The sequence below is a fragment of the Carex rostrata genome, chromosome 14 (genome assembly GCF_964058835.1).
Source record: "Carex rostrata chromosome 14, lpCarRost1.2, whole genome shotgun sequence".
Lineage (NCBI taxonomy): Eukaryota > Viridiplantae > Streptophyta > Magnoliopsida > Poales > Cyperaceae > Carex > Carex rostrata.
Window position 1 is genome coordinate 6,192,073 of NC_135931.1, and position 72,089 is coordinate 6,264,161.

General features: G+C 34.7%; 6 protein-coding genes across 7 annotated transcripts; 3 read left to right on the forward strand and 3 right to left on the reverse strand.

The window, feature by feature from the left end:
• Positions 1–1,881: 1,881 nt before the first annotated feature.
• Positions 1,882–4,009, reverse strand: LOC144565185 (DNA-directed RNA polymerases II, IV and V subunit 3-like). The gene is made up of 3 exons (XM_078314864.1): positions 3,479–4,009; positions 2,514–2,751; positions 1,882–2,413 (listed from the first exon to the last, which is right to left on the reverse strand). The coding sequence occupies exons 1-3, from the start codon at positions 3,931–3,933 to the stop codon at positions 2,156–2,158; spliced, it is 951 nt and encodes a 316-aa protein (XP_078170990.1). The 5' UTR covers positions 3,934–4,009; the 3' UTR covers positions 1,882–2,155.
• A 13,339-nt stretch (positions 4,010–17,348) lies between these two features.
• LOC144565425 (coniferyl alcohol acyltransferase-like) lies at positions 17,349–18,941 on the forward strand. The gene has a single exon (XM_078315178.1). The coding sequence runs from the start codon at positions 17,411–17,413 to the stop codon at positions 18,782–18,784; it is 1,374 nt and encodes a 457-aa protein (XP_078171304.1). The 5' UTR covers positions 17,349–17,410; the 3' UTR covers positions 18,785–18,941.
• Positions 18,942–23,492: 4,551 nt separating this feature from the next.
• LOC144565048 (Cyclase family protein) lies at positions 23,493–26,781 on the reverse strand. Its single transcript, XM_078314678.1, has 6 exons — positions 26,289–26,781; positions 26,151–26,195; positions 25,976–26,048; positions 25,698–25,795; positions 25,144–25,214; positions 23,493–23,935 (listed from the first exon to the last, which is right to left on the reverse strand). The coding sequence occupies exons 1-6, from the start codon at positions 26,689–26,691 to the stop codon at positions 23,810–23,812; spliced, it is 816 nt and encodes a 271-aa protein (XP_078170804.1). The 5' UTR covers positions 26,692–26,781; the 3' UTR covers positions 23,493–23,809.
• A 4,032-nt stretch (positions 26,782–30,813) lies between these two features.
• Positions 30,814–37,267, forward strand: NHD1 (sodium:hydrogen antiporter 1). 2 transcript variants are annotated; one of them, XM_078314676.1, is made up of 10 exons: positions 30,814–31,230; positions 31,818–31,991; positions 32,108–32,236; positions 32,322–32,498; positions 32,996–33,102; positions 34,207–34,327; positions 34,427–34,488; positions 35,547–35,849; positions 36,424–36,718; positions 36,813–37,267. In XM_078314676.1, the coding sequence occupies exons 1-10, from the start codon at positions 30,985–30,987 to the stop codon at positions 36,936–36,938; spliced, it is 1,740 nt and encodes a 579-aa protein (XP_078170802.1). In that variant the 5' UTR covers positions 30,814–30,984; the 3' UTR covers positions 36,939–37,267. The 2 variants fall into 2 exon arrangements, with proteins under 2 accessions (XP_078170802.1, XP_078170803.1); XM_078314677.1 differs by having other exon boundaries at positions 30,872–31,230; positions 31,834–31,991.
• Positions 37,268–48,163: 10,896 nt separating this feature from the next.
• Positions 48,164–53,132, forward strand: TEX1 (Transducin/WD40 repeat-like superfamily protein). The gene is made up of 11 exons (XM_078314832.1): positions 48,164–48,396; positions 48,886–48,981; positions 49,174–49,303; positions 49,604–49,695; positions 49,860–49,928; positions 50,046–50,103; positions 51,098–51,197; positions 51,302–51,388; positions 51,910–51,988; positions 52,130–52,262; positions 52,933–53,132. Exons 1-11 carry the CDS (start codon positions 48,331–48,333, stop codon positions 52,968–52,970), a joined length of 948 nt encoding a protein of 315 aa, XP_078170958.1. The 5' UTR covers positions 48,164–48,330; the 3' UTR covers positions 52,971–53,132.
• Positions 53,133–55,710: 2,578 nt separating this feature from the next.
• Positions 55,711–58,689, reverse strand: LOC144565844 (putative LRR receptor-like serine/threonine-protein kinase At4g37250). The gene is made up of 2 exons (XM_078315691.1): positions 56,853–58,689; positions 55,711–56,455 (listed from the first exon to the last, which is right to left on the reverse strand). Exons 1-2 carry the CDS (start codon positions 58,633–58,635, stop codon positions 55,821–55,823), a joined length of 2,418 nt encoding a protein of 805 aa, XP_078171817.1. The 5' UTR covers positions 58,636–58,689; the 3' UTR covers positions 55,711–55,820.
• Between the last annotated feature and the right edge of the window lie 13,400 nt (positions 58,690–72,089).

A 72,089-nucleotide genomic window follows, 5' to 3' on the forward strand; every position in this document is an offset into this window, starting at 1 on the left:
ATATAACGAATATATTAACCAAAATTCAACCTCGATATGATGGACAATAGATAGATACAAGAAAATAAATCACCCAAATCAGGAAACTTTACTTTAGTGTTAGATACTCACACTTTGTGGGACCTAGGCAAGGATTCCATTTTTGCTCGAGTTCAATGATGAGCGATTATGATAAGCGTTGAAGGGAGGAAGAGCGTGGTTATTTTGGCAGGAATTTGTTACCACCAATCAAGGAGTAACTCGTGCCGATCATATACAATATATTTTATATATTATGTTATAATTTGTCGTGCGACATAAAGGTAAACGTGGATACAGTATGTGACAAAATCAGAAAAGTGGTTCTCGCGGTTTAATTCACATAATCTATTATATATCTATTTCTTTTTTTATTTGTTATTTAGTGATTTAAGTTCTTTGATGACAGACAGCTCTAAGTCTAACTGGCCCAAAAGAACCTACAAAAAATTGGAAAGTTCTCAGTAAAAAATATTATACATGATAGAAAAATCTACACTAAAGCACAAGGGAATATCTTCTTTATCGCCTAAAGCATTATAATAAACTAACAACTTAGACGAGTCGGATTTAAATCGTTTTTTATATCGAATCAGTGTAGAACCGTATTGTTTTCGAATCAGTTTATTTGTGATTTGGTGGGTATTTTCAAGTTTTGAGTTATTATTCGATCATTACAAGTTCAGATTTTATCTAAAGTTTTAGAGTACTTATTGACCTGTAGAATATTTTATGGGTGATATATACCGCTTTATAGATCGAGTAAGGCTACAGTGCTATGGGTTTGTACAGAGGGTTACGGTGCTACGGCTTAATATTTGAGTTTTTAAAATCCTAATGGTTGATTCGAACCGTTCATCTTGTTCTCCATATTAATATGTGTTTGGAGACTAAATTTTATATTTTTTAAAAAAAATTTACTATTTTTTTAAATAGATAGAAAATTAAATATCTGAATGGTGCAGAATTTTTTAGATCAAGTGATTTTCTACCTATCTAAAAAAATAGTAAAAAATTTTCAAAAAATGTAAAATTTGGTCTCCAAACACATATTAATATGGAGAACAAGATGAACGGTTCGGATTGACCGTTAGGATTTTGAAAACTCGAATATTGAGCCGTAGCACTGTAGCCTTACTCTTATAGATCATAAATTGTTGGCTCGGATTAATTCACATACAGGTATTACTAGATAATTTTATATTCGAATCATTTATCCGGATCGAATTTATTCTTGTTCGGGTGATGGTAGATTTAGATCAATCATTTTTTACATTTTATCGTATCAGGATCAAATTAGCATGTTCGATTTATTGATTGGTTATTTATATTTGGGTCAAATTTTAAGCCCAGAAATCAAAGGTAGAAACACAATCCTCTTGGTGATACTTTTTTTAATTTTTATCTATTTTTCCCAAGGATTATAAGTTCGTCCAATGAACAATTGGCAAGAAGGGGTTGCACTACACTGAGCTTTATTACCAATGGTTAGGTAAAACCTATAAATAACAGCATTAAGGCCCATGTAAAAATCAGCCTAGGAAAAGCCTGAGGTCTAGTTGCTTTCAAGTAGCAAGTACAATTTACAAGTTTACTCACACCATGCAGTAATATGATAGAAAAATTATCTTGAAGAAGGGTCTCCTCAATGAGGGCTTAAGTTTACAAAATGCTTGATTATTTCAATTAGCCTGAGCAGTGACCTCCTAGAAAATATAAACAGATTCCAACTGAAATTTCTTTAGATTGAATAAACATAGAACTGCTCATCCCGTGCATCTAAATCAACGTGGCAGGATTCAAATATATCTGAATCACAACCCACAGAAACGGAGAAAAAGTAAAGAAAGAGTTTGGTGGAGATGATGTAGCAAATTTAACATTCACAAAACACAACCCAAAACCCCTCAGTTTTAGTAAACAAGCATCATTCCAAAAAGCCCATAGCAGAACAAAACAAACTTGAGCAATTTTCAGGCTTCACAATATAACCACTAGCCCGTACTAAATTAAAAGGTGGCATCAATCAACAATGCATGAAGAAAACTCAATCTCTTCATCTCTCAGAGCTTCATGAATTAGCCACATCAGCCTAAACACAACTAAAATAAACACACAGAAGCATTTGCTAGCATAGTTAGCTACCCCCCAAGTGTGCATCAAGCTCATTAAAATTATTGTCATCCTGGAGCCGCACAGCATCCAGCTTCTGCTGCAGCACCTTGATTGCATTTATCACTAGCTGAGGAGCCTTAATTGCGCCAGTTGACTCAACGGTGAAGATAAAGCTATCCTCCTTAGCATATATCTCCACCAAGCCAGGCTTCCCCATAGCCTCTGCTTTCTTTATCACCTCTTCGTCATATGTGTACGCCTCTGCATCCATCACCACCACCTGATAAAAAATGTTAAAAAGAAAAACATTCAGATAAAAATCAGTAAAGTTGTGCTAAGAATTGGAAATGAAGATATCTGTTAAAAATTTAAGAGGTGACCTGTTGGGTATCAGGGTCAATACTGAAAACCTTGGTGGGGCTGCTGTCCACCAAGCTCTCTTTTTCCTCGAATGTCAACGTCTCCATCAGTTCTTCATTGATGTGGATCTGAGGCTCGTACATGAAGGTGACAGTTGCAGCTGGAGACCATTTCGCATGATCTTTGCCAATCCCTTTTCTGGCTATGGCTCTTAATTTCAACTCCTGGCCACGCCGCAGTTTCACGATTAATATACCCCTGTAACAACAGTAAAAATAATGAGATATTTCATTACAGCTTTTCAAGTTGTTCTTGGATTAGAAGCTCTATCATTCAATATGTGACTATATGATCATGCTCCTTGTATTCTTCGTTGGTAATGGACAAATACAATATCTGCAGTGCTTCTAGATAGGAGTTACAAATAAGTATCACAAATTAACTCAATGAACCAAAAGAAGGTAGAAAATTTACTAAACATCAATAATCCCTTACCAGTACTAGACATGTAAAGCACCCTGACTATGTTTAACTGATCAGCGCCAAAATCTTACATTGGTAAATCAATGCTGAACTAATAACTAATAATGGGGTACAGACATGCACTGATGCACCATACTACAGCACCACCAATCAAATCCTCGCCATGAACCTGCCGTAGTCGTTAGAACAGTTGGAATTCTAGCATTTAATTAAATGAAAACCCACCAAGTTTAGAAAAACTGAAAGAACATTCACAGAAATCTCAGTGTTAAGGTTTAATTCCAATTGTCTAAGCAATTCGTTCACAGATTTTTCTGAGCGAGGAACCTAGGATTAGGTTTAACTGTCTAATCCAAAAAACTTCTAACAAAATCTATATATGCATCATGCATGGCATCAATTTTGTGAACCTAATTAACAAACAAAAATGTTAGCAAACTCTGGACACTGGGTTTTCTAACCAACAAAAAGGAAGCAAAAGAAAATCCAAAAATTTCAATACCTCTGATTAGGGTCATAGCTATCCGAATCAAACGCCTTCTGCACATCGACAGGGACCACCCGGGGGTCAACAGAGTGGAGGTCGGCGGAGGTAACATCGAGGGTCTGATCGGACTCGCACTTAGCAGACAGGTGGAATTCGACGGAACAGTACTCGCACTGGCCGTCGCCATCACAGGAGTCACAGTCCCGGGAGAAGCGCATTTCCATGGCGTTGTCGGAGGTGAGGGGGATGAGGCCCAGGCGGTGCGCTATGAACTCGTCGTTCAGTACGGAGGAGTTCACTGAAATCTCCACCAAGTCGATGGCGACCGTGGGCACCTCGGCGATCATCACGCGCCTTAGAGCGTTCGCCATGCTGACGTCCGTCTCCCGCAGCTCGAACTTCATGAAGTCATCACGCATCTCGCGGATCCGTACCTTTGGGAAGCGCTGGTAGGAGACGGTGTCCTCCATTGAGAAGGGTTTCCAGAACAGAACCGGGAGGAGAGAGAAAGGGGGGTTCCTGAGCTGGGGTTTAGGCACCCTCGCAGTGTTTCGAAGGGAGATACTATACCTGTGGACTGTGGTAAACAAGACTAAATGTTATGACTTAGGAGCCCGTTGGCCCAACTTAATTCTTTTGTTATTGACTTATTGGAAATTTGGAAGGCTTTTGGAGATTTTTAGACGGTGGGGTGGGGTTTGGTGTCTGGATCAGATTTGGGGCCTATTGTGTGTTACAAAACTTTAGATTTGTCTAAATACTACGGAGGCAAATAAGGCCAACTTGGATAGTGTCAGTAATAACCTCATTACCTCAACCTGTCGCTGGTGCTTCAAATCAGGCCCAGATGAAATTTGTGCTTCCTCGAGTTTTCGAGACTACGGCATGGAGCTACCTTACTATCTTCTATTAAATAATGAGTGTTTAAGATCCGTTGACTTTGTATACTATCATGTTACACTTGTAAATAACGTGATCTTTCTATTGTAAGTTGTGTGTATGTATTTTGAGCAGTGTTTTAAATAACGCACTATAGCGGTGATATAGAGTTTTCGGACCTTAAATGCTAAGCTATTAAATAAAAATATGTTATTTCAACTATGATACTATAGTACGTAGCATGCAGTGCAAATAGCGCACGCTATGTTATATAGGTTTTTTTTTTAAGATCCAAATTGAAAAGGTTTTAAGGACCAATTTTTTTTAAGACCTGGATTGTTTTTGCTTCTAAATAAAAAAAAATTAGTTTATGACATGATTCTTAGATTATTTTGAATAAAAAAGATAAATGTTGTATGCTATTACAAGGAATATTTTGAATAGAAAATTGTTTTTTTTTACTGGTTTAATAAGTATATTATAATTTCATAATCAATTTGGTATTACTTATTGATCTCTAAGACTTTAGATTTTGTTGATAATTAGTAAAATTATATAATATATTTTTGAAAAAATAAAATTAATATTTATTATAACTACGCACAAATTATTTTCTTTTTTACGTTGAACTTTAATTTTAGGCATGTGACAACATACAATATTTGTCATTTTGTAAGCTCGGATTTGTGATTCGATGTAAGGCATGGAATAGCTATGTGTTGGGAACTGTGTATTGAATGAGCTGTTATCAGAGAGTTGGCCTACCAATTTTCTGAATAGTCAGTTTCAGTAAAGAATTCAGCGGAATGTACTAACTTTTTAAAAAAAAAATATTGTGAGTCTGACACCATCACGTAAATAAAATAAAATAATATAGCGATGATTTGTTTAGAGTAAGTCTGCAGACATATAATTACGAATCTTAACGCAATATTTGATATTTAATACTTTATTTTTTGCATCCAATTGAAGCCTCTAGATTGTTCAATAGTTTTTGTAATAGCTACTCAGTAGCTATTAAAATTCTCATCCATGCGAGTAAAAAAGTCAACAACGTCAGGATCATTTTGCATAAATAAGCAAGATATAATCTGAAAAAAAAATTCTTACCATCCCATTAAATCAGTATTAAATGAATACCACCCGATTATTCAAATTTTAGATTCCACCACAAACTCGGATTATTTAGATCATTTTGCATAAATAAGCAAGATATAATTTGAAAAAAAAATTCTTACCATCCCATTAAATCAGTATTAAATGAATACCACCCGATTTTTCAGATTTTAGATTCCACCACAAATTCGGACTGAATCTGCGAACAGATCCCCAATCTGTGCGTATATTGAACCTACAGACCGATCCATTAATTTACTGGGCATGTGCACACATCCATGCGCGTACTAAGTCGGTGCACCGACTCATTCGCAGACTGGATAGTTGCACGGATTGGATACTACACGGACGGAACCTTTATTTATTTCTTATAATATTTAACCTGAGGGGATGTGATTTGGGGGCATATATCATATATGCACACTCTTTATATATTTCAATGTTATAAGCTCAATTTGGATCCTCTGTGGCGAATAAATGTTTCCATAACTTGTGGCCAGTTCCAAACATAGTAACAAATGAATTATTCGGATTCGATTCGGCGGGTCAAAAATTCGTGATTCGGATATAATTCGAATATAATTCGGAAATAATACAGAACAAAACTAAATTCTAAATCAGAGAATTTTTTTAATTTCAGCACTTAATAACAACCTGAATACAATTTTCTATATACAAAAAGAAACACATAAGATCAAGTCTACACTTTAAAATCATCTGTCTAGTCATAAATGCTTAACAGTTACAGTTACCTTCTATTTTTCAGCTTCAGTTGAATGGTTATAAAAAGATCTACATCATTAATTTCAGATCCAACAGTTGAGATCTTCGATAACAATGCAACGAATTATTTACAAATTGGAGAGGATCCCAACACATTGCAAAAGTATTGGGCTGAACATGTGGTCCAGCTGTCCTAGGCTCCTTTGAAGGCGTGAACATCAAATGAATTAAAAATTTCTCCGGTTTTGAAAATCAAGCCAATTAGGAATGCGAACGGGTCGCTGTGCCGATTCAGTACGCTCACGCATGCATGCACAGGCCCAGTAAGCGAATGGATCGGTCTGCAGGCCCAATACGGTATTGAGTATCCGTCTGCAGATTCAGTCTGAGTTTGTGGTGAAATCTGAAATCTGATTAATCGGATGGTATTTATTTAATTTTGATTTAATGGGATGGTAAGAAAAAAAAATTCGGGATATAATCGACTTGTTAAGAATTGTATGAATTATATCTTATAAATATAATTTTAACCTAAGAAATCAAAATCGACATACGGACATAGGTTTTAGAAAGGGCATTTATATAATGCCAATTGCCAAGTGACTTGTAGAAACCGAACAGTCAAATTTAATGATGACCCATTGCAGTAGGTCAACAGTAGTACCTGCCACAAAATATCTCGGCCAATTATTGTTCTGCAGTCGGTTCGTTGTAACTTGTAACTTGTATAACCAGTTTATGACCAGACAAATCCTCTTCTCCTTTTCAAATTCCACTGGAAAGTGACTTATTTTATTTTTATTTTTTTTAAGAAAGTGTCTTTCCAGTGGAATTTGAAAAGTAGAAGAGGATTTGACTGGTCATAATTATGGGCTAAGAAAAGTCCAAAAGATCATGAATCTGCTTATATACCGGAAAAAATAATGATTTTACCAATGTCATTTTCTTTTTAACCCATTTCAATATTTCAAATTACTTGATTAAGTATATCACAGTTCACACATGATATGTTTGGATGAAACAAAGAATAGTGCTAATTGCAAGTTTGAAAATAGTAGCTAATCCAACTTTTAGTTGGATTAGTAGAATAGTGAGTTAACCCATAGACAAACAAAGAATAGTGGATTAGTGCTATTCTTGCTCCATTCAAACATGGAATAGCTCAAAAAAATAATGTTATTCTCGGATTAGTACTATTCTTGCTCCATCCAAACAGAGAACAGACTTAGATGGAAATTTTTTATCAGTAGAAATTAAGAAAAAGAAAGAAAGATGAAACAAAAATAGTATATCATATTTTTGATTAGTAGAAAGATCGATAGAATTTCTACCGATCCTAAAAATCCAAAAGTTTGGATCGGTAGGAATTCTACCAATTTAAATCTGTTTGTATTTGTTTCCTTTAAAAATTGTCTGGTAAAATATAAAAAGTTTTTATAAAAATAGATAGAGTATCTTAAAATATATATAAAATAGAACAATTTTATCTTTTTTAAAAAAAAATTATATTTTACTAGAAATCTAATATAAAAAATTCTCCCTACCTATGCATCAGACTAAAAAAGAAAATTAAATTTGAATCGGTAGAATTTCTACCTATTCAAATTTTTTATTTTTAAACTCGATAAAAATCTATCAATCTTTCTACTAATTAAAAATATAATGTACTCTTTCTTTCTGTTTTTCTCTCTTACTGTTTCTTAATTTTTACCGATAAAAATTTTCCGATGTGGACACAATTGTGACAGCAGGTGATGTATATGAGATTCTTTCAGCCGAATGGTTTTTCCCCAAAAGTTATTTTAGATACCGGGAATTTTTTTTAGTGATAATTGGCGACCTCATTTTTTTTGTTTTTTTTTTTGAAATGGCGACCTCATATTTTTGGTCTCTCGTCTGGCCACTGCTCTATAGTTAAGAAAATGTATATAAAAGGTGCCTCCTATATAGATACATCAGCAAAAATTTAAGCAATATTAATTTTGTCTGTCACGTTTAAAAAAATATATAAAAAAAAAAAAATTGTTCTGCCCTGCACTACATTCTAAAAATATCAGTATTAATTCAGTTATTCGATTAACTAAGGTCGACGTAAACAAGTAAACATTTAGTTTAACAATTCTTTGTAAAATAATAATTTAATAGATAGAATTGTGAAAATTAAGAGCTAGACACAAGAGGAGTCTATTGATTCCAAGAATTTAAATAAGTCTGATTAAAAACTTTCTAAAAAATTATAATTATTTGATGAAATTAATATGGACCGTCTAAATATGTTTTAATGTACTGGAGCATTACGCAAGAAGATCTGTTTTGATATTGGAGATAATAAAATAACTAAACATAATCATTTTTCCGATTTTTTTTAAAATACCCAAAAAAAAAATTAATTTATTAAAAATAACCAGGGTCCAACCGAAATTTTAAAAATACCCAAACCGCTGATTTTTTCCGCGACCCAGAATTTTTATTCTGGGCCGCGGAAAAAATCCGCGCCCCAAATTTTTCTAATATATGTATATGTATATGTATATGTATCTATAATATAATATATGTATATATTATATTTATATATAATATAATTACATATAATTATATATAATTAAGGTATTTCTATAATTATATAATATAATATAATTATAAACAAGCAAACTAAAAAATTTCACAATTAATAATTACCAGCAGAGGTCAAATTTGATATACATATACACATATATATACATATACATATATTATACATATATTATATTATATATACATACACACACACTGTCACACCCCGCGGCCACGGGTCGTAACAGTCCCCCGCCGTAAGCGTACAACGCCGTGTATGCTTACAAGGCTACTCACATTTCAAACCAAACAACAAGCAATTCAAACAAGTTTCTAATATATATATATCAGAGTACACAGTCTGGTCAGCATATAATACAACAAAAGTATCTCATCCGGATACCAACCACGAGGCCTACCCTAAATCTATACAACAAAAGATATCTAGGGTCATATACTGGTAAGCTACTAAGGCCTACTACTCTCGTGCCTCTCCGGAGTCCGTCGCACCAGTACCTGTAACATAACGGGGAAGGTGGGGGTGAGAATAAATTCTCAGTGCGAATTTGCCACAGTTTGAATTATTGGACTTGCAATCAAACTCTATATTCAAAGATGAAACCCAAACAATAACAATGCAACAGTTATATAAGAAACATAAATAACAGAATGCCACTACTCGACAACAGTTAATCAACCTGAAACACAGTTTACGGAATTTACAATATGGATTTCAAACACAACATATATTTTGGCTTAACTCGATTCCTAACTCAGTTCAATTGGACTTGTAGCAATTACAAATGTTCTCTCGAGCTGAACCGTTATCAAACCCACATCTGTAGGGTTACAGACGCCTACAGATGGCCAACCGCTGGACCCTTTATCAGACACCCATCTGCAATTGCTGTTTGGCTTAACCATTTCCTAAGGTCCGGTTACAAGTCACCAATACAGGTCAACTTGACACAATGCAACACACGGAAATCAAAGTTACCTATACAGGTCAACTTTGCTTAATCTCAACAAATATATTTATCAAAGCCACACATATAGGTCAGTCTCGCAAAATCATAACAGGTCAACGCATAAGTCAGCAGCGTCACCTTATCCAGCCACCTAAACAGGTCGGTCTGGCAAATTCTAACAGGTCAACGCATAAGTCAGCAGCGTCACCTTATCCAGCCACCTAAACAGGTCGGTCTGGCAAATTCTCACAGGTCAACGCATAAGTCAGCAGCGTCACCTTATCCAGCCACCTAAACAGGTCGGCCTGGCAAATTCATAAACACAGGTCAACGGATAGGTCACCGTTACCTTATCCAGCCACCTAAACAGGTCGGCCTGGCAGATTCATTCACAACAAGCACAATTCATAGAACTAAACAATTAATAACCGTACCAACATGCAAATCAACCTTAACTAAAACAATTCAATCATTCTCATTTATGCAAGAATCAATATGCAGTATGAATTCCAAAGTATGCAACAATTAATCATTCAACATGACAAACGAATAAACAGTTTAATTCCTGAAAATAAAGTATCAAACAAGTCCAAGAATCCCGCACCTTATTATGACGAGCGTACCGCTTAATCTAAGGATCGGACGTCTCGTATGGTCTCGCAAGTTCTTGCTCGACCGAGCCTACACCTATATTATACGTATACTAGGTTTAACATTGGTTCAGGATCGAGGAGTTTAATCGAGTGGTGCTAGGGCTTATACCTTCCCTATTCAATTTCTATGTTTTTGGTATCAATTCGTTCGGTTCATTATTTCTTACCAAAATCCTCTAGGTCCTCGGGACCATACAACTCTCCATTTGGTGACCATCAATCACCGGTTCACTACCTTGGTTCTCGGTTCATTTCAATTTACCGTTTGGTTAACCCTATTTTGGTCAAAACCTCAAATCGGCTGTTAAATGTTCTAAAAATTCACGATCAGGAGGCAACCCTACCGATTACAAGTCTAATTGGTCGGGTTAAGCAAATCAAATCACGATTAGGCCAACTTTCAATTTTGGCACGAAACCCTAGAAATCAGATTTCATAAATCGGAAGAAATCGGGAAAAAGAATGACAAACAAACTAGTAAGAAGTGTAGAGGAACTAGTCCTCGAGCAATTCGAGCACAAATCTCGGGTTTAAAACGAGAATCCGAGAAATCGAGAAAATTCGAGGTTTCGAAAGTAAAAAGGAGAGAAAGAAATACCAAATAGAAGGGTTCTGAGAGATCCTCGGCTGCTTTCTCGGTTCCAAACTCGATTTCTCGCAACAATCGGGAGTCTGAACGAAACGGAAACTCACGGGATCTTTTCCTTCTCTCTTGGACGAATTTCACTTAGAAATGGGGAATGGTGGAAGAGAGAGAGAGAGAGAAGGTTTAATTTGGGTTTTAGGGTTAAAATTACCCTGAATGCGGATTAGCCAATCCGCACTGCGGGTTACCTAATCCGCACTCGAGACTTAGTCGGTTGTCAGCCGAATCCAGGAAAAGTCCGAGCCTACTGCGGATGAACCTGATCCGCACTGCGGTTCACCCTCATCCGCACTCACTACTTAGCCGATTTCAAGAAAATTCAGTGCAATACAGAAATTCATGAGTGCGGCTAAACTAATCCGCACTGCGGATCCCTCACCCGCACTCACTACTTAGTCGATTTCAGGAAAATTCAGTGCAATACAGAAATTCATGAGTGCGGCTAAACTAATCCGCACTGCGGATCCCTCACCCGCACTCACTACTTAGTCATATTTTTGTCAAAATTCCAGAAAAATCCTGAGCCACTGCGGATGAGGTTGATCCGCACTGCGGTCAATCTAATCCGCACTGAGCCCATAAGGTTCCGAAATCTCGAAATTTCGACGCGGTTTCAATTCACAATTAACTTACTTATTTAGGGAAACCTTAATTAAGGTTTAAACTTCCATTTTATTAACACAATTTATCGGTTCTTCCTTTTAAATCATTTCAATTTAATTGTAAAAATTTCGTAACGTAACACACACACACATATACATATACACATATATATACATATACATATACATATATTATACATATACACATATATATACATATATATACATATAGAGTAGAACCAGGGTGCTCTTAAGCTCACCAAAGTTTTGGTGAGCTTAACTCTAAAACTCATCAAATCGATTTCAAATGACGAATCCGAACCGTTGAAACCCGCCTACCTTACGTGTGATGCATCTACATGTGAAATTTTTAAACATTCGAATTAATTTAGTATAAAGTCAAGCGGTCAAAAAACGTTCAAAAATGAATGCACTAAAATTAATTTATTAACCTTCTAATTTTGACCGCTTGACTTTATACTAAATTAATTTGAATGTTTAAAAATTTCACATTTAGATGCATCACACGTAAGGTATGCGGGTTTCAACGGTTTGGATTTGTCATTTAAAATCGATTTGATGAGATTTAGAGTTAAGCTTACCAAAACTTTGGTGAGCTTAAAGCACCCTAGTTCTACTCATACATATACACATATATACAGAGTAAAGCTAGCGTGTGACATGCTCACCAAGAAAGTTTGGTGAGCATAACTCCAAAAGTATATCGGATCGACGTCAAATGTCAAATCCAAACCGTTGAAATCCATGTACTTCATGAGTGATACATATATATGCAAAATTTTGAAAGTTTCGAGTTTATTTGCTACACGGTCAAGTGGTCAAAGAAATGAACATTTTATTATAAGTTATTTTATATATTCAATTTTTATTATTTCTTTGACCACTTGACCATGTAGCAAATAAACTCGAAACTTTCAAAATTTTGCATGTATATGCATCACTCATGAAGTACATGGATTTCAACGGTTTGGATTTGACATTTGACGTCGATCCGATATACTTTTGGAGTTATGCTCACCAAACTTTCTTGGTGAGCATGTCACACGCTAGCTTTACTCCATATATACATATATACATATACACATATTAGAGTAGAACTAGGGTACTCTTAAGCTTATCAAAGTTTTGGTGAGCTTAACTCTAAAACTCATCAAATTAATTTCAAATGACGAATCTGAACCGTTGAAACCCGCCTACCTTACGTGTGATGCATCTACATGTGAAATTTTTAAACATTCGAATTAATTTAGTATAAGGTCAAGCGGTCAAAAAAAGTTCAAAAAATGAATGCACTAAAATTAATTTATTAACCTTCTAATTTTGACTGCTTGACTTTATACTAAATTAATTCGAATGTTTAAAAATTTCACATGTAGATGCATCACACGTAAGGTAGGTGGGTTTCAACGGTTCGGATTCGTCATTTGAAATCAATTTGATGAGTTTTAGAGTTAAGCTCACCAAAACTTTGGTGAGCTTAAGAGCACCCTAGTTCTACTACATATATTAAAACAAAAAACCAATCAAACAATGGATATTTTCTTTCTGCAAATTCCAAACTCCAAACTCTAATAAAAAAAAATCCGGCCCTCGGAAAAAATCCGCGCCCCGGAATAAAAAATCTAAAAAAAATAATAATTCGGGGCGCAGATTTTTTCCGCGGCCCGGAATAAAAATTCCGGGTCGCGGAAAAAATCCGCGATTTGGGTATTTTTAAAATTTCGGTTAGATCCTGATTATTTTTAATAAAATAATTTTTTTTTTGAGTATTTTTAAAAAAATCGGCATTTTTTAGAGACTAAACATAAATTTTGAATGCATCAGATTAGAAGTATCCGGAAAATACATGCTCACATGGCCACATGGTACATCTCCCAAGAAACATAAATAAAAATAGATGTCTGCAATGGGGTTTTTAAAGTATGCACTTAAAATGCACTTTTATAATACATCTTAAGAAACATAAACATGTAGATATCTGCCCAAAGGTCAAAAAGTATGCATTCAAAATACACTATAATAATACAAGGAGGCGGAGTTAATGTGCAGTGAACGAGGGTCGATTGTTCTCTATTTTTTTTATTTTTTTATACTTATAAAATATATATTTTTTGGTATAAAGGAAAATATTATGAATATTGTATAACTAATTCTCATTTGCAGTGTGATTTTTTATTTGTAAAAAATATTATTCGTGTTTGACCTTCATAATTTGCAAATTTTGACTCTGCTCTCACAATACATCTATTCTTTTATATTAAGCACATAGATGTCCTGATCCATTAAAATGCTGCGATTATAAGATAAAATTTTGAATTGAAGGCCAATCCTAATTAAGTAGTCTGACTTCTTTTTATTTTATGTATCTTTTTTATGTTTTTTATGTGTATGAGTCTAAATTTAAAGAATTTTTAAATTGATCGGTCATGTCTTCATTTATTTTATTTTTTATATTGTTTAAGAAATATTATTTGTCATTTATTATTCTATAAAAATATATCAAAAATATTAAAAGAATCATACATGTCATTTAATAAAATATATCACTTAAAAATGTTATTTAAGTATAGATATCATTTAAAGAATATTATTTCTCATTTAATTTGAATTATTTTATAAAAATTATATCATTATATATGATTTCTTTTTTCTCTTATAATATATTCAACGTATCCAAGTAATACATGATACATGTACAAAAGCACAAAGCATGACTAGAGATGCTACTTTTACCCGATTACCTGGATCCAATCCGGAACTGAACCAGATCTGACTCGAAACCAACCCGGATTCGGTTAATTTGGATAGGGTATGGTTTAAAAAATATAACCGGTTAAATTATGGGTACGGGTACAAAATTAATAATTTAATATCCGAACCGGAACCGATACTGTAATGGGTAGCATATGGATTTCATTTAATTATCCCACCCATAACTGAATCCGATCCGATACCCGTATAAATACTCGATAAAACATATATTAATAACTATTAATATATAAAAATACAACTTTGCATATTAATTTTTGCATAAGTTGTGGTGGGCCCAGTACTTTTTTGAATGTGAGAAAATAGAATGCAGTCACATATTTGCTATGTTTATACACATAGATGGATGTTAAATTTATTTCTTCCATAATGACCGCATTAATTTTTTAAATAAAATTTATTACTATGAATACATCATTCAATATTTGTCTTGATATCCTCAGCATAATAATGAAAATTTATTGCTCTTATTGATATGTCATTTCTATAAATTATTAATATTTTATTCATATTTTTTTTTAACCATAGAAAAGGAAATCGTCATCTCCAATATTTTACTTTCTAAAAATTATATATTTTTTTCAATATTTTTATTTTCAAAAGTTATTTTTTCTCCATTCTCCTAATTTTTTTTGTGACATATACCCGCTCCTGATCCTGAATCGTCATGTATCCGAACTGGACCCGATAATCTACAAACAAGTTATGGGTATCTATCTACCCAGAATCAAAAGACTAGACCCGAAATATCTACGGGTAGATAGGTATCTGGATCCGGACCCGATCCGATTTGAAACAAATAAGTATAGGATCTAAATTCGAACCCGGACACTTTTAGGGTACGGGTCCAAATATAATAGTATTCGGACCCGACCCGACTCAATAGCACCTCTAAGCATGACTCCGCAACAACAGAGTTCTGGATAGTTTTGTTATTTTCTAAAAGAAAATAAAAATTATAGACGAGGAGATTCAGATTCAACTGAGTTGAAAGATGGAAATAGTTTTCCTTTATTTAAAAACCAAATCAATCAGTGTCACTACTTCACAGAGTATCCAATTTTCTATAGTTACGTTTGGATAAAAGCAAGAATAGAATTAATCTCAAATTTGAAAATAGTAGCTAATTTAATATTTGATTGGATTAGTAAAATAGTGAGCTAACTCATATAAGACAAGCTCCATGAAAGATTCAGACGAGAACGTTTTTCTTAATTTAGAGGGGCCGGCCCTCTCTAACTATTTGCGTGATAGGGCCGAGTATGGCTATTGATGGTCTCTTCAATAATTCTCCTAATGGCGTTTTTTAGTTCTATGAGTGTTGTGATTTGAAGTGATACGTCTTAATTGTTTTAATTGACTTAGCTGTTATTGGTTGTATTTTGCCTTTGCTATTTTTATTTTCAGTTTAGTTGTTCTTGGTTTTGTATATTTTGGACTATGTATTTGTACGAACTTGAGCGTTTCGTAATGAAACAGGTGGTATCCCCACTTTTTTTTTTAAAAAAAAAAACTCGTACAAGACAAATAAAAAATAGTGAATTAGTGTTATTTTTGCTTCATCTAAACATCGAATAGCTCAAAAAAATAATACTATTCTCATATTAGTGTTATTCTTGATCCATCCAAACGCATATAAAAAAGGGCCTTGATAATTGTCCACCCCCCCCCCCCTCTCATCCCCCCATTATCCCCCCAATTTTATTTGCTCAATCTCGTTCATATTTCTCACGATCTACAAAGAATTTTGCGAATCTAAAACTACGAACGTCTTTTATGCAATTTTATCTTTCAAATGAGATCCATGATGACATACTTTCGAGCTCGTCATTACACAAGTATTTATAACTCGTCATCTAAGTATTTATACCTAGTATTTTCCATATATGACACTGCTGACATTTAAAAGTATTAATATCAAGTATTACAAATATTTATACCTATGCACTGAAGTATTTATACCTATGTGGTCAACTATTTTTGTTAGAGAAAGGTTGACGCAGGGACGATTGGGAAATGTTGATGCGGAGATGCGGGATCCACGGTTGGGGATAAATACTTATAAGTATAGGTATATATACTTGCACAATGAGGTATAAATACTTGTGTGACGATGAGCCCGAAAGTATGTCATCATGGATCTCATTTGAAAGATAAAATTGCATAGAATACGTTCGTGGTTTTAGATTTACAAAATTCCTCATAGATCGTGAGAAATGTGGACAACATTAAAAGAAGAAAAAAAAACTTTAAAAACGTGTATGATTCTTCTCCCCGTGTAGTTTGAGTGGTCCCCCCATATAATCATACCAAGTTAGACATGCAAGTATTAATATCTTAGTTTGCAAGTATTAATTTATTATCTTCCAAATATTTATACCTATGAATTTAATTAAACTCGAAAGACCACAGTGTTTTGAATAAATTTAATTGAACTAATTAGTTAAGTTAGTTTATGGAAGTTAAAATCTGTTTAAGAGATGGGGGGATGATGGGGACATGCGGAGATGCGGGATCCACGATTGGAGATATATACTTGCAAGTATAGGTATAAATACTTACATGACGAGGTATAAAATACTTGTGTGACGATGAATCTGAAAGTATGTCATTATAGATCTCATTTGAAATATAAAATTGCGTAGAATATATTTGTGGTTTTAGATTTACAAAATTTCTCATAAATTGTGAGAAATGTAGATGATATTAAAAAATAAAAATAAAAATTCTAAAATCTGTTTAAGAGAAGGAAAAATGATAGAGAATGAAATTAGGGAATTCATATAATTATTTATATAAAAATATATCGTATTCAATTTGATCACTGCCTCTTAATTGTTCCATATTCTTTTTCTGACAGGTGCGTTACTGGACTACCTAAGCCGCAGAGGCGCAGACAACAGATGGCGTGCTAGGAGAATCATGGATATGATAAATCTTAGAAGTTCCCTCGTCTCTCTCTCTCTCTCTCTCTCTCTCTCTCTCCGCTCACGTCTCAAGTCTTGCTCAAGTAAACAATGAAAAGCTATCATAAAGGCACGATCCCCATAAATGTTAAAAGAAGAAGCTTAATAAAAGCATCAAATCCACCACCGTCTCCACCTAAAACCACTATTTCTAACCTGGACCTCATCTTTGGCCACTTTCAGGTTTCTCTCATCTCCATCTACCCCTCTTCCTCTTCTCAATTTGAAACCATCACATCCACCATCCAAACCAACCTGCCCGGCTTCCTCAACCACTTCTACCCTTTTGCCGGCCGTATCGAACCCGACCCTGTAACTAACCTTCCTAATCTTATTTGCAACAATTCTGGTGCTGAATTCGTTGTTGCAGAGACTGAAACAACACTTTCTAGCATTGATTTTGGAGATGTGAATCGATCGTTCAACCTCATACAACTCCCATTCGCCGCTGATCTTGCGCTTTCTCTCCAGCTGGTGCGGTTCGCCTGTGGCGGGTTCTCTCTCTCATGGAGCACCAGTCATTTACTCCTGGACGGTCATGGTCTAACCGCCTTACCAAATGCTTGGTCCGAGTTTATACGTACCGGTACACTGTTGCAGGCCCGTAACCATGAGAGATCTGTATTTGTTCCGCGGTCACCGCCACGGTATAACCCTTCTTTAAATGAAGAATTCACACTATACAAACCAAATGCATTGATCAATGTTCTTAGTGGCACGTGTCTCCTAAGAAAAAATTACCGGGTTGAGGCTACTGATATAGACAGGATCCGTGCGTGTGCAAGTGGGCATGTTAGGGCAACAAGGCTCGAAGCCATGTCAGCGTATCTGTGGAAGCTGCTTGCAACTGCTACAGGTGAATTGGATACCACTTGTCGGCTGGCATGGCTTGTCGATGGGAGAAAAAGGCTAGGCCCCAAGTACAAGGAAGCCATACAAGGTTACCTAGGTAATGTCATAAGCTACGCTTCGAGAGAAGCGCGTGTGGATGAAATTAAGAAACAGTCATTGGCATATGGGGCGGGTTTGGCGAAGGAGGCAATAGAAGAAGTATCATGTGAAGAACGGTTCGAGCAACTGGTGGATTGGATGGAAGAACATAAAGCTGCTGGTAAATGGACCGAGATAGTAGGGGTAGGATTAGGAGCCCCGACTATTGTGATTAGTTCATTTCTGCCATTTCAGCTTGAATTGGATTTTGGGTTTGGTTCCCCTGTCATGACATTGCCCTGGGTGAGGCCGGGCCGGCTTGGATCTGCTGCCTTCACTATTTTTAAGAACCCGAGAAAAGATGGTTCATGGTTTGTTAGTGCACGGCTGTGGCCGAGGTTGGCAGAGGTGATGGAGCAGGATGTTCAGAGGGTGTTTAAGCCAGTTACAACAGAGAGTCTGGGATTTGTGCCAGCACCGGCAAGCCGGTTGTGATGTTGGAGTTAGCACTGGAAAGATTGGGCGGGTACTAGAACTCTGTTGCAAGCTCTTATATCTCATCGATTCTGTGCCAAGGCTAGCTATTGTCCTTGATTTCTTGAAATTAAAAAGATTTTTATTCAGTATGAAGACAATCTATATTTTGTCCAGCAATTTTTTTTTTTTTTTTTTGAGGAAATCCAGCTAATTTCAATTACGCCATAAGAACACAATCTATATTTTATTCAAGAGGATACGAATTCTACGGGGTGAGTATTGTCCTGATCTTATTGTTCGTCTTTGAAAGTGGTTGTACCTTTTGACTTTGACCAAAGCAAAGAAAAGTCGTTTCCATTTTTTCTTCTTTTTTTTTCACTGGAAGGAAAGAGAGAAAAAAAGAGAACAGGAAGTCAGGAAGACGCTTTTTTTTTTCAAAGAAAATGAGCGAACTGAATTTGGATTGTCATTGAGAATGTGAGATACCACTGGTATCATACCAGCGAGTCAAAAACTCGATTACCATAGGAAACGCTGCTTTCAAAACTATAAATAACAATACAGAAACTAATATTAATTTTGGATCTGGAGTTATCATGTTAGTTTTTTAACTCAAAGATCTTGTCAGATGTTGCCATGTTAAACACAACTTTAATAACTGAAAAAAATATATATATATTGTCGGATAAGTGTGATTATCCTCATAAATGCCCTTACAGCTGTGTTAATACAAGTACAACTTGCATAAATTTAGCTGAAAGCGACCTATAGAGAAAATACCCAAATCCACCACATGGAGGCTTAAGCCATACTCTAGAAGTGAGAAGGAAAGGAGTGAGATAAATCTGTTGTTATTCTAAAGGAATAACAGAAAAGTGTTATTCTGATCTCAACCACTCAAATTTTTTCATATGCGAATCTCAAGAAAGAATATTTTTATGCACGAATCTCTATGAAGATCAATGGTTGAAATCAGAATAATAGATTCTTGTTATTCCTCTGGAATAACAGTAGATTTATTTCCCCAAATCGAAGTACAGAGAGGCGTTTATCCTTTGTCGTCCCCTCCCTTTACGAATTTGTATCCTCTGCATTAACTCAAATTTTGAGTTAATATCTGGATCATTTGATTTAGATTTGCACTAATATTAAAGGCCCTGTGCATTATAGGTGTGTGTCGAATTGGTTTGAATCCTGAGTTTAAAAATTAACTGAAATGATACGTTAACGCAGAGGATGCAGATTCTCCCTTTACGTACTCTTAGGGCCTGTTCGGCTGTTTTCCACAAAATACTGTTCACGTGGAAAAAATAAAATTCACTCTAGACTGAATTTTTTTTTCTCACGTAAACAGTAAATTTCAGTTCAAAAATTTCTTATTTCTATTTCTATTCTCATTCCCACTGTGCAGCCGAACAGGCCTTAATGACCTTCACTTTTGGATTCACACAACACGTCATATTCGTACTGAGATCGCACAAGTTTGAATGACTCGACGTACAATTAAAGCATCTCCATATATGAAATTGTTTAGCAATTTCAAACAACTGTCAAAGAGTAAAGAAATTAATTTCACAACTCCTACATACATGCAATTGATTAGAAATTGTTTTTATTGTCAGGTCAGTGAATTTAATTGACTATGAGAGAGTGAAAGTGAAAACGAAAACAATTACTAATCAGATTTAGTGAAATCTTTTAAAATTTGCAATTGCACTGCATCCATAAAAGTGAAACTAAAAGTGCCAAGAGTGTTTGGAAAATGCCAACCAAAATTTTGCAATTCAATTTGCAAGCTATTAGTTACAAGTTTCAGATTAATGAAACGGACATTAGACTTTTTTCAAAAAAAATTGCAAGCTATTAGAAATGCTCGAAACAACACATTCTGGGATTAGTGTCAAATTTATAGGTTACAATGCAAGAATTGGGCAAGGGATGAAAAACAAGAATTCGGATCATCCACGGTACCAAACAAGGGAATCTTTTGGAATTTGTAGATCCATACCGTTTGTTTAACTTTGCATGAACCTTCGAGGGGACCCTCTATAGTCAAAGAGGCATCGGGTTGAGTTAGACCCGGCTGGAAGTTAATATAGACCGTAAAGTTGTGGGCTCACTGTCCAACACCTGACTGTTAGATATATGTCCTGAAAAACAATATGCACATTATTTTGTGAGCAAATTGAGCGTGTGTTGCGCTTACCAAGAGAATTTGGTGAGCACAATTTCAAAAAAATATATGATAGATTTCAAACGATGAATTCAAACTGTTGAAACCAATATATTTCATGAATGATGCATGTACATATAAAATTTTGAAATTTTTGAATTTATTTAATATAAAATAAAGCAGTCAAAATAATGATTTTTTTATAGGTTATCTTATACGTCGTTTTATGTATTCATTTTTCATTATTATTTTTTTACCACTTGACAATGTACTAAATGAATTCGAAATTTTCAAAATTTTGGTTGCATTTGGATCGTACAAGGATTGCTGCAAGAATAGCGATTTTTGGATTAGTGGTTGAGAATAGTGCTAACCCGAGTGGTTTGAGAATAGCACTAACTTTGAACTATTCGAATTAGTAAAAATGTCGTTTGGATTGTATGTTTGAAATAGCAATGGAGGGAATGAATAAAATAGTGATTAAACTAATCTAATATTTTCAACTAATATTATATCACATTTAATATTTAAACTAATATTATATTACAATTAACATTTAAACTAATATTATATTACATTTAAACTAATATTGTCTAATACTAATGTAATATTTTATTTAATACTAATCTAATTTAATCTGACATTTTATTTATTTAATGCAAATTTAGTATTTTATTTAGTACTTATTTAATATTTAAACTAATATTATATTATATTTAATATAATATTTATTTAATGCTAATCTAATATTTAAAATAATATTGTATTACATTTAGCATTAAATTAATATTATATTATATTTAATATTTAAACTAATATTATTTTATATTTAATTTAATATTTAATTTGATTATAATCTAATATTTAAAGTAATATTATATTACATTTAATATTTAAATTAATATTATATTATATTTAATATAATACTTTCTTTAATAATGTTTAATCTAATTAGATATTATATTTATTTAATATTGATTTAATATTTAAACCAATATTATACTACATTCAACACTTAACATTTACGCTAATATTATATTATATTATATTAAATATTTAAATTATTATTATATTACATTTAATCTAACATTTCATCTAATATTAATCTAATTTGATATTATAGTTATTTAATACTAATTTAATATTCAAATTAATATTATATTACATTTAATATTAAACTAATATTGTATTTAATTTAATATTTTTAATACTAATCTAATATTTAAACTAATATTATATTTTATTTAATATTTAAATAACTAAAATGTGATATTTAATTTAACATTTTATTTAATATTAATCTAGTTTGATATTATATTTATTTAATACTAATCTATATTTTAAATTAATATTATATTACATTTAATATTATTTAAACTAATATTTTATTTAATAGTAATCTAATCTAATATTATACTATATTTAATACTAATTAAATATGAGGAGGGTTCAAATACCTCCATTTTTTGTGCTCCATCATGCCTCCATTTTAAAAAACTTAAATAACTCAAAATTTTAATTATAAATGTCAAAATAAAACCGTTAGATGTGATCTATGTTATTTTCTCTATATGCTCATAAAATATTATCACATTTCAATTTTGTTTTTATGCGAATTAATAAGTTGAAAAATCAACATCTAGAAATTATTCACATTAGTACATTTTTTTTACAATCTCTTGATGACAACCAAAACAAAGTTGAAATGCCGTAATATTTCACATGTGCATAGATAAAATGATGTAGATCATATCCAACGGTTTTATTTTGACTTTTAAGTTTTAAATTTTTAGTTCTTAAGTTTTTAAAAATTGAGGAATAATGGAGGCACAAAAAATAAAGGCATTTGAACTCTCCTCATTAAATATTTTATTTAATATTAATTTAAAAGTTAAACTAACTATAATTGAAAAGAATCAAATATATTTTATTAATATCACTAACTCCACTATCTCTATTCTTATTAACCCACCATTTCTATAGGTTAGTAGAATAGAGCTATTCTTGAGAATCCAATTTGATAATTTATGTTTAGATCACTAAGATTTGAAAATAGTGAAACTAACTCAAGAATAACTCTATTTTTTAGTGATCAAAACACACCCTTGTATGTACAAGCACTCATAAAGTAAATATGTTTTAAAAACCATCCAATAGACTTTTAAAATTACGTTCACCAAATTCTCTTTATAAGCATATCACATGCTAGCTTGTCTTTGATCACTGATAATGTCTTTTTTTTTGAAATAACCGATAGTGGCTATCAGTTTCCTTACAATGATCACTGATAATGTCATACTGAAGAGTTTCACTCTATTTTGTATTTTTATATGCGCAACCAAACCGATATACGCAGATATTGATTTCACGACATCCACAAATAATATCTGCGGACCTAGTAATTCTTGAATTTTCCCAAAAAGGCGGCCTTTGAGTTTTTATTTTTATTTTGGAAGATCCTAAGAAAAAAATTTGGTCGCAAAAATACTATTCGCCCAGCACTGTTAATGGCCTCAATTAAGAAAGATCACGATCTCATTTGTATCATAGTAATTTTGACATAAAAATCAGATGTTGCCATGACAAATTATTAATCTACATGTACATTGTTACTAATATAATAATAATTATGCTGACAGCATTTATATTAGTTGCATTACCATATGCTGCTCAACTGACAGTCTAACAGTAGGATAGTAAATTCGGCAGTATCACAAAATCACGTTGTTCTACAGGGATTTACCAGTTTCTAAGAGGCTCCATACTAAATCATGAGATACAGAATAATAATTCATGCAGTCACCAGTGTCCTGCAGAGGATCCCGTGGTGGAACTCTTTTCGACATCACTGATTCCAAAAGGAAACTTTGTTAATCAATAACAATACACCTGATTGGGGAACCTTCAGCACCGCGCAGTCTGAGAGGCAAGCAATGCAAGGAGTATATTCCAGGTTTGACATTTTCAAGTTTCAGGCCTTCTACCAGTATAATTTCCTACAACAAAGGAAAAGAAAGTGCCAAATGCATCGTGTTTCAGGTCACTTAATTAGCAAACACAAGAGCCAACAGTAAGTCAGAAAACAGTCTGATGTACAATCAGGGGCAGAACTAGAAAATCTTAATAGGGGAGGCTAAAAATTAAAATATACAAATTGTGGCTAGTGGGAATTGAACTCAAGCTCTTCCCAACACAACATAAACTTTCACCACTAGATTACAAGTGAACATGCGATAATTTATGAGGGGGTTAAACTATATAAAATATTTTAGAAAAATAAAATTTAATTAATAGTATATATAACTAAAATTTTAAAATCTAGGGGTGGCTTAGCCACCTTTTGATTGGCTTTAGATCCACCCATGTACAATTAACTTGAAGAAAATAATGCAGTAAAAACCAAGCATGTCAATTAGGTTTATTAGTACCAGAATTGACTGCCTACGATTGAAATGTCATGTACAAGACTCCCACAGGACTTGTTTGAAAAAAAAAAAAACAATGTAGGAGTCCTTTTGCAGCTTGTTTCAATTAGTTGCAACTGTATGGTTGAACTACTGCTCGAAGTAGACTTTGAATAGGACGTTGCCATGCAATGACCATGAAATATGTGATCACCATAAACAAAAAATGACAAAAAGTTTCAGGGGGCATTCAACCAAATCCTATTTTATAGAGGAAAAACTTGCAATAAGGCACCTCCCAGGCCATCCACTTACATGCAGAAAAGAGTCCAAAAGCAAAATTAATTGGTTGATTAATATGAGAGGAGAACAGTTACTTGTTAACCTTTCAAGACCTCTACTAATATGTGTTAATCAACAACTCAATGCCCATAAATAAAATGATCTCCCACCCGTCATTTTATGGAACAACTTCAAATTAAAATAACTAATTATCAATTGGCAACGCCAAGACATTAGCAGTTGATCTCTGAAAAGCTAAACTTCTATTTTCGATAAAATATTTTAGTAGTCTCGTAGCCACCGCACTGTTAAAACATATTCCTCTCGTTGAAGGATACTAAAGTTGGAGGCCCTTTTAGTAAAAACCTTTACAACAACAAAGGGCTCTTTTGGCAAATACTAGTTAAGTTGGGAGCTTTTCTTGCAAATTTCACTTTCTAAGAAGCCTATTCTCTATTAGCCTGGTAGTAATTGAAAATCATAAAACAAAATTAAGGAAAGTTATGAAGATTATATACCCGGCTTTCAAGAAAGACTAGATGTGAGGGGATGAGATCATCAAATGCTGCAACTGACAAGTAGTCAATTCCTGAAAATCATTACAGAGATAAAATTTTAAATTAACAAGAAATGTTGTTACCTTCTTGTGAAATGAAGCTTCACAGAAAAACAATTAGACAAATTGGAACTAACAAATTGAATTTAAATGATACATTATGATTAAAAGAGACACTGAGTATGTAAGAAGGTGTTACAATCAGAGCCGCAAGGGTATATGGGTCAAGGTATGAGGGCAAGGATTGCAATAATTCAAAATTTAGCCTATTTCAAGTCCAGGTTCTTAGATCCACTGGAATAGAGCATGCTCGATGTCATTGACAGGTGGGTTCCCCAAGCCTTTGTTATTCAAGTGGTCAATTCCAGAGAATATATAAAAAAGAGTATTAGATGTGCTTATCTTAAGTGATTTAGTCTAAACAGATCATATTAAAACCTGTCCCAGAGTTTAGGCAGTTTATCACCAAGTTCTAGCTAACACATATAAAACTATTACAAGATATTTGAAACTAACCAACAAGCTTAATATCAGTATTATCCACGAGCCACTGTGCACCGTCTCTCATGAAGCCAACATAACTTGTGTCAAATTCCTTCTTCCACATTAGTTGCCTATTATATAGTAAAAAATTGTACGCCCCGACTTAAATTGAAATTCCAAGTCTGAATATAATTTCCATTTATGTATTCACATGTCCATAATTTCTTGTGAATTTAACTTATATGACATTGTTAAAGGTGCATTGAATATGTGAGTTAAATTAGGAAGATAAACAAGGCACAATGGCATACTTATCAGTGTTTAGTGTTCTGAAAAGGACCCGACGAACTCCTCGTGGAATATTCAATGCTTTCATCACTTCAGCTGAAGATAAACATACATTATTACCAAAAAGCTACTAAGACATATCTTTAGCGGTTGAAAAAAAAAAAAAATAGAAAAAGGACAGCAGGAGTAGCAAAGCACCGGTAATGTTACTATCTCTGGGAACATCCACTAGCAACGCCGGACCTGCCAAAATTAATAGAACACGCTTAGCAAGCTTACATGTGCATCTCTAGTTCGCAAATTGGAGAAAAATTAATAGAAGACAGTAAAGCATACCATTGAGCACAGCGAGGTCGAGGGTGTCGACATCAAAGCCGGCCTCGAAATAGTGCTGGAAGACATGGCCAGGGGCATCGACGTGCGTCCCGGTGTGCGCCCCCAGCTTCATCTCCGAGTTGTTGGCGAGCGACCCGTTGGTCATGGATTTGGGCAGCCAGAGGAACTGCCCGACACCCTCCGTGGATTCCCACGCGGGCATGTCGGGGCGGTAGAAGTGGGTGATATCAATAATTCTGCCTCCATCAAATTCTTCTCTTCGGAGTGGGGTTGAATCGGAAGAGACGGCGGAGCAAGAGGGTTGATCGGCGTAGGCGGGGTGGGCCCCGCTAGCTGTCAGAGAGGGGATGTGGAAGAGACTGTACAGGGAGAAGAGGACGAGACATACCTGGGGCCGCGCCATGGTGACTGACAGATAGCCTGACAGGACGACGAGATTTTGTTGGGGTTTTGTTGTTTTCACTTGACTTGGATCATTGAATCTCCGACTTCGAAAACTAGAAAGCTAAAACTTGTTTTAAAGAAGTTTGGTACGGGGAGATTAAAATGAATACAATTCTTTTTTTTTTTGGGTACAAAGATTGGAGCCGTATATTTCGTTAAGAAAAAAAATTGCGTCCTATATTGTAAATACGTACTACAAGAACACTAAGTTGTAAAATAAGATTAAGATAATAAATGTCTTTTGAAATATTCAGTTATAAATAAAATTAAAACTGTACAAAATGTATATATATTTTGTGGGTACAATTCAATTTTTTTTTTAATTGTAATGATAGAAGTCAAATAATTGTTTTCTATATGCAGATTCTAATAGAAAGATGGTAATATGGGAGTCAGAAAAAGAATTCGAAAACATAAAATCGTAAAAGAGAGGAGAGAGGAGAAGGAGAAATATCACATCACAAATAATCAAGACAGATAACAACATCAAACATATATAGTAACTACATATACAACTCACTTCTTCCATCCTTTTATTGTCAGAGACGAAAAAAACAATCTGGGAAAAGAGGAGAAGAAGAAGCGAATCACTTGTCATGGAGAATAAGGACCCCAGGATGAAGAGACGATATGGTAGGCAGATCCACCAAGTGAAAGCACTGAAAACGACAGCCAAATCCACTATACGAATGCTGAATCAAAGAGCAATGACCAGATCCACTGGACGGAAGTACCTATTCATACGGAGGGACATACAGAGGAAAGAGTGGCTTGGGAGGTGCGAGGTATGGGAGTGAGGGGCTTCACGGCATCGCCATGGCTGATTAAAATGATCAAAGCTAAAGAGTTTGACAGGTATAACTTCAAAATTTATTAGAGTTAAAAATATAAATTGTTAAGATTAATTTACTTTATGAGTGATGTACGTATATATAAAATTTTGAAAATTTAAAATTTATTTATTACCATACGAAGCTGTCAGAAAAAAAATAAAATAGATATATTAAAATAACTTATAAAACTTCAATTTTTTACTGCTTAACTTTGTACTAAATAAATTTTAAAATTTTATATATACATTCATTGCTAATAAAGTAGATCAATTTCAACAGTTTAAATTCGTCGTTTTAAATTAATTCGATAAATTTTGAAGTATAACACGCACTAACTTTACTCAATTAAAATTCAAACTAACTATTTGTTTTGTTATAACACAGATAAATTGAGTAGGGCAAACGTATTTCATGAAATAAGGATCATGTTTTATTTAAAATTTACATATTCGTTTCTTGGAGACCAAATTATATATATATATATATATATATATATATATATATATATTTTAAATTAAAGTGTTTGTTTGGACATGTAGAAAATCTGTTAATTCAAAAATCCCGAACCATTCAAAAACAAGAATTTCTAACCTATCTTAAAATAGAGGAGAATTAAAATGCACCCTCTTTTTATGCTCCTAACGTACACTCTCTCCTCATATCTTCATTTTCGAAGTTCAAATAGTTGATTCGAACCTTCCAACGTGTTCTTCATATTAAAATGTGCATGGAGACCAAATTTTACATTTTTTGAAATTTTTTTTACTATTTTTTCAGAATTTTTGATTAAACTAAACAAGAATAAAAAATTCAACAAAGTAATGATTTTCAAAAATTCCGAAAACATAGTCAAAAATTTCAAAAAAATGTAAAATTTGGTCTCCAAGTACATTTTAATATGAAGAATACGTTGGAAGAATCGACTATTTAAACTTTGAAAATAAAGCTACGAGGGAAGGATGCACATTATGAGCACAAAAGGAAGGTGCATTTTAACCCTCCTTAAAATATAAATTTTGAACAATTTGAATATATTGTTTCAACGTTAAAAATGAATACATAAATATAAACACAACATAAATGCATCAGAACGTAATTTTATGCATTAATATATGCATTAATTCAAGTATTAATTGATTTATACGTAAACATGAGTTACAGTTTTCTGAGTTTTGGTACTTTTACCATTACAAACGCGGGAACCGAATCTTCTCTTCACATGTAAGCTTAAAAATTCCCCTAACAGAGTTCATCCAACTATCTTTTTATGATATGAACACTTATAATTAGAATATAAATTGTGTTTTCTTAAAATAAAATATTCTCGATACTTAATTATGATCCTCCAAATTATAAATAAATAGTTGAATGAACCCTTTAGCAGGAGATTCGGTCTGTGATTAAATTGACTAAAATTTGCTAACAAACATTCTCAAGCGTACTGTAAATACACTGCAGCATAACGTTATACATAATATAGGTTATATTGGTTTGGTTTAGAACGGATAAATGTTTTACAGTAACAGATATACTTCCGAAATTTTTAAAAATACCATTTTCGGAAAATTAATAAACCAAAACACCCTTTTCGGAATTTTTTATTAAAAACAGCATGGCCGCTTCTGTGGAAAGCGGCCACATACAATCGGGCCGCTTTGGGGGGCAGCGGCCACTGGAAAACAGAAATTTTCCTTTTTTTTTTTTTTTTTTTTGAAAACAGAAATTTTTTTATTTTTTTATTTTTTGTATTAAAATATTAGAAATATTGAATATATTTCTTTGAATATAGATGGAATGCAATATAATTTGATTTATTAGAAAGACTGCAACAAATAACCCGGATCAATATTTTTCAGACCGGATTTTTCATGGCTGTAAGAAAAATTAATATATTTCTTTATGTGTTATTGGAAAAAAATAAAAATGTTTAGATTCTGAGTTATTGATCCCGGTTCAAAAGTCACTTCTAGATAATTCAGAAAATATTGTGATCTTTCTAATACATTTAATTTATAAAAAATTATATCTATTTTGAGAATTATTTTTTAAAAACAATCATTAAATAAATTAAAGTATTTATTTTTTTTCAAAAATAGATACAACTTTTTATAAATTAAATGTACTAGAAGGATCATAATATTTTCTGGATTACCTAGAAGTGACTTTTGAACCGGGATCAATAACTCAGAATCTAAACATTTTTATTTTTTTTCCAATAACACATAAAGAAATATATTAATTTTTCTTACAGTCGCGAAAAATCCGGCCTGAAAAATATTGATCCGGGTTATTTGTTGCAGTCTTTCTAATAAATCAAATTATATTGCATTCCATCTATATTCAAAGAAATATATTCAACATTTCTAATATTTTAATACAAAAAATAAAAATAATAAAAAAAAATTCTGTTTTCCAAAAAGAAAAAAAAAAAGGAGCAAAAAAGCAAAATTTCTGTTTTCCAGTGGCCGCTGCCCTCCAAAGCGGCCCGATTGTATGTGGCCGCTTTCTACAGAAGCGGCCATGCTGTTTTTAATAAAAAATTCTGAAAAGGGTGTTTTGATTTATTAATTTTCCGAAAATGGTATTTTTAAAAATGTCGGGATATACTTACATAAAAATAAAACTTATTTATTAATTTTATATATTCAATAAATAAAGTCAAAATTAATTGAAGTTTCGATCAAACATTTTCAAATTAAATGTAAATATATTTTAACAACATTTTAACCATAATATATTTACAATTGAAGCGAATTAGAGTTGAATTTAGACATGTACCAACGTAGGGCTGCAAAAAAAAATTCGTAGTTCATGATTCGATTCAAGTTTGATTCGAAAAAGTTCGTAAAAAATTCTATTCGAAATAGTTCGAAATTAATTCAAATCAAATTCAAATTAGACCTGATTTGTTCGAAATAGGTTCGTGAACTATTATAGTTCAAAATTCACAGTAACGTAAATCATTGATTTCCGTTAATGACTTAAAAGTTAAAATATAAGACCACTCAACCATAAGTCATAACTCGTAAGTCGTAATCATCGTTTTCAGTTCTAAAACTCTAGACGACTTTCATCTCTCGCTTTCGTAGTCTATAATTACTCTTTCTTGTTATAAAAAAATTCGTAAAAAATTCGAAATTAAATTCGTAAAAAAATTAATTCGAAATTAATTCAAAGCAAACTGAACTGTTTAAATTCGGTTCGATTCTTTTGCAGCCCTCCACGGCATCGTACAAAAAAGATATCAGTTTCCTTCCCAATAAAATGCATTCTTTTATTTCCCCCTTCTTTGTTTTTTTTTTTTCCGAGGCATCTTTGTAAACGTATCATGTCACTGCCACTGCCTCCCCACCTCACGTAGTCCGAGTGTCCGACAGAGAACCCTCGTTCCCCCCTCTTACTCTCTCCCTCCGTCTGTAATGGCTTTCTCCAGCCACTTGCTTTCCTCTCAATCCTTCTTTAAATCACACAATCTCTCCTCCTCTTTGAGGCGGCGCCAATCGCTTCTCTGTCCTCTCCCCCTGGTCTTGCCAACACCTTCCCTGAAGAAGTTGAGCTCTCGACAATGGCGAGATATTGGTTTTATTGCACGAGTGGAAGAGAAGCGGAAGACCTCTTCATTTTCGCCTGACCCCGACCCTGAGACCGAGCCTAGTGACAATGAGGTTCATATTTTATTCTTTATCAGATTGAAGTTTTACTAAAATTATAATATGCTAAGGGCTTAAAGCTGCGTATTAACAATGGACTACTATTTCCGTTTGAAAAAACAAAATCCTATATTGATACTGTATGCATTTGCTGCTTGTTTACCAGTTAGGCTGTAATTTTTCTTTCTTCTCGTCTCCTATATTGATTATTAATCTCATGTCTAAATCTGAACCAAGCCCTGAACACTTGATTCCAGAAATAAAACTCGCAGAGATCACGCTGATAACATTGGTCCGGTCAGGTTTCTGGTACCGGTATGGACAACGTGTTTCTATACATCAGGCAGTTGTTAAATTTTTCATCAGTGCATAACTTGGTTAACTGAAGCCTATAGAGTGAAACTAATTGACAAATTTATCCTTAATCGAGTGGATTAAATTTTGACAAAACGAACAGAAACAAGCCAAAGGGAACTAAGATGTTGTATCCCAAGTTGACGTGCACTGATTTTGTAGAATAAACAAAAGTGAATTTACTCATTTTTTTTTTTTTTTTGCTCGAATTAACACCAAGACGTATTTGCGGCTGCAACCTGTAACAGTTATTGGATGAATCAGGAAACTGTGACCCCTTGTGCTCTCTGGATGACGTCAGTTCCCAGTACTTTGAGGCCAATTATCAACCCAAAACTGATGTCCTCAAGGCTATGGCTGTCTTTGGCCTAGCCTTTGCTGGGACTGCCGCTATAAATCACTCCTGGGTTGCTGCTAATCAGGTCTCAAGCTACTTTACTATTAAAATAGTTGATTATCAAAATACAGTTTCTCAGCAGTATAAATAGTCAATACTTATTTTTATCTTAACTTGACTCTTTTTCTTCTCTGAGCGCAGAATGTGGCTATGGTGCTGGTATTTGTTCTTGGTTATGCTGGTATAATTTTCGAGGAGTCTCTTGCATTCAACAAAAGCGGTGTCGGTTTGTTGATGGCGGTTTGTCTGTGGGTTATCAGAAGCATCGGGGTGAATCTCTTAGTTTTATTTTATTAGCTTTGTAATAAAACTCAATGACTGGTATAGCCCATTAGTGATATTGTGTATTGTGCAGGCCCCATCAACAGAGATAGCAGTAACTGAGCTGACAAGGGCAAATGCAGAAGTGAGTGAAATTGTGTACTTCTTGCTTGGTGCCATGACTATTGTGGAAATTGTAGATGCGCATCAGGGTTTCAAGCTGGTCACCGATAATATAACCACTCGAAATCCTAGAACCCTCCTTTGGGTGGTAAGTAAGTTTTATCTGGTGAATTTATGTTGAAAAAACTCTCAGAAAAGGTTTCCCTTTTATCACTGTTCCCGACTCAACTAGTCAAGTGTCCCCCACCTGACCAGTTTTAAGGTGAAATCTATCGGGTCAATGTGTCAGGATGGAAAACCTACTTGTTTTTGCTGAAGTATAATTGACATATGAAAATGCTTTCTATTAGCCCCAATGTTTGTAACAAAATTTTTGTTTACTGGTGAAAACAATAGAATATATATGCATATATATGCAACTTCGGCAGTTTAGTAAGTGATGGACATTGCATCACCCAGGGGGGTCAATGGATCAGGCATGTAGTTGTACTGCACCCAATCCTGATTTATAAATTATCTTGTTTTAATGAAACAATGCTGACCTGACGGTTCCATCATTAGTTATATTTCTTTCCCTTTTCATACTTAATAATATTTTAGAAATCTATGGAGTAATATACTTGCCTTTGTTGAATCTTTTTTCAGGTTGGGTTTGTGACTTTCTTCTTGAGCTCAGTACTTGACAATCTGACATCAACTATTGTAATGGTCTCTTTATTACGGAAGTTGGTGCCTCCATCCGAGTATAGAAAGTATGTTATTTTGTACAATTTTTTTTACCTTTTGTTAGGGTTTATTGTAAGTTCCGCACCAAATTTTCAAATTACATTAGCATTTCCTAAACTCGTAACTAATCCAACATGATTTATACAACTGCAAATAATTCTTGTGATTTAAGGCCCAATATCAGCCAACAACTAAAGAGTCAATAGCTGGTTGGTTTTCTCATGCTTGACTGTGTTTCATGCTGGTGGGACCAACCAAGAGGCTGGTGGGTTTTTAGCTTGTTTCATCTTTTGTTGTTTGGCATAGTCATTTCCTTGTGGGCTTAGCAAGGATGCTTAATGCTGGAGATAAATCGAGAGGGACACCTTGTTAGTGAGGAGAGAGAGCTTGTTTGTGGGCTTGAGAGGTTGAGTGATTCCTTTTATCTAGCAATCAATTGTTCCCTCCCAGTGGAGTAGGCATGACATAATCATTGGTTTGGTAATGCTGCTCTCTAGTGTGATTTCTCTTGATTGTCCTTATTTTCTTGCTTTTGCTTTCCATTTTCTCATGCATTGTGGTTTCCTGAATGATTGGAATGAAGTCGGTTTTGTCTGTGTGGTTGTTCTTGATTCGGTGATTTTTCTTGTTTTCTTTTGGTCATATCATGTGGTAGTGGGTGGCTGGGTGGGGGGTGTTCTTTGGTACGCATGAGGCGTTTGTTGAATTTATTCTTAGAGCGCACACATTGTTTGGTAAGGAGAAACCCCAACAACAACTACCAATTTAGATCTGTACAATAGAAAATTTGTTGTTATGATTTTGTCAAACTTGTGCTAAATGAGTTTTTCCATGTCCAAGGACTAGGAGTCAAGTGAAGCACATTTACTTGTTTGGTCCAATATGGGTAAATTGGTTTGGAAGGCTGTAGTTGAGTTAGCAAAGTAAGATTAGTTAATTTTTGCTTGGCTTAACCTTGCTTAACAGTTGGGTGTCTGTTGCAAACATGAGATATGTTGGGAACTTTTTCCTTCTCTCTTTTGCAAACACGAGAAAGTATCCAGTACAATTGCAAGTGGAAGCTTGTTTTATGTAACACTTGGGAAACCTGTCCATTTTTAGATTTTAATAATTGGGTGTTGTTTTTGCAGGTTGTTAGGAGCTGTCGTAGTAATAGCAGCAAATGCAGGTGGTGCATGGACACCTATTGGAGATGTCACCACAACCATGCTTTGGATCCATGGTCAGATTTCTACTTTGGAGATCATGAAGGTCGGTTTTACTTTTCTTTTACATTATCTAAAATAGAAATTTCAACTGAATACTTTGAACATTATAAATACACGTGTCTTTTTCAATATATGGTGGCAGGGCCTTTTTGTTCCATCAGTTATTTCTTTAGCTGTGCCACTATCTCTCATGTCACTTACAAGGTGATTATTCTATTCTTTTAATTATGCTTAATGTCAAAGCATATTAATACGCATTAGATTACATTTCCCAAATTTATTCTGTTTACTACATGACATCATTTCAAGGGTAGAAGAATTTGATTCCATAATTTCTTAAATTGTTAACTTTTACATTTTCTTTTCTTGTTTGACTTTGGTCAGTGTTTTACCTATTGGATTGCTGTCCTGTGTAATTTTGTTTTGTTTTGTTTCTGTGTTAGTTTTAATCGATTTTATTTGTTTTCTGCTGACTGTCTAAAGTCTAAACTGTGACCAGTCATTATAGATTGTCTGCAAGTTAATTAGTGATGATGTCATTTTATATCAGGTCTACTACATGAACTCCTTTAACAATGCATCTGTGGTCATGACTCCTGATAATTCTACATGTATCATGTATTCATGTATGCTTGTGCTTCCAATTGAAACACACCCAAATCCACTGTGCTGATAGGGTTGTCACTTTATAAGACCTAAATCATTGTCCTTAGTTTAATTATTTAACTACTTTATCTTTTTCTTCAAAGCCTTTATTCCCAAACAAGTTGGGGTAGGCTAGAAATGAACCCAACCATAATCAGCAACACATCTTCCCAGGAGGTCACCCATCCTAGTACTACTCCTGCCCAATTCGTGAGGGTTTCATTTCCATTAAGAAGCTGTTTTTTTTTTACCTCTGTCTCGCCAAGCCTATCACGAACCCTCATTTTTCTTGGCTTGGGACAAGTTTTGTAGAAACTACACAGGCGGAGTTTATTTAACTACTTTATATGTATAATATTTCAAATTATGCCTAATATAATATGACATTCTCGAGCAATACCCAACGTTTTGCTGCATGCAAATAACATCAGGCATAAAGGCATGTTATGAGGGTTTCTTTATCGAACTTTTGATGGGCTATACCTTTAACATGTAACAGTCTAATGGTCCAGTGCAATTTGTAACAATAGATGGTTCTGCTGGTCCTAGCTGCAAAGACAATAAAATAATCGAGTCTTTTTGATATGACACTTCCTCTCTAACTGTTTCCCACATAGCGAAGTGAATGGATCCTCCCAGAAGAGTTCAGGGCTGCTTGCATCTGAGCAGATAGCCCCACGGGGGAAGCTGGTCTTTGGGGTTGGATTGGGTGCCCTGGTTTTCGTTCCGGTTTTCAAAGCACTGACTGGGCTGCCTCCTTACATCGGCATTTTGTTGGGGCTCGGCGTTCTCTGGATTCTGACTGATGCAATCCACTACGGGGAATCTGAGAGACAGAAACTAAAAGTCCCGCAAGCACTATCACGCATCGATACGCAAGGGGTGCTTTTCTTCTTAGGAATACTACTCTCTGTCAGCAGGTATGATTTTCTTTTTAATTCCATTTTTTTTATTAATTATCTGTACAATTATATTTCTGTTTAATTTGTTCTTTTTGTTCATTTGTGCATAAAGTAGATTTCAGGGAGTAGCAATAGAGCCCCCTCCATTTTCACTATATGCAAGAGAACCCTTAATATATTGGCAAGCTTAAACAGTTTCTTTTTTATGTTAGCTGGCCTTCAGTAACACGCTTCATACTTCATGTTATTAAAGGATTTAGTTCGTAAGTAATGACAATGGCCTTTATCAATGAAAAATAACCTTGATAAAAAAGGTTTGGTTACCTTTAAAGATAATTTAGGGTGTAAACCATGTAATGGATGGTTTGTCGGGTTTTCATTACTCAGTCACCTTGGCAAAGTTTTAAAGTAGAAGTGTTAAAATATAAGCTGAAATATCTCAATAAAGTTGGGTTTTCTTGTAAGAGAATTACAAAGGACATGCTTTTCTTGTATTTCTTAGTTACCCAAGGACTCCTGCAAATTTGCCTGGTTTGCATTTTGGTTTTCTTCCAATTTGTTGATGTTGCTATCTTTTATCACTTTCGTGTAGTTTGGAGGCAGCTGGTGTGTTAAGAGAACTCGCAAACTATTTGGACCAACATATCCCGAGCATTGAGTTGATTGCAACTGCAATTGGGGTGGCCTCTGCAATTATAGACAATGTCCCATTAGTCGCTGCAACTATGGGCATGTACGACCTCACCTCCTTCCCGCAAGACTCAGAATTCTGGCAGTTGATTGCATTTTGTGCAGGCACGGGGGGATCCATGCTCATCATTGGATCAGCAGCTGGTGTTGCTTTCATGGGGATGGAAAAGATTGATTTCTTCTGGTATCTTCACAAGGTAAACTTCGGAAAATGTGGCTAGCCTGGTACTGTAACCCTTGGTACTGAGCTCTTAAGTCTTAACAATTGTTTGTATGATCTTTTCAAAACAGGTGAGTGGATTTGCCTTTGCTGGTTATGCCGCTGGCATTATCACCTATTTGGCGGCTCGAAATCTCCACCTACCTGTATTGCCTGATTCGGTGGTGGCTCATATTCCATTTGTTTCTGGTTCCTAGGCTCCAACATTTATCACCACTGGAGTGGATTTTACATGCTCAGTGATAATAATGTCTGGTTGAAGTTTTTCTTTTTTTCCGAAGCTAGAGGATCTGTACAAGTAACATTCTAGTAGTTCAAAGTAGTAGCCTCCATGTTAGAAACTAGCAATAAGAGGTCGGTGCACTTGGATAGGTATAGACATATAGTCAAATACTGGAGGTTCGCTCAATTTTTTTTTTGTATTTCACATTATGATGCGGATTATTCTGTGGTTAATTGTTAGTCTCAGGAAGCATGTTTCATCGATATTGGAAGATTTTCTTTTGACACCCAGCTAATTTGTGTATACTTTTCTTAAATCTCCCACACGGAACATAATACCTTTTGATTGTACATGTGGTACTAAAAAAATTTAATAAAATATTTATTTCAATCGCTTCGTGTATGAAGCTTTCCAACTCCATTGCTTCTTTAGAAATTAGCCGTATTTTTACAATATATAAATAAAGAGAAAAATATAGCATGCATTTCAAGATTAAACAAATAGCAATGTTTTCACTCAAATCAATACTAGCATGCATCTTCGTGCGCTAGAGAGAGGAGAACAAAGCTGAAACGAACCGCAAGGTGGGTAAAGATATTGATAGAGCAGTGTTTACCTCATGCAGCGAAAGAGAGGGAAAGAAATTTCCCATCAAAACGTAGTTTCCCGAAGAAATCAAAATAATCTGAATTGTAATTATAATGTGGAAAAACAGTGCGGAAGGGTCCTGATGAGGGAACGCGTATCCTTTGCATTAACTCAGAACAGAGTCAATTCGGCCTTCGCCTATGACGTACGGGGCTCTTTAATTATAGTGCGGATCTCGATCTCGATCGGACGGTCTAAATCTATTAATGCAGAAAATACGAATTCCTCTTCGGATGAGGGGATCACCACACATGTAGCCGGCCATTTTTATTAATATTCCTAAAACAAATCAAAATTTTAAAAATGCCCTTGCTCCCAATTTTTTTTAAAAAATGCCCTGACCGCCTGGGCTTCGGGCGGCCCAAAAAAGCCCATGGAGCGCCGGCCCAACTGGCGGCCCACAACACCAGTAAGGCGCCCCCCCATCTGGCGCCCCACTGCCCATCTATAATCACCCGTGAGCCGCCCCTCCTCTCTGCCTCTTCTCCCCTATCGTTTCTGCCAAAAAAAAGAGGAAAAAAAGAGAAAAAAAGAGAAAAAAGAAGAAGAAAGAAGCCGTTCCGAGCCGACCCCTCTCTGCCTCGCACCACGCTCGTCACTGCCTCGCGCCTCGAATCGCTTCTCTCTCGATCGAACAAGTGAGTTTTCTTTTTTTCGATTCGATTAGGGTTTAGGGTTTCGGTTAAATGTGATTAAATGATGTAATGTGATTCGGTTTGGTTCGATTTGATGTTTAGGGTGAAATGTTAGTAATTAGTTGAATTGATTGAATTGGTCGAATTGGTTCGATTGGATGCTTGAATTAGATGATTGAATTGCTTGATTGCTTGAATTAGACGATTGAATTGCTTGATTGCTTGAATTAGATGGTTGAATTGCTTGATTGCTTGAATTGGATGCTTGAATTGCTTGAATTGGTTCAATTGCTCGAATTTAGGATTATGATTTATGGTAAAATTGCTTGAATGACATATGGTTGAATTTAGGGTTTGTAGTTGTGAATTGTGAATTTTTTTAAAATTTAGGGTTTATGTTTGTTAATTGTGAATTACTTACAAATTTAGGGTTTACAGTTCAATTTAGGGTTGGAATTTATGGTTCAAATGGTTGAACGGCTTAAGAACTTATTTTTTGGGTTTATGATTTAAAAATATGCATATTTATTTTTTGAAAATTATTTTTGTGATAGTTCATGAAAAACATGTATATATATCAATACAAAATAATTTGAAGTAAAAGTAATTATTTTGAAGTATATCAATATTTGTTTAAAAATGACATATATATTTTTTTATTGTAAGTAAATTGCATGTATATCTCATTTTTTTATTTTTAAAATTTAGGTCTGCAAAAATTTTGTGCGGTTTAAAATTTCAAAGAATTGCATGTATATCAAAATTGTGGACCATGCAAAAACAGTGATTTTCAATAAATCTAAAAAAAGTAAACCCAAAATAATTGCATGTAAATATTTTTTGGTAAATGTAGTATGCCTAGAGTTAGACGGTGGGGAGTACGAGCTGAGCCTGCAGCGGGTGCAGATGCTGTGGATCCGAGTGGAGCGGGCACGTCCTCGGTGGATCCGATTGGAGAGGGCCCATCGTTGTATGATGATACGACTGGCAGGGGTTTTGAGGATCCGACTGGAGCGGATCCGTCGTCTCAGGCCGGTTTTTCAGATGGTGTGCATGATCCTGACACATTTAGTCCTCTTCTATGGACCCATCATGTTAAGCACCGCGTCTCATTGGCATCTCTTGAGGTACGTCAATTTTATACTTTAAAAAATGACATTCTGTTGAGTTATTAAAAAAAATGCACGATTTGAGTCTGACAAATTGATAATAAATACAGGACGATGTCATGCTTACGGTGAGGCACCGCAGGTCTGAGATTCCGTACGTCCCCCATAAAGAAATGCAGCGATACATCTTGAACCTCGGCTTGTATCAGCTTGCCACCATGCCGCAGAGTAGGATCGATGTGTCTCTGATGCATGGTCTAGCGAAGAGATGGCGACCTGAGACTCATACATTTCATCTCCCGGTCGGGGAGATGACAGTCACCCTTGGTGATGTGAGCGCCTTATGGGGTTTACGTATCGATGGCGACCCCATAGGTGGCATCTCAGACCATCCAGAGCTGCAGAGGATGATACCGGAGTTGTTAGGGTGTGATCCGAAGACTCTGCAGAAGAAATATAAGAAGAAGAAGGGGGAGGAGGAGGAGTTTCTTTATTCCGGGTACTGCATTTCTCTAAAGGCACTCCGGTCTCACTTCTTCCAGAATCAGATAGATGTTGATACTGATGACATTGAGGTGGTCAGGAGGTACTATTACGCTCTTTAAATTAACTTAGTAGTTGCTCAACAGTCTCAATTATTTACATTTATTATTTTATATTGCAGGTATACTAGAGCATATGTGCTGGATTTGTGCGGTGCTGTCATGTTCGAGGATTCCAACGGTGACGCGGTTCCGATGATGTACCTCTCCCTGCTGAGGGACCTGGAGAAAGAATCGAGATGGAACTGGGGTGGAGCTGTCCTCGCCCACTTATACAGAGGCCTCTGTCATGCTTGTCTGGTAAGTCTGTATTAATATACGTTGTTATTGAAGGATGGACAAGAAGCACCCAGATTTAATTTTAAGTTAAATTTTCAGGTCAAGAATAAACAGCTTTTTGGACCAATGCTTCTGCTTCAGCATTGGTCGTGGTCACATCTGCCCATAAACCGGCCAGTCATACCATTGCCGCATCCCGATTGGGGAGGCCCTGAGCCAGCCAGATGCCCCGCATACGCCGCCATATGGGGCAGTCATCACGATCATGAAGAGAGGGGCAGGGGGATTTCTTATGTCCGGGGTCAGCTGCAGATGCTCCGAGATGGGAATATCGATTGGTTTCCGTATTGTGCATGGTATCAGCGCAGATGGCTGAGCCCGCTGACATTAGAGCAGACACATCTATGGTATTATCGGGGACCGGTCGTCTGTTTCTGGATAGTGGAGTACCATTATCCTGATCGGGTATCCCGACAGTTTGGCTTGGATGCTTTCATCCCGGAGCACCCGTTGATGGGCAAGGATGCTACCGACAAGTTCAACAAGTAAGTACCATCTACTTAATTAATTTTTAACTTTAATATATCCACTGTTTCTCTACTTTCTAATTAATTGCACTTGCAGAACGGCGCACACTAAGGCTAAAGTCGACTGGAGCCAGCATTTCGTCATGCAGTACAACTGGGCTCGACATCCGGAGCAGCACTTATGGAGCCCGCCATGTACTACATCGTTGGGTGCTGGTCCCGGGGATCTGAGATATGCCGTATGGTACCAGAGATAGGGCATGCTGCCAGTCTACCTGACAGGCCATTATGGCGAGACCCTACGACGTAGGCTGATGGATTCATCCAGCAATTATATGCCCTGGGGTCCGATCAATGCTCGCGCGGTAAGTAAAATCGAAACATACTTTAATTTTAAATTGCAAATTTTAATTACTTACTGTTGGCATAATCATGTTGTGTGCAGCTGTTGACCGCTATGAGAGGAGTTGGACACAGCTTGGCGTGCATGGCGAAGGATGCTTGGCGATATATAGGATGCCAGATGCTCGAGCACACTGCACCAATCGTGGAGATAGGCGGTTTTGAAGGCCGCCTCGTTGGCATGCTGCGCGATGCTGGGGAGAACATCAATTGGCGGGAGATAAAGTCTGCACCGTGAAATCCAGATTATCAACGAGTCCCTGTCTACGGCGATGAGATGCCGCAAGCTCCTGCAGGTAATTACAAGTTAATATTAAAAGTACGACACACACAATATTCTTATTTTCGTTGAATTGTTCGTTCTAACTCAGTTAACTTCCAATTATGCAGCTGATGACTCAGGTTGGGCGTTCCACGACTGGGTGTTGAATACCCAAGGATGGGATGCTTATAAAAATAAATACAGAGTTGCAGTAGAGCTTGACACGGTCAGTCGCCAATTATACCATTATTTGTTGCAGAGTTCTTTGTATGTAGCAAAACTAACATTATTTTAATCTAGGATGGAGCACCTCGTTGGAATGCCGATCCCATATTTAGCATAAATGAGCTGGACCCGGCAGATACAGATGTAGAGGCGTATGGCTCCCATAGACCACGATATGGAGTGGAGATGGAGCATGACTTTGAGGCTGGTGGGAGTTCATCTCAGACTGCAGATGGCTTTGTCTCTGCATTATTTGGCGCACTGCCTCCTTCCACGTATTCTGCAAGCTGGGAGCAAGATCCATGGGAGTTGCGTACACAGCCCGCCAATGCAGAGTCAGCTGCTGGATTTGATCCATGGGCAGCTAGGACAGGTACGCAGCACATGTATACGGGGGACGAGGATGAGGATATGGGGGATGATGAGGAGGATTTGGGAGAGGATGCATTACGACATGTGAGTCCGCAGAGGCGCGTGCAGCCGCACAGGCATGGCAAGGGCGTAGCGGCTCCTAGGTTGTCTCTATCCGGAAGGAGACGAAGATGATGATTGTAGAGTTTTTGTTTATTGTGATATATTTCTGACTGTAGTATTTTGACTATGGGACTGCTGTATTATGTTGACATTACGTTTTTTTATTTTATGTTCATGTTGGTATTATGTTGTTTGCACTTTACATTTCATTATTATAACACAGTTTAATAATACAATTAAAGTTCAACAATACAATTAAAGTTCAACAATATAATTAAAAGCTTAACAATATACTTCAAGTAATTACATTCAAACTAAGAAATTATATTCAAGTAATTACAATTTCTTCACTATTTGCGACCCACACTCCCAGCAGACCGCTTGTGACAGGGGCGGTTTGCTAGGGTCCTAACCGCCTGGGCCACGGGCGGTCCACTAGGGATGCCTATTTATTCGTTTTTTCTCTCTCTCTTCTCACTCCAACATCAGTCTACCTTCCACCTCAAAGGCAGAAAGAAGGGAGAAAGCGCTCAAGGCGATTTCGGGCGATTTTCTAGGCGACTACAGCTATAGGTAATTTAAATATTTTTTTAATTATTTTTTAAATATTTTTTTAATTATTTTTTAAATATTTTTTGTAATTATTTTTAAAATATTTATTTCAATTATTTTTTTTATATTTTCTAATTATTTTCTAATTAGCCGTTGATTACTGTACAGTTAGTATTTAATTACGCACATAATTAGCCTTCCTAATCAATTGCTGTCACTTGAAACCCTAGTTATAATGGCACCCAAAGTTGGAAAAAATAGAAGAAGAACTGAAACCGAACGCGAAGCAAAAAGAGCACTCATTAATAATTTTTGGACGGCTGAAGCCTACGCGATGAGGAATTTGGAAAGATTGTTTTCACCCAAAAATAATGAAGAATTTCTGAGCACTCTTGATCCATCAATTAGAAAAATGCCGATGGAAGGCTGGGTGGACAGGGTCCCTCCACCTGGATGGGGACAATGCTGCTTATGTGAGCTGAACGGAGATATGGTGGATATGTTCTTCTGTTATAAATGTGGCAAAGCTGTTCATCCCAATTGCATGGACCCGCATGCAGATCTGCTGAACGACGCTCGTCTCACTACGTGGGAGTGTCCTGCGTGCGTCCGTCGGGCTGAGGAAAAAAAGGGAGCAAGCTCCTTGTCTCGTAAGGCTTAGACCCCAATTGTATGTTGTTGTAGTATTTTATGTTTTAACTGTAACGGTTTGTATAATTGATATTTGAACTGGTTGTTGCTGTATGAATTTTATGTTACCTTATTCTATGGACTCGACGGTACTGTATTATTTAGTAATGTATTTGAATTTTAAATTCCTGAATTTTTTATGAATTTTAATCCGTTTTTCTTCACAAAATTCTTCAAATCAAAATACTAAGATCTATATAAAAAAAAAAAAAAAACCATGGGGCGCCCTAGGGGCTGGCGCCTCACTTGCCTTATGGGGCGCCCCAGGGCCTGGCGCCTCACAGGGTTTTTGGGCCGCCCGAAGTCTAGGCGGTCAGGGCATATTTAAAAAAAAGTTGCACACATGGGCATTTTTAAAATTAAGTTTTTTTTTAGGGATATTAATAAAAATGGCCGACATGTAGCTTGAAAGGAAGAGCAGTACTGTCATTTTATCTTTTTATTAATATTAATTAGTATTTTAAATAGGTTAAATTAAGAAATGAGTATATTAATAAAATCAATGAGTTTGAATGAGGAAATAACTAATTTTAAAGTTTTGATGTGTAAATATTTAATTAATGAAGTTATGATGGGTATATATCCAAATTTCTCATCATATTTATTACGCTAAATTTAATAAATCTCACATTTGCATAATTTATTATTTTTTCATTAAAACTAATCACACACTTTTCTGTTTTAAACCAGACTGAAATTGTCTCTTCTCGAGTGGATAGGAATTTTTTTTGGCATTGTTCAGCTGTGAAAGAAGAAGGAAAAGGATACATTAGCCCATAAATTGTTAAATAAAGTAAAACTTGAGTTTTTAAACAATAAACTAGTATTTTGCTCATACTTTGTTACAGGTTCAAAATTTTAAGAAAAAAATCCAAAAAAAAAGCAAATCACATCAAATATTTTCATCTTTAATAATATTTGTCTTTTACAATTTTTCTTTATTTAATAGTGAAATGAACTATTTTGTCTTTACCTCTCCGTTAAATAGACAGATAATCAATATTTAGTTAGCAAACATGTTAATTACTTTATTATTTTGTTATAATTAATAACATAAAAAGAAAGAAATGTTACCAATTAATGTTTTTTAATAACAATATCCAGAGAACTAAATACAAACTTCCACACAATAAATGCCAATACATTCCACATAAAATCACAATTGCAAATATATTTGATTTTAAATGTTTAAATCGAGCAAAATAAATCACAGTCGTTGACGGATCATGACATCTACATGTTTAATATAAGAGAGATATTTTACAGATGATGAGAGAAAAATAGCACAACAGAGCCGGCTCCATTATAGAATGACATGGTTATGGTACTTACGGCACACATGTCGGTTACGTGCTGTGACTTGCATGTCCCGTGCCGTGATCATCTTTAGAAAATTTGGCACGGCACGTCACGTCACGTGAAAGATCTAATCACAGCACGACACGTGGTCACACGAGTTACGTGTAATTAGGCCGTTAAATCTTTATCAAATAGTGAATCTTGAATAAACTAACCTAAAAATATAATCAAATGGTCACACGAGTCATGTTTGGTCACGTTACGGCGTGACCATTAGCGCACCGTGACTACCCTTGACATTTTAATCACGACACAAAATATTAATTTAATCATAACAACGACCAAAATAACGATTGTTTTCCCAGTCTAATAACTTCTCTCATTTAAGATTTCCGTAAGAAATATCTAAAAAAATTGATGTCAAAGTTAATATTCTTATTTAAAAAGTTCGTTTGATATATTTAAAATTATCAAATAAACATTATTTTTTTATTCAGAAAGATAAATATGATGTACACCAACAACTGAGTTTTTATACTTTGTTTGGATGAAGAGTAGAGGAAGGGATGGAATTGAAAGAAATTTTTTTTTTTTTTTTCAAATTGTGTTTTGATAAAATTATATTAAAAGTGAAGGATACAAGAGGAAAAAAAATACTTAATCCTTTATGCTTGTAATTAATAGAATCAATTTTTCTTCTAATTTAGAGTGTAACGGATAAAAAAAAAATTTTGATGCAAATATTTTTAAAAATAACACAAATGTCCAACCCCATATCTTTTCTTACCTTTATAATTTTTGTCAAAATTCCTTTGTCACAAATCTGCTGCAACCATCAAATTTGTCATTAATATTATAAATTTTAACTAATCAAATAAAAAATAAGACAGAAAAGCAGTTAAATTTATTTTCTCTTGTTAATCATTTAAATACAAAGAAAATAAATATACTAATGTTCATTTCTATCCTATTCCATTCCATACTATTTTAGTATTCCCTCAAATGAACTGAACATGTTATCTAAACCGCCAGCTCGTTTTCGGATCGATTCCGTACCGGCACTATCGGAGAAGCGGCGAAAATTAGATGTTGAGTAGAGACACTATATTGAAACTAATTTTTATTACTCTCTCAATATATTCTTACAACTCTACTACTTAATAATCTAACCTCCAAGATTACACCCTCTACTACTTATATTATCCTACACCTACAAATTACTACAACACTCTACTACTTATATGATCCAAGATTGCTTTCTTGCTTGGATGGTGAAAATGAGGAGCAAGGCACCCTATTTATACTTGCTCCATGAGAGCCAAAGAAACATCTAGACCTAAGATATTTTTGGGCTCTTCTAGATTTTCCTACATCTCACACTACAAGATATTTTCTTTAGTAGTTTCTAGATCAATCTTGTAACTATTTAATTGGACTTGGGCCTCTTTGCTGCTAAATATTCTTGATTTAATTACTAAATTGGGCTTGGCCTTTTAGTTCGGTGTTGAATTTCAACACTCCCCCTCAGCACCGACTTGATATTGCCTTCATCTTTGGTACTCCGCGTTTATCTGGATCATCTTGTTTCTTGTTGCTTCTTTTAATTTTCTGATCTTGAAGTTGCTCAGACGTATGCGGTCGATTTTCCAGAATAGTCATCTTCACAAGAGAAGTTTCTGAAATCTTCTTCTCACGCTGCCTTGGCACAAGTCGTCGTCGAATTCTCTTCTCTCGACGATTCACCTGACAAGCTCCATCTTTTTGCACAAACTCTTGTACTGCAGTCTTTTCTGCAACAACGACACTCCTCCGTGTCATCTTGTCATCATCACTCTCCTTGGTGATGGCCTCTAATTCAGTGCTCTCTTGTGGCTTCTCCTCATCAGCCACTGCGCACCTCACAACTTCGGTCTCCTTCTTGACCGATTCTTCAATTGGTTCTTCAAAGAACCATGACTCAAAATCGATCTCCTCATCCTCAGGCTCACCAGCCTCTTCGACGTCCTCTACGTCGGCCACCGACTGCATCGCAACAGCCACCACTGCGTCCCAATCTTCTTCACTTGGGACCTCTTCTATTGCCTTCTCCTTCGTGGTCACCACAAAGCTTCCTTCATTCTTCCTGAACTAACGCTCTCTCGCATAGTGCCCTCGTCGTCCGCAATTGTAGCACTCCACTCTTCTACTCCGGTATTCACCGCCTTCGGCTCCTTTGCCCTCTTGGTCTCTAGGAGCTCCCCCTGAACATGAACACCTCTTGCATTGTTCATGACAAACCTTCTCCGTCTCAGGTTGTCGTCGATACCGGTCTCTGCTCGACTCTCCACGTCGACCACTATACAAAGCCTTCTCCTCTTCGTGCTTTACCGTCAAACCTGCCAGCTGCTTGGCAAGAGTTTCCTGACTGGCCAACAAATTCTCCAGTTCCAACAGGGTTGGTTGCGTCGCCCATCCTGGAATTTCCGTGATGAAGGCGCTGTACTCCGGCCTAATGCCATTCAGGATTATCCGCCACATTCTATCCTCTCCAATTTTTGCATTGGCGTCTAACTGCTCAATCTCCCTACACAAATTTTTTACTTTAAGAAAATACTCACTTACAGTCTTATCACCTTGGGAGATATTCATCAGCTCCCTCTCGAACAGTTGCAGCCGACTTGTGTTCTTTCTTGAAAACAACGCGGCAAAAACATCCCATGCCTCTTTTGGTATCTCCACATCTTCAATGTGAGATAGTAGGCTCTTGTCCACCGTAGCCTTCAACACGAATAATGCTCGGCCCGCCTTCACCTTCCACTTCTTATAAGCTCGGATCAAATTCGGTGGCGGTTCGATCTCATTGCCACCGACAATCTCCCATAGATCTTGCCCCTGTAGATATGACTTAATACATGTACGCCAGTCTCTATAATTATAATTATTCAACTTCTCAATCAAACCACTCATGCCACTCAAGTCTGACATTTCGACACCACGGCGTATTAAGGGGTTACACAAACCTCCTAATCACCAGGACCTTCGACACAACAATAGACTCACGGATTATCCGAACCTTCTAGCCAATAGGACCTAACTTGGCTCTGATACCACTTTGTTGAGTAGAGACACTATATTGAAACTAATTTTTATTACTCTCTCAATATATTCTTACAACTCTACTACTTAATAATCTAACCTCCAAGATTACACCCTCTACTACTTATATTATCCTACACCTCCAAATTACTACAACACTCTACTACTTATATGATCCAAGATTGCTTTCTTGCTTGGATGGTGAAAATGAGGAGCAAGGCACCCTATTTATATTTGCTCCATGAGAGCCAAAGAAATATCTAGACCTAAGATATTTTTGGACTTTTCTAGATTTTCCTACATCTCACACCTTGGTAGCTACTACCAAGTTTTCAAGATTAATTTTGTAACTATTTAATTGGACTTGGGCCTCTTTGCTGCTAACTAATATTATTGATTTAATTACTAAATTGGCCTTTTAGTTCGGTGCTGAATTTCAACAGAGGGTTTTAAAGAGCGACTTTGAGAGAGAGAGAGAGAGAGAGAGAGAGAGGCAGCCCCTGCCTTATTTTGAGAAAGAGCGAACGAGAGCTGGGAGTAGGACAGCGTACCGCTTTCCGACCTCGTCTTTCGTTCTCTTCCCTCTATCATCTCACAGCACGTCATTTTTCTACTTGGTTTTACACTGACTCGGTGGAAGCGCTCTCATGGAAGACAAGTCCGTGGAATTCAAAAATTTGTGCTCTAGAGAGTACTTTGGTCACAAGAGAAAGGTAACCTGATATTTTCCTTTCTCAGATCAACTCCGTCTCTTGTTTTGTCTCACGGTTACAGTGCCGTAATCTATGCCAGGGCAGTAATAATTCAGAGGATCTCTATGAGCTCTTAGCTGTTGCTGATTTTGGAAATGTTAATTACTTTTGTTTGAGCTTATATGGGCTTTCTCTGTAATGAGGCAAACATTAGATTTAATCCCTGAAGCATGAGAAATAGTCTATATGACTGTGTATCGTTACATTTACTGAAATTTCTAGACACCGACATAAATTGTCTAAAAGTTGTTCAATTGTTACAAACAAGAGCTTTATTGAGCCATTTCTACCTGGGACACTCAAACTCTTTATCTTTTTCATCACTTTATGTCAAAGAAAGCTTAAATTTACCATCTTTGAATAATACTCCCATAAAATCAAGCATTTTTTTCTTGTAAAATGAATAGCTGATCCAACTTCCCCCATTTAATGGGTATATTTTTGTCTTAGGTGCATTCAGTTGCCTGGAATTGCACAGGCACCAAGCTGGCTTCAGGTTCTATTGATCACACCGCAAGGGTTTGGAATATTGAACCGCACAGCCATGTATTTCCTGTTTACATTATCAGTTTTTCCAATCATTCTTACTTTCATCGAATATGATTCATTGATATTGATGTTACTTTTGGTTGCATATTGTTTGATTGCTTTGTTGAGGCAAGTTTTGACAATTGAGTTTGATTTGATAACTAGAAATCCTGTGCAGTGAGTGCTAAAAAGAGAAAATGTCATTGTCAGGGAAAAGTGAAGGATATAGAATTAAAAGGGCATACAGATTGCGTGGATCAGCTATGCTGGGACCCAAAGCAGCCCGATGTTGTTGCCACTTGTTCTGGAGATAAGACTGTTCGTCTTTGGGACACTCGCAGTAATTACACCTACTTATTTTCTGGTGTTTCCAACATAATAATTTGACCTAATTAAACAATAATTGGTAGCTCAGGTATGGGGGTTAGTCCCTGCTAAGTTGGTTTCTTGGTTTTGAACTGCCAAGGAGATAACCAAGTTGTAATAAATGATGCATGAATTTCTGTCCTTTTACCAGTCACTTGGCTAGTTTAAACCACAGTCAGGTTTTCAATTTTTTTTTTCCTTGCAAACTGGATTGCTTTTGGCATGCTCATAGTTGTCCTTCTAATTGTTTTTTATTTTCATTTCATTTTATCAGGTGGTAAATGTGCACAAAGTGTTGAACTCAGTGGAGAAAACATCAATATTGCATACAAGCATGATGGCACTAACATGGCTGTTGGCAACAGGGTATCTATCTAGTTAGCCTTTTTTTTCTTGTTAAGAAGATCAAATTTTGATTTAATAGAGATGTGACAAATTAGCACTAATAATGACAGAGACTTTTGTCCGTTAAGCTTTGTGTGTAAATACTTGATCTGTATTCATGCCTTTTCTCTTTTGTATTGTTGTAGGATGATGAGTTAACTATATTAGACGTTAGAAAGTTGAAGACAGTTCACAAACACAAGTTCTCTTATGAGGTTGATCTTATCTTTACTCATAATTATACATTTCATATACCATTTCTATCTTGAACAGTTGAACATGGTTTATATATATTTTAAGTTGCTAAATTCTTGATTGTTATTGCTTTTCAGATTAATGAGATTGCATGGAACAAAGCTGGAGATCGTTTTTTTATCACTACTGGCAATGGTAATATTGGCAGAATTTCACGTATACCATTTAAAAAGCCCAAAATTCATAACATCATATTTATCCTTGTAAATGTATCAAATATACCCAAATATTAAATTGATCATGTTTAAACTAAAATGAAAAACTGTTATTAATAAATTATGGATTAATTTACCGCTCCTCTCCATTCTGTTGCCAAGCAATACGCCAAGTGAAAAGGGCTATTTTAAATGAAAACTTAGCACTTCTCCTTCCGTTGAACATAAATTAGGGCACACAAAGCTGCTCGAGCTCTTGTAACGTGTTAGAACATTCATAGGAAGAAGAGACAACACTTAAATGGGTTCTGAATTCTTCCAGTAAGTCACTGCTGTTATTGACACACAAGCAGTCTTGTTTTAAATATTGGCTTCTTTCATTTCAACAAGAGCAAAATGGGAATTTATGAGTTTAGAGTTAGTTTAAATTAAAAACATAACACATTAGGCAAATATGAGAGTTTTGTCTAATCTAGAAGGATAAATATGAAGCGGTTTCTTTCATTTCTGTGAGGGAAAAATGTGAGTTTATGAGTTTGGAGTTAGCTGTAATGGTAATGATAATGAATTGGGCAAATAAAAGAGTTTTTCTAATATAGAAGGATAAATATAATAATATGGATTTTGGAGGAGAACATAATTTTGAAATATTTGAATGGTATGTGTGAAATTCTGCCTTATATTTAATTCTTAAATTTTTTGCATCTTTCAATGGGCTCTTTTTCTTGACCAATTAATAATTTAGCACAACTGGAAAGCGTTAAGACTCGTTCAGTAAAAGTGACAGGAATAATACAATCATTAAAGGTAAATATCGAATTAGAAATCTAGAAATAGAATTATGCAGGTTGCGATCAATATTTGAAAACAACAGTAGAGAATTACCACTTTGGAAAATCTACTACCTTCACATGTGATAACAAACTATTATAAAAAAACTTAAGCTCTCTCTCTCTCTCTCTGGTTTCTTATAGGTACAATTGAGGTATTTGATTACCCATCCTTAAAGCTACGTCACAATTTGATTGCTCACACAGCGGGTTGCTATTGTATTTCGGTTGATCCTTCAGGAAGGTTAGTTTTCATATTTCCTTTTTCAAAATCATCTCTTTGATAGATCAGTAATTTCTTCTTCATTCTTTGAAAAACTTATTTCAACTGTGGTCCTTGCCATTTAGGTATTTTGCAGTGGGAAGTGCTGATTCGCTTGTCAGCCTCTGGGATGTGAAGGAGATGCTGTGCATCAGAACATTAACAAAAATGGAGTATGTCTGTCTTTAAAGTTCATTAGAAAAGGTCTTTTTGCAAATAGCACCCTCCATAGTTTTTTATTTGCAACAAACATCCCAACATACCATCACATATTTATTGAGACATTTGCAAATATTACCTGACCATAGATGAGAGTGGTATCAAAGATACTGCATTTCTTTTGAACTATAGTCAATTTTTTGCCTAACCTGACTTGACTTTTTTTATTTTTTGCCCAAGTCCAAATTATAGGCCAAGACACTTGATTGTTGGTGTTAGACATGTTATTGAAAATAATTGATTCAGTTATAATAAAAAATAATAAAGGGCAATAAACCATGGTCCACTCACTTAAATGTAATACTATTTTTTTTAATATTTGGAAATGACGACAAATTGTGGGTGTTAATGGCAAATATATCATATTCTGGGTGCTGTTTGCAAATATGGTATTGGGGTGATCTGTAAAAGACATGTAGACTGCAGTTGGAGTTTTATGGACGTGCGTCATTTACTTGCAATTGCTTTATTTCAGGTGGCCAGTAAGGACCGTCGGTTTCAACCACACAGGAGAATTCATTGCTTCAGCCAGTGAAGATCCTTTTGTGGATATTGTATGTTAATATCTTATGAAGCTACTACTTTGAACTGCTAATATGTCCTGTTGCAGGTTACTGTAGAGCACATATCAGAGTGTAAGATGTTTCTTTTTAGATGGGAAATTGATATATTAACATTTATAAATTTTTTTTCAGGCAAATGTGGAAACAGGGAGGTCGGTCTATCAAATACCAACTAAAGCTCCCATGAATAGTGTGGAGTGGAACCCTAAATATAACCTTCTGGCTTATGCTGGAGATGACAAGAACAAGTATCAAACTGACGAGGGTACGTCTTAGATTACTATAATTTTGTAACATACATTGAGCTGTCAAAATATCAAATTCAAATGGATGGAAGATTCAGAGGATCTAACAGCTGGTCCAAACCCCATAAGAGTACCTGTATCCAGTGCAAGTCGATATCCATTACTAGATGGATATCGGATTTGAATCCTATGTGGGATCTTGTTTCGATTAATAGCAAAATGCATACCTCATAAAAAAACACAACATATTTTATGTCATAAATAACAAAAAGAGAATCAATGGACAACCCATGTTTATCTTGCAATTTCATTACTTAGAACTGTATTAAAAGAATTCCAAATATTAGGATCCAGTTAAGACCATTTACATATCATGCATATTGAACCTACTTGAAGACTATTTCTGGATTTGACTTTCCATCAAATTTTAATCAAACTGGCCCAATAAGCTACACGATCCATCTACAAGATCCACATGTAAAATCTAATAAGTTATCAAGTTAGTTTTCAAGATCCACATGCTGATCCATTCATTCAGATTCTCATTGGGTAGTTGAATTATTATATCCATTGAAGGTCTTAAACATCTACAAAGCTAATAGTTTGATCTCTATTGTGCTCACTCAAATGCTCTCTTTAATTTTTCTTAAGAAATATGATTCTGATTTTTGGAGGGATAATAATTTGCAGGTGTATTTCGTATATTTGGTTTTGAAAGTACATCATAATGCACATGTGGGTATGTGGTTGCACTTCAGCTGAGGTTGAGGTGAGAGAGATTTGTTATGATTTTAGCATGCTATCTATACATGGTACTTGTATTATTCTGGTAAATTTTTAGAGTTTTTTACATTTTTAATCTATTGAAGATTGCAATTCATGGTGGGAAATTTCATCTCAATTTGTGTTTCATTTTTCTTTTTCTTTTCCTTTTTTGGCGGTCTAGATTTTTTTATCAAACCGCCACCCTAGGTCATGAAAGTGGTTTTGTTACCATGTAATAACCCATGATTGGACAGGTTCTAATGCGGTTAGCCAACATGGTTGATAGTTTGGTTGGTGAATTGTGCTTGGCTCAGCCAACCTATCTTTTGGTCTTTGCCTCTTTGGTCATGGACTATTATTTCCTCTCTTTTTTATTGGGATTAAAGAAATTGACTGCATATATAATTTGCAAATTATCCTAACTTCAACTGAAAAATGAACAGTTAACCAATATTGTCGTCTATAAATATATGGATGGTGTCAACTCAGCTATATCCTAAATTAACGTGCATATCATATATATCTACTTTGTTGCGCCCGAGCACAAGGCCTGAATGGAACTACGCCCATTCATTTTCCAATGCAGCTTGTTCTTAGCCACTATAAAATGCGCAGAAGAGGTAATGATATTTTATTTTTAGATTTTGGTTTCTTCTCATCTTTTTCTGCATAATGGCCCGTGGGCCGTACTGATTGGACTGTTAACCAATTGAGTCTTTCTTGTCTTTAGTCGAGTTCTGCATTATTGTACTAATCTATTTAGTTGTTTTATCTAATCACAAGTGACACCTATAGATCTGGATCTAGCAATTGTCTATATTATTTAGCATTTATTTCTAGCAAGATTCTGTTAGGAATGATTTAGCCTATTAACCTAATATCTGGTTGTAGGAGAATGATAATACTATTTGGTTGGAGTTGTAACCCAACAAGTCAGTCGAGGTAATCTTAAGATAGAAAAAAAGAATGACAAGTTAAATGAACTTTTCTCGTGATGTTTTCCTAATTAAGATTAATGGCCGAATTTTCATCTTGATGATTAATCAAGTTATTAAAATAAAATATTTCCTATTTTGAGAAGATGGTATATTATTCGTTCACTAGTAGTGCAGAGCCAAAGTATTTTTTAAGTACCAAGGACAAATACATATGATCATCATATTGGGAGTTGTAACTTATTTAAGTGAATAAGACAAGAAAAGAGACAGGCCAGCAAAAGGAGCATGCAGTCCAGCAATAAAGCTGTTTACCTCGAATAAAACATTTAATTAACTAGATCTATACTCTCTTGTCTGGATGTCCACCGTACCGTACCAACAATGTAGTTATGTTAAGACAAATTTGGAATTGGATTTCCAATCACATTAATAAATTGGGGCCGTTCGGCAACAAAGAATTGAGTCTCCTTAAGACTTAATCATACTAACACCGGTTTTTTAACGCGGATTAAGAACATCTTCTTAACTTTCTTTTGTTTGGATCTTAATTTTCTATTCGGATTTTAAGACACCTATACCCCTTCTTTTAGTTTTTTTAGCTTTTATTCACCAAGTAAGACAACTGAACATCAGTTTCTTAGTGCTCCTTAAACTCTTAATTATTTGTTGCCGAACGACCTGGTTTTTCTTTTAATTGTGCATCCATTAAGGATTTGTGGATTATTGATACCCTTATACCCTTTAAAGATAGACTTGTAGTTGAACTACTTAGAGGAGCTGTCCTTGGACAGTTTGGTTAGAGAGAAATTAATCAAGTATATACGTTAAAGAGACTAACCCTTCTACTGCAAAAACATTTAACTCTCGTATAATTGCCTTGGCAAATTTTTGGTGTGTGTCTAAAGTAATGATTTTCATTTAAATTTGAGCCTCATACCGCCTTCTGACATTAAGGACCTATCAAAATAGATCCAAGCCATGTCAGTGGACAACCCGGACCTGGCCACAGCAGTGGAGGTTCTGGTGAACATGGCCGAGGTGGATTTTTTGGAGACTTCTCAGGAGCTTTTTGGGCATGGCAACCCCAAAATCAAATATCTGGAGACGCTCGGGCTGATGCGGACTTAGTGGATTGGGATTTACTAGATGATTAGGCTTTCTTTGTTGTTATGTTTGTTTTTTATTAACTATTATGTAGGGTGATGTTTACCTGCTTTTATTGAACAATATTTTGTAACTGAAGAGATGTAAGGCTGGTCTTGTTCGTGGTACGTGTTTTATGTACTAAGTCGGGGTCAGTACTGATTTCAATAGAGATCGGTGGATAATATCCACTACTTTTCAAAAAAAAAAAAAAAGATGTCCACCGTACCAAACTCATTGTCCCTTGTTTTAGTAAGTCAGATATAATATTTTAACAATTTTTATTAGTAGATTTCTTACATGCGTACAGATAATTTCCAGAGGTTTGCTGGTATCTACAGATTTGAAATGTGGTTGCAATACAAGTTTCATAATAACATGGACGATCCTGGACGGGTTAGAGACCGTTAACATGTATTTATTAATCATTAATTTGTAATCGATTTCAGGTTCGAGGTTCAAGTACTAGGTACTAATGGTATGAGATATTTTTTGCATATAATTGAGAAGCATGAGGCACTAAGCTGTTGGGCTGGGCACTCAGACATTTTATTTCTGTTTTTAAATAAAACCGCTAAGATTATAATACTTGCTTTAATTCACACAAATCAATCTACCCATCTCCCTTGCAAAGCCTAAATTTTTGTGAACAAGATAAAACATCTTTTACATTTAGTGACTAATCAAAAAGAAAAACACACCCTTTTTATAGAAAGAAAAATAGAACCTTGATTAAGAATCATATGGTATTCTGTCAAGCACCTGCATGGCATCTTTCATTGATGGCCTCTTTTGAGGTAGCATGTCGCAACAAGAAAAGCCTAACTTGAAGAAGCTCAAGATAGCCTCCTCTTTGCCTCTAACTTCACCTCTTAACCCGGCATCAACCATCCTTAAAACCCGGTCCACTTCTTCTACGACAGAGTTCAACTGGCACAGCTCAACATCTGAAAATACCCGACCCGATATCAACTCAAGTAGAACAACCCCAAAGGAGTACACATCAGATTTTGAGCTGGATTTGAGGTTCTTTAACATTTCAGGTGCCTGATAAGGAGCACTGGTCCCCAATGAAGACAAAAGCCCCGCAAATGGACTCATGGGTAGTGAAGGGGATAGATCTGGGAGGCTTAAAGCTGATCGTTTGCTCCCGAATTGCCGGTTTGCTGGGTTGGGTCTGATCAATCGATCAAGCCCGAAATCTCCAATTAGAGGCTCAAATTCAAAGCCTAGTAGTATGTTGCTTGGTTTTATGTTTCCATGCACTTGTTTCTTTTCATGGATATATGAGAGGCCTCTTGCTATTCCTTTTGCAATTCGCACCCTTGTGTTCCAATTCAAATGTAATGGTGAGGACCCTTGTTTATCTGTTACAAAATAATTCAAAAAAACCAAATTAAAGCTTATTTTTTGTATACTGGAAGTTTGATTACATTTGATATAACGTTGGAACGCCTTGTAAATTTGATTTTGATTTTTAATGAAGAAGTTCTTCTATATATTCTTTGAAGTTATGTTCTACCTGTATGATTCTTTTTAACAGAAGTATCACATATAACACTTGAATGTAAAATATGCATGCACAGTCATTGACTTGTATTGGTTAGATACTAGCACAAAGTAGCCTATCTGAAACATTTATTACTCGCCTTTTTTTCATGACTTTTGAGGCTTTAATACCAGGAATGAATTTCTTTGTGTATCATTTGTAAAAATCTAATTACCCCCAAATCATATATAATTGATAGAAGGATAAATTCTTACTTCGCAAGGAGATATTTGCAAGACTTCCATTCGTCGCATAATCATGTATCAGGAGCTTCTCTTCAGGGCCCCAATAAAACCCCCTGATTCGTAGCACATTTGGATGTCGAATTCTTGCAATTGCTCGTACGTGCATCTCAAATTCCTTCAACTTGTCACCCCCATTGCTCTTTCCATTTTCCCCTATTCTTCTCACTGCCAATACTGTACCATCTGCCAATACCGCTCTGTACACAATGTTAGGTCCAGCTGCCCCTAAAATATATGCTGAAGCCTTCAATAAAGTTTCCAATTCTAGCTCAGGTGTGCCATATATGGTTACCAGTACCGGGTGTAGATTATTTTTCTCTTTGGACTTAAATTTTTTTATCTGTTGCTGAGCACTGCTATCTTTCGGTGTCTCTGCTTCTGTCTCAGAACTCTCAGAAGTTTCTTCGGTTTCATCTCCATCTCTATTTTTCTTTCTCAAACAACAAACAAGACCACTTCCACTTGCTCCTGCCTTATCTGATACCGCTCCATTTCCATTTGCATCCATCTTTTTTACAGCACTTGACTCTCTTTGTTCACCTTCTTGTCGCCTTTTCTTTTTAACATAGTAAATATACATGAACACTAAGGATAACACAGCAATGCCGGCTAAATCTCCTGCGACTATTACTAATATTGTGACCATTCTATTGCTACCTTGTTTGCCTGCCTGACCACGGTTGATTGTGGAACTTCCACTTGTATTATTTGGTATAGCCGCAATAGCAGGAGGAGATTCAGACTCCACTGGTTCAGTGGAATTTGGTGGGTTTGAAAGTGTTGAAGGGATTGTGCAAAGGTTCTTAAGCGGCGTGCCACATAAATCGGGATTGCCCAAAAATGCTGTAGGCTTTTGTGTGAGAAATGCACCAGTTTGCGGGATAGGCCCGGTGAAGTTGTTGAATGAAAAATCAACTGTGGCATTTGGTGAAATTGTTATCCCGAGTTCTGGTGGTATTGTACCAGTAAGGTGGTTATCCGACAGATTCAAGTACTTGAGATTCTCACCACCAAACTCGGCCAGTAGAGTACCGTTTAAAAGATTTGAACTAAGATCAAGTGTTTCAAGGCTGCTGAATCCAACGGTCGGTATATCCCCATGGAGGTAGTTATTTGATAGAGAGAGAGTGGTAAGATTTGGTAAGAGTGTGATATTGGTTGGCACAACCCCGGTAAATGCATTTCCAGCAAGGTTGAGCATCTGCAAGTTCGTCAATTCTCCAACTGACTGGGGTATCTCGCCAGATATCTCATTGTTGGAGAGAGAAAGCACGCGTAACTCGGTGGCACTGAAAAGTGTACCGGGAAGGGTTCCATTGAACAAATTTCCCGATAGATCGAGGTGGCGGAGATGCTTTATCATCCCTAATTCTGGTGCAACGGGACCGAGAAGCTGAGAGTTGGGCAATACCAAACCAATGACTCGCGAAAATGTCGGGGCCCAACTGTTAGAAGAACTCGAACTGTCAGTAGTGTTACTGATACTACTTGTATTAGTGGTGATATTTGTGCTGACAGCGCTGGTAAGAGGGAACCCCATGCAAACTACACCATTCCATGAGCACGGTGATGTGTCAAAATAACCCCAACTGGAGAGAACCGATAATGGATCAGAGAGAATGGAGTACTTGAAAGAGAGAAGCAATGGTATATCTGGGTTGATAGCAATTAGAGGAGAAGGAAGGAGAAATAGGAGAATGGTAAGAGAGATGTAAGATGGAGAATTAATGGAGGCTTCTCTTGAGGGGTTCATGTTTGTGGTATGAAAAGGAGCAATGCATGATCTCAGAGAGGGACAGAAAGAGGAGGGAAGACAGTGGGGATATGATAAAGGTACAAGGATTAAGAGTTGCTCACCAAATCAACGAGTGGTGATTGGTACGTGAAAGGGAAAAAGGAGGAAAAAAAAAAAAAAAACTTTGTTTTGGTAGTTGTTTATGGAAGATACAAAACTGTTCTGAGGACTTGGTCTAAAATACTTATTTACACTTTTACTGCCTGCTGTTACCTGTTAGCAATAAAATATAGAGTTTATCGCTTATGTGCCCATCAAAACTAATTCAATATTTTTCAGATGTGTTAGTTGCCCCTTTGTAAGTGGCTGCATGGCACATCTGACATCTCGGTCTACCCAATGGAAAGCTTGTAGTCCATTTCATACTTTCATACATAGTTCTCTTTTTGTTTCAGTAATATGAAACGGGCTAACAAAGCCTTTTATCAAAAAAAAAAAAAAGATATCACACATAATCTTTTTATTTTTTGAAGGTTCATATCACAATTCACAAGGTTATATGGATATATGGAATGAGGCTTACGGTAATATGCATATTATGGATGATCTGTGCTAAGAATTCATATCTCTTATTTCAAAATTTAAATAGTCGATCCGAATGATTCAAAATGATTTTATATGAAAATGTATTTAAAGATCAAATTTTACATTGAGGAGGGTTCAAATGCCTTCATTTTTTGTGCTTTCATCATGCCTCCATTTTTTAGAACTTTAATAACTCAAAATTTAAAATTTAAAAGTCAAAATAAAACCGTAATTTTATCTATGCATGTATAAAAAATTATGACATTTCAATTTTATTTTGGTTGTCATCAAGAACTTGTAAAAAACTTACAAATGTGGATGATTTCTAGATGTTGATTTTTTAACTTATTGATTCACATAAAAACAAAATTGAAATGTCATAATTTTTTATGAGCACAGAGAGAAAATAACATAGATCACATCTAATGGTTTTATTTTAATTGTTAAGTTTTACATTTTGGTTATTAAAATTTTAAAAAATAGAAGCATGGTGGAGACACAAAATGGAGGCATTTGAACTCTCCTCTTTTATATTTTGTAAATTTTGTTTATTATTTTTTAAATACGTAGAAAATCACAGCTTCTAGATGGTCCAACAATTTTAGATCAAAGTGATTTTGTGTCCATTTAAAAGATAGTTAAAAAGATGTTAAGCATGGATTTCACAAGAATATATCTACGATTATAGCAGTAGATATGGGTAATGAGAAATGCAGAAGTGTTTAACGGTCAATTAAAGGAGCATTGGATGGAGCAGGTACATGTGAGGCAAGAGTTGGTATTTGTTTCCTTGCTAATTTAAATAGAGAAGCCACAGCACAGATCGTCACACCACCTTGGAGCCTCTTTTCTCTTGGGCTACCGGAGGCATCCTGTGGTTATAGACTTGCAGTGCTTAAGGTATGTTTGGATGCACTAAGAATAGCGTTATTCTTAGAATAGCAGTGCTATTTTATTCTAGAGTCATTCAAACAACATCAAACGCTATTTCGAACAGCCATAATAGCCTTGTTCCGCTAACCCAACAAATACTTGAAATAGCGTGAATGGACTATTCAATAGTAGCTATTCCAAAGAATGCATCCAAACAACTTTTTAGCTATTCCGAATAACTTTGAGTTAGCATCATTTTCAAATAGTAGTTATTCTAGCTATTCTAGATTGCATCCAAATGTACTAAAATAATTAAAACAAAAAAATTGTAAATAATTTGATAAGTTTGTAAATTAAGGCGGATCTGAAATAAAGTTAGAGGGTATTATTTGCCTCTCTCACTCATAAAATTTTAATAATATGTTTGTAGTTGAAAATAATTATAAATAAACTATGTATTCACTTAAAATTTTTGTTTTATACTATCACATTTTTCCATCCTGCTTTTACAATAAGAGCACATGTAATTATTTAGATTAGTGTTGCAACAAACAAGCTATGTTCTCAAACTGACACACAATTAAATTAATATATTTTTTTGAGCATTACTAGGATGTTTTTAAGTTGACCAACTCTTTTTGTGAATTTAACCCTAAAATCTATCAAATTGATTTTAAATGACAAATTTGAACTGTTAAAATCCGTCATCTTATAAGTAGTGTATCTACGTGCAAAAATAAATAAAATTTTGAATTAATTTAATATAAAGTCAAGCGGTCAAAATTATAAGGTTTATAAATTAATTTTAGTACATTTATTTATTGATCATTTTTTTACCACTTGACTCTATACAAAATTAATTTGAAATTTTCAAATTTTTGCATGTAAATGTATCACTCGTAAAGTAGACGGATTTTGACACTCAAATTCGTCATTTAAAGTCAATATGATAGATTTTAAATTTGAGTTCACAAAGAAAATTGCTGAACTTATAAACACCCTAGTTCTACTCTAGATTTTTTGGTGATTCAATTTATTCATTACTAAAGCATATCACCAGTTAACTTAAAAATTACATTACACAAATATATCATAAAGCATAATTAATGAATAATAAAAGAGATATCACTTGACAATCACTTTTTTTTTTTTTTAGTATAGATCATCAAGTTATCAAACTATTTAATATTCATAAGGAATTGTTTTATTCAGATTTCAAACCGACGACCTCTCACACAAAGGACATTTATTTTAACCACTAAACTAAAAGCTGATTCTCATGACAATCACTTATTTTATAATTATTAAAAATAATTTGAAATTTGAAAATTCAATATTGTAGGCATATGATGCACATATTATGTTTATAAATAATGATGAGAGTTTTTTTTATAATAAAGTTTGAAGACAAAGTCACCTAACTATTTAATGCTCTTGTTATTATAATAAAATATTTTTTTCATATGGACTTTAAATTCATGACCTTTCACATCAGATGTCATGTGCCTTTGCCACTCGATCAAATGTTAGTTCTTGAAAATGATGAAAGTTGATGTATATTTTATTGAGTGTTTTGAAGTTTCGGCCATATAATGCTTAAATTGTATGAAATTTGTTTATTAAGCTATTTATATGTCTAATAATATAATTATAGATTTTTTTTCAATCTTATTTAAATTGATTTAAAATCTTATCAAAATTATCAACTCAAATGATCACTCTAATAAAAACTGGTTGAGACTATCAAAAGTGAGATAATCATTTATTAAGTCCCGGTTTTACCAAAATAAGTAAGCATTTTGAGAATAATGGATTTCACCAGTACGGTGAACTGGAGAAAATCTCAGCTCCATCAAATCAGAGTGCTTTAGCTTTCACTTTGTCAAGCCAGCTTTCAGATTTTTTATTTGTTTAATATGAGAACTGAAACAATATAACTGGGAGAGTCAGGGAGACTCACCTGCTTCTCGTCTTTTGTCAAAATAAAAAATAATTGAAAAACAGGGTATTCACCAAAGATTGTCCGAGTCTCGACTTTATGAGAGAGAAAATGGTTAAAGAGCAGAGGAAAAGGCAACACTGCAAGTACAATTATTAACGAATGAACCTTTGTTAAACTTGAACATAAAAGGACTATTTTACAAATCTACATTTCAAGAAAAATGTATAAAATATTCTGGTTGGGTGCAGAAATGACATATAGAAGAGTCAGGTCATTCTTTTTTTGGATCTTGATAACAATTTCCGCAAAAAATCCCGCACAAACTGTCAAAAAAAATAATGGGGGGACCGCTCAGTCATTAATAAGCGTTTTATAAATTGTTAGTATTTAACTTAAAGTATCAAAGTATTTATCTTGAATTTGCAAAGAGCAATTATATCTATTTATGAAAAAATAAATCAATCCATCAATTGTTCCCGCACAATTTTTTTTTTTTTTTTTAATCTTCCCCGCACAACTGGGGACCATTAAATAAACAATCCCCTCATAAATACTTGTCAGTTATCCCTACACAAAATTTCCTTTTTTTTGGATTATCCCCGTACAATTGGGGACCATTAAATAAACAATTCCCCACCCAATGATAAATACTTCTCAGACATAATGATAAATACTTTATGTTACATGAATAAATATTTCTCAAATATAATTGCAACTTTCAGTAAAGCATCAATAGTAAATACTTCTCAGACATAATGATAAATATTTTATATTACATGGATAAATACTTTATGTTACATGGATAAATACTTCTCAAACATAACTGCAACTTTTAGTAAAACATCAATGATAAATACTTCTCAAGCATAATAATAAATATTTTATCTTATATGAATAAATACTTTATGTTACATGGATAAATATTTCTCAGATATAATTGCAATTTTCTTATGTATAAATATTTTTTTATAATTTTGGACAAAAAATTTAACTGAGAATTTTTATTCTCTATTATGTATGTATGCATGCACATTATAATTTTCTTATGTATGTATGCACATATATGTTGATCCTTGTATTTTTCTATTGGAGATGCAATTTTGTTGGAAACCTTTAACCAAGAGGCATCATGTTATGGATTACATGCACACTCTTTTTTTGATATGTTGGATCTAATACAACTAGGTATGTATGAAATTTCGGTCCAAACTAGATCATAACCAAGCGTTTTGGCAACATGAGCCCATGGGATTGCATTGAATTGTATTAGATCATAACCAAGCTTGATCATATGAATATTAAGTGGTAAGGACGTAACTTTTATACAAACATTGTATTAGATCTTGAGGAGTATATGTTATGTGTTGGATCACATGGGATTGCATGTACAAAAGGCTATGTATATATGTTACACGAATTGTAATATGTTAGTATTTTCTATGGTTTTATATGAATTCATATATAATAATTGGCCCAACGGAAGTTTAATGTATATTTTTCATATAAATAATTTAAACCATATAACATTTTTTTTTAATAATTGGTTGTTATCAATTTTTATAAACTTTAAATTGCAATTTTCAGTAAAATATATGTATGTCAAAGACAACAATAAATACTTGCATAATGATAAATACTTTATGTTACATGGATAAATATTTCTTAGACATAATTACAATTTTCAGTAAAACATATGTATGTCAAAGACAATGATAAATACTTCTCAGATATAATGATAAATACTTGTCAGAATAATAATAAATACTTTTTGAACTTTGTTTTTGAACTTGTCAATAAGTAATGTTTAATCAAATCAAAGTATTATCATGTTAGGGACAATGATAAATACTTCTGAGATATAATGATAAATATTTGTCAGAACAATGGTAAATAATTTCTTGAACATCAATAAACAGATAAATAATTGTTAGCGGTGATTGTTATTAAATGACAGTATAATTAATGCGGGGGATTGTTATTAGTGGACAATATAATTAATGTGATGATTGTTATTAAAATAACAGTATAATTAATGCAGAGATTGTTATTAAAGGACAATAATTAATGCGGGGATAAATGAAAATTCTTAGCGGAATTAATGGGGAGATAAAAGGCAGTTAAGGAAGTTAATTTGGAGAGAGAGTGTGGGGAGATAAATGAGGAGACAGGATGAGGGGAATGATATAATTATTCTTCTTTTTTCGGTAGATTGGCTTTGGTTAGAATTTTATTTTCATGCATCAACCAGACAAAAGTTATAATTTTGAAGATAATAGTGATTTCCATCAAACCATAATTTTTTTTCAGATTTTACTCATTTAAAATTTAAAAATTGATAGAAGGATTTCACAAAAAAGTTTCCGTTTTTATTCCATCTCTAGGAGATATGTTCATGTCCATGTGTGCAAGGCATATTGCCTAAAATATTGAGAATTTCACACCATTCCCAGTAAGTTATCTTCTAAACCCTTAACCCTACTGCAGTACTGCCTCCCCTTGACAGTCATCTCTTGAATTGTTATTTCTTTGTCAGAATAGATTGATTGAGGATAGAAGGGGGCACTCGCACCATCATATGTGTAAATTTTATTCATGCCAAAGAGCAAAACAAAATTATTAATCTTGAACTAAGTTTTGATATGTGCATAACTGCACATGTTATGCACAATAAAATTTGGATATAATTTATAGCTATGGACGATCATACGGAGTACGCCACAAGCCCACAATGCTATGGGTGGCGAGCAAGATCAAGGTGAAAATTTAACAATGGCTCAGTCACCGCTCAGGCAATAGTCAAACATTTTAGAGAATTATTTTGATAAGAATCTTGGAAAGCACGAATTTTAATAAAATAAATCCGTTGATTAGTGGTCTGCCCGAATAGTATGTGACGCCTGGTCTGATTTACGCTACCACCTTGGGAATTTGATCTTCGGAAGTAACCCAACTTTCGAGTTTGAATCAAGAGTAGAAATAGAGTGTTCTTAAGATTTTCAGATTTCGTGAACTCACTCTAAAATCTATTAAGTTGGTTTTAAATGACAAATTTAAACTATTGAAATTCATCTACTTTACGATTAATGTGTCTACATACAAAAATTTTAAACTTTCAAATTAATTTAGTATAAAGTCAAACAGTAAAAAAAAGTTTTATAAATTAATTTTAATACATTAATTTTTGAATTTTTTTTGATCACTTAACTCTATACAAAATTAATTTCAAAATTTAATTTTCTCGCATGTAGACACATAGAGTGGAAAAAACGTGTTATGCTGTGTTGTGACTTTAGTCTCGTGTCGTGTCGTGTCGTGACCAGGTTAATTTTTCACGTGCCGTGACTAAAATGTCAAGGGGTGATCACGGCACGTGAATGGTCACACCGTACCTAAACGTGCGGTGACTCGCGTGGCCATTTAATCATAATTAAATTAGTTTATTATTTGGTCAAGATCTAACGGTCTTAATTACATATGACTTGTGTGATTACGTGTCGTGTCGTGGCGTGACTAAATCTTTCGCATGCCGTGTCAAATTTTCTAAAGATAGTCACGGCACGTGAATGATCATGGCACAAGACATGCGAGTCACGATACGTAACCGACGCACGTGCCCTGCCGTTCCGTGACGGAGCCAGCTTCGTCGTGCCATTTTTCCCACTCTATTGACACATCAATCATAAGATAAATGAATGTCAATGGTTCATATTCGTCATTTGAAGTCAATTTAGGAGTGTCAATGACAACCTTTTATCCGATCCGTACTTATCCTATAAGACGGGTACGGATATTTTTTTTTTCTTTCACAAACTTATAAGATATAGACATACAGGTATGGATTAAGATTTTTTCGTTATCTAAACGGATAAGGAGAAAGTCTATTTCGTACCCATTATCTGATCAAGTAATAATAAAAAATATTATATATATTAATAAGCATTGAAAAGAGTACTTTAATTGGTTTACTTGCCTTAGCATGATTAGAACTTTTTTTTTCAACGAAGTACTATACATGTGTGAAATGAATATATATGTGTTTAAATGTTTTATTGAATAAATAGTAAAAATAATTATTATATTATTATCTGTTATTTATCCGCTACTGTTTCGCTATTCGACAATCATAACAGATAAGAATAGAGTACAGTTAAGATAATTTGTAGCAAGTAAAAGTAGAATATGAATAAAGATAATTTTTAGCAGGTACATAAATGAAAATACTTCCACTCGATCCTTACTATATCTGTTAATACTTGAGAGCATCTATATCCGTGAAACTCTTGGAGTTTCTAAATAACTGTTAACTAATATTTAGAAATTTTGTCCCTGAAAGTTTCTAAACCCCCACATCCTTGAAACTAAAATTAGAGTTTCTTAATTGCCGCATCAACAAATAAATTACAGGAAAAAAGAATTTCAATGAATTATTTGGCCACATCAGAGTTTATAAACGGTTTCTAATTAAGAAACTTTGGAGCAAAGTTGCTAAAAAGAAATCCATCTGCATCTCTGAAACTGGTTTAAAAACTGCTACATAAAATTAAAAACTTCAAAAGTTTTAGAGATATAGATGCCCTGATAGCCTTAATTCAATCCAATAAATTTTAGAATTAAAAAAAAATTTGACGAATTTAAAAACATCATAGTTCTACAGTTCTACTCTTGAATCGGAATCTACACAGAGGCGTAGTAAATTTTCAACTTAAATAAAATTAATTCGGATTCTGATCGGACAGTCCGTATTCAAACTCAAAATTCGAGATTCTTTTAAGGGATCAGACTATCAGACACATCAGCTTATGGCGGGGGAGTTTCATGTATACCCCTCAAAAACTTCAAAATTACGAATTCCCCCCTCTAAACTTTGAAATTACGTATTTCCTCCTCTAAACTTCAAAAATTCACAAATTTACCAATTTTATTGTATTTTATATTAAAACTCATTCTAAATTTATAAAATACCCATTTTTCCCTTTATTAAAAAATAAAAACCCCATCGGACTCAAATTTGAATCTGAAAGGTTTCTCTACCGTACGATCCGCGCGCATCACTTCCATATATGTACATGTTCGCTTCAAGATCTGTGCTGATCTAGCACGCACGAATCTTAAAGCAACCCGATCCATGCACAGCAGATTAAATTTGTGCACGTTGCTTTAACATATGTGCGTGTTCACTTCAAGATTCGTGCCGATCTAGCGAGTATGGATCTTAAAGCAGTTCAGACAGAGGAACCCTTTAGATTCAAATTTGAGTAAAATAGGCGTTTTATGCTTTTAATGAAAGGGTAAAATGGGTATTTTATAAATTTAGAATGCGTTTTAATATAAAAAATAATAAAATGAGTAAATTTTTGAGTTTTTGAAGTTTAGGAGGGGAAATATATAATTTCAAAATTTAGAGGGGCAATACGCAATTTTGAAGTTTTTGAGGGGTATACATGAAATTCCCCCATAAAAGATAGAACGTTTGTTTATTAGGACCATATATCTGCTTTGCTGTGCTCCTGCAAAGATTAACACATTATTCGTTTTAAGTTTTTAACATATTACTGGGGTACTTTTGAAACATGAGAAAAGAGAATCTTGGTCTCCGGAAAAGGACATTTGCTTGGAAATTAGATCCACTGATTCCTCTTTTAACCCACGACACGAGTCGTGCCTTGGTGGGCCCGCAAACACTGATTCCTCTGTAATAGCATACTTATTAGGTACGATGGCCATCGGGCTCAAAAACCGATCCATTCGTTTTGGAAAAAATTTTATAAACCATAATTAGAAAATTAATTTTTACTGAACCAATATAATTACTTTTTTTTCTTTTATAAAAACCACAAATATCAAACAGCCAATTCGATCCTGTATTTTTGATTTTTTGGGACCGAATTGGCTAATTGGTCCCCACTTTTTTTTGCAGATTTTTGTGGACGCAGCCACTGAAAATCCGAAAAAAGCCTGGATCGAATAGCCAATTCGCTCTATTGTGGTTTCAGATTTTCTGTGGCCGTGTGTTGGAAAAACTGTGATTTAGGTTTTTATTTAGTGTAATTTAGATTTTGTAGTGCAATTATTAATTGTATAATTTTTTAGTTTACATGTAGAGTAATTTACCAACATTTTTATTAATATCCAAGTTAAAATAGAAATTATCAAATTTAAAATATACATATTGAACAATCATAGATAATTTCAATGATATTTGAATAGGAAGCGTCTAATTGTCCACAGCTTTGACTTGTGCGAATACTGTAAAATTACTTCTACATGCTGTATAATTATACAATATATTACATAAAATATATCAGTTAATCACAAAACATCCAGCAACTATTTGAAGTGGTCCCATGATAGTTAGAAAAAGATTGCAACTTGCACAACAGGACAAAATAAATGTACTTTCAAATTGTACTTTCGAAAATTACAGTTATAGGAAGTTATTGGCAGTTAGAGTTAGTTATTAACGGTTATTAGCGGCTATTGGTAGTTAGAGTTAATTATTAGCTTCCGCACTGGGTTGAATCTTGTATACTGTAAAATTGAATCTTGTATACTGTAAAATTAAATCTTGTATACAGTAAAATTGAATATTGTATACAGTAGAAATTTCAATTGAATCTTGTATACTGTAAAATTGAATCTTGTATACAGTATAATTTTCAATTGAATCTTGTATACAGTATAATTTTCAATTGAATCTTGTATATTGTAAAATTACAAGATGGATACTGTAAAATTACAAGATGAATACTGTAAAATTAACAGACCAATACTCCATATTACCTATCTATCATCTCTTTCCTCCAGATTTTCACAAGATGAATACTGTGAAATTACAAGATGAATATTGTAAAATTACAAGATGAATACTGTAAAATTAACAGATCAATACTCCATATCACCTATCTATCATCTCTTTCCTCCAGATTTCCACAAGATGAATACTGTAAAATTACAAGATGAATATTGTAAAATTAACAGGGGAAAAACTGTAAAATTAACATATCAATACTCCATAACGCCTCTCTATCATTTTTTTCCTCCAGATTTCCATAAGATGAATACTGTAAAATTAACGGGACAATACTATAACATTAACAGATCAATACTCCATATCGCCTCTCTATCATCTCTTTCTTCCAAATTTCCACAAGATGAATACTGTAAAATTAACGGGGCAATACAGTAAAATTAACATATCATTATTCCATATTGCCTCTCTATCATCTCTTTCCTCCAGATTTCATTTGAAATGCTAGATCTGTTACTACATACAACGAAAAACAACAAATTCAACAGAAATAACTTACTAGATTTGAATTTTGCTGTGCTCTTCAACAAAAACTTCTATTCGATCGCAGTCCACGATTGAAGGTTCCATTGCGATCATGTATAAAAAACTAGATTGAGTTAGTAATCTCAATTAAAATCGACATTGCAAACGAAAAATGAATGACAGAAGCAAAATTTCTGTGACAAATTAGTAACATATCAATCTATACACTAAATCTAACAAATTTAAATATCAAAATCGCAAATCTAAACTAGAAAATCACAAAATCGTAACATTTCAGAAAGAAAATTTTCAAAATATCATAAATCTACAGAAAATTATAAGAATAAGTGTAACCTCAAAACAATTGAAACAAGTTGCCTGATCATACCCATATGTTCATCAAAAATTGCAAAACTAATTAACTTGTTTGGTGGTGAATTTATATCAAATAGTGAATAAATTTAAGTTAAATGGGTTTAGAGATGGATTTCATGTTTTATGAGAAACCTGTTTTATGAATACCAAGTGTTTGATAAAATGCCTGACAAGAAAAAAAGATATAAAAGTAAAACTGACAGCTTCGGCTGTATAAAGAGTGTTGACTCCATGGTCGAATGCATAAGCGAGCATGTCATGAGCTTCCTTCTCAGTATTCTGCTCTCCAAATGTCATCTATATATATAGGAAGTACCGATATTAATTTAGAGAAGAGAAGTACAACATGAAGAAATTGTATACATTGGAAAACAAAGGAGAAGAAAGAGACGGTGCCAAGGGTGACTTCGCTGATGAGGAGGTCAGAATCGCCAAGGATTTTGTACACTAACTGGTTCTTCTCTGCGAGCTTGGCTCGAATTGGAGGCGTCTGTTGCCTTGTGCGGCCAGTTATGCCTAAGCGGTACAGATTTGGTAGCTTTGTCTCTAGACGGACGAGAGCGTGGATGGGAGAAGGACGACCTGCCATGGCTGCAGAAGCGATCTTTCTCACCTTTCTTCAGTTTCTCTGTTGAGGATCTGAAGATCATAGAGCAGGGAGGAGAGAAGCGATCGCGACTACTCCAGGTAGTACAGATCCGACCAGTGCCAGTTTTGCGCGTTCATCCCGTCGGGGCAGGCGCTCCTCTATGATCCATCCCTTGTCACCTTTGTCTAATTGCGTTCATCCCGTCGGAGTGGGCGCCTCCCGCTCTCTTTTTCTTTTTCGGTCGATCGAGAAATCAAATTAGAAAAACGAAAATAATGAAGGAGAGGAAGAACGGGAAGTTTATATGAGATAGTTACGGGAAAAAAAGGTTAAAAACAGTTTAGTGAGACCGGAGTCGTTAAAACTAAATGGATAAGGCGTTGTGGACAGATGGTGGACAAAATCCAGTGGACAGAAACCTTTTCTCATTTGAATAATAAATGAAACTGTAATATATTAAAAAAATAAGCAAACACACACAATAAATAGTAAATACATTTTAAAGTTATGGCAATTTAAAGAGCATGGGCACGTCATCGATGTTTTGGCAATGAAACATCGATGCACTTCTACCGTTGTTAAGCCAGGCATAAAACATCGGTGTTTTTGCACGGAAGCATTTTTAAAAAAAAAAAAAAGACTTTAAACAGTCATAATTTTGCTAGGAAAGTCGGATTTACGGGTATAACCCCAATTCGGAAAGGGGGGAACGAGACAGATCTGGATTTTGCTTCGGGAAGCATCCCCGGGCATCCGACGGAATCATAATTGCAAAAAAAGGTCATTTAGTGCTTCAAAAATCCAGTTTAAGTTTTTTATCAACGGTAGACATACAACAACCAGTATTTTGTTTAGTGTGATTTAGGTTTTTGTACTGTAATTATTAGTTGTGAATGATTTTTTTAGTGTAATTTAAGTTTATGCAGTGTAATTATTAATTGTAGAATTATTTAGTTTGCAAGTAGCATATAGTATTAATCAATTGTTGAATGATTTAATTTTTTTAGTGTAATTTAAATTTTTATTGTGTAATTGTAGAATAATGTAGAGTAATAGAATGAATATTAATATTTAATTGGGTTTGCATGTCATGCATATTAATATTTAATTGGATTTGCATGTTAATACTTTTTTGGAGAGAGAAGAAAGATTTTTTTTTTTTAAAAAAATACATGGAACCGAAATGCCAATTCAGATCCAATTAAAAAAACACTGGAGACCGAATTGGCATTTCGGTCCCCAAAAAAATTCGCATTTATACCAACGGCCACACCATGTAGTGGAAAAATATGTGAAATAAGTGGGGACCGAATAGCCAATTCGGTCCCCAAAAATAATGCGGGACCGAATTGACTGTTCAGTCTTTGTTGTTTAAAAAAAAAAAATCACGTTGGTTTGCTAAAAATCAATTTCTTAATTATGGTTTATAAAAAAAAAATCTTCATTTTGAGATCCATGCATACCTTCAACTTTAATATTCGTGCAGACAGCTTACGCTGATCGAATTGTTTTGGAGCCCATAGACCTGAGGTAGGTCCGAAGCTCATGGGACCAGCTCCCTTCAGATTTTCTTTTATTCAATAAATCGGATCCATTTAACAAGTTCGGACGGACGGAGTAAGAAGGATTCATACCAAGATGTTCGTCAGATTTATATCAAAATTTGTGTAAAAAATATTAAATTTTAAAGTTATTTATGTGAATTTTTATACGAATTGAACGATTTGACATCAAATCAAATTTGATTCGATGCTCATCAAACCATTTCTGATTCCATAATACATAAAATTTGGAACTTAAACAATCAAGTATCTTTGGTGACTCATATCAAAATT

Coding starts and splice junctions, on each gene's coding strand:
- LOC144565185 (XM_078314864.1), bottom strand. CDS start 3,933: ATGGAGGACACCGTCTCCTACCAGCGCTTCCCAAAGGTACGGATCCGC. Junction 2,752..3,478: donor AGCTATGACCCTAATCAGAG/GTATTGAAATTT, acceptor CTGTTGTTACAG/GGGTATATTAATCGTGAAAC. Junction 2,414..2,513: donor TTGACCCTGATACCCAACAG/GTCACCTCTTAA, acceptor ATTTTTTATCAG/GTGGTGGTGATGGATGCAGA.
- LOC144565425 (XM_078315178.1), top strand. CDS start 17,411: ATGAAAAGCTATCATAAAGGCACGATCCCCATAAATGTTAAAAGAAGA.
- LOC144565048 (XM_078314678.1), bottom strand. CDS start 26,691: ATGGCGCGGCCCCAGGTATGTCTCGTCCTCTTCTCCCTGTACAGTCTC. Junction 25,215..25,697: donor TACTGATATTAAGCTTGTTG/GTTAGTTTCAAA, acceptor AATGATTTTCAG/GAATTGACTACTTGTCAGTT. Junction 23,936..25,143: donor TAGTCTTTCTTGAAAGCCGG/GTATATAATCTT, acceptor CCTTTGTTGTAG/GAAATTATACTGGTAGAAGG.
- NHD1 (XM_078314676.1), top strand. CDS start 30,985: ATGGCTTTCTCCAGCCACTTGCTTTCCTCTCAATCCTTCTTTAAATCA. Junction 32,237..32,321: donor GGGTTATCAGAAGCATCGGG/GTGAATCTCTTA, acceptor TGTATTGTGCAG/GCCCCATCAACAGAGATAGC. Junction 34,489..35,546: donor TCTCTCATGTCACTTACAAG/GTGATTATTCTA, acceptor TTTCCCACATAG/CGAAGTGAATGGATCCTCCC.
- TEX1 (XM_078314832.1), top strand. CDS start 48,331: ATGGAAGACAAGTCCGTGGAATTCAAAAATTTGTGCTCTAGAGAGTAC. Junction 49,696..49,859: donor ACATGGCTGTTGGCAACAGG/GTATCTATCTAG, acceptor GTATTGTTGTAG/GATGATGAGTTAACTATATT. Junction 51,389..51,909: donor AGAACATTAACAAAAATGGA/GTATGTCTGTCT, acceptor GCTTTATTTCAG/GTGGCCAGTAAGGACCGTCG.
- LOC144565844 (XM_078315691.1), bottom strand. CDS start 58,635: ATGAACCCCTCAAGAGAAGCCTCCATTAATTCTCCATCTTACATCTCT. Junction 56,456..56,852: donor TGCAAATATCTCCTTGCGAA/GTAAGAATTTAT, acceptor ATTTTGTAACAG/ATAAACAAGGGTCCTCACCA.